General features: G+C 40.8%; 2 protein-coding genes across 2 annotated transcripts; one reads left to right on the forward strand and one right to left on the reverse strand.

The window, feature by feature from the left end:
* Positions 1-8,907: 8,907 nt before the first annotated feature.
* On the reverse strand, positions 8,908-10,603 carry LOC147889836 (pentatricopeptide repeat-containing protein At3g02330, mitochondrial-like). Its single transcript, XM_087391325.1, has 4 exons — positions 10,171-10,603; positions 9,916-10,073; positions 9,321-9,874; positions 8,908-9,223 (listed from the first exon to the last, which is right to left on the reverse strand). The coding sequence occupies exons 1-4, from the start codon at positions 10,601-10,603 to the stop codon at positions 8,908-8,910; spliced, it is 1,461 nt and encodes a 486-aa protein (XP_087247451.1).
* Positions 10,604-54,212: 43,609 nt separating this feature from the next.
* On the forward strand, positions 54,213-54,998 carry LOC147889837 (dirigent protein 5-like). Its single transcript, XM_087391705.1, has one exon. The coding sequence runs from the start codon at positions 54,252-54,254 to the stop codon at positions 54,801-54,803; it is 552 nt and encodes a 183-aa protein (XP_087247831.1). The 5' UTR covers positions 54,213-54,251; the 3' UTR covers positions 54,804-54,998.
* The last annotated feature ends 17,091 nt before the right edge of the window (positions 54,999-72,089 follow it).

The raw sequence follows: 72,089 nt of genomic DNA on the forward strand, positions 1-72,089 counted from the left end.
GTTGTGTTACCTCTTTCTTTAGTGCCTCAGCTTGGATCACCCACAATCGCCTTAAGCATTGCACAACTGGCTTGCTTCCTGGCTTCAACTTGATCTTGTGCTCCACAAGAGAGACTGGTCGAACCTATGAATAGCTTGTTGCAAAGAGACATGGAAAATCATCTAGCATATCCAAGTACTGGAGCTTCTCACTACCTGATAGAGAATCACCAAGAAGCTCTTCATTGCATTGGCATCGTTTAGTGTGCTCCACATCCTCCACATGAAGTGTCTCTACAGGATCTTCTTGCACCACCACCTTGTTCCTTCCTGACTCATCCCGATCAGCACCAAGACAAAGACCAAAGGCCACTCCTTCCACCTCACCCTCTGAGTTGGACTCCTCGGAGCTACACCCTGTCTCTTCTTCTTCATCGCTTAAGTCAGAGCTTGAACTCTCTGATGTTGAAGACTCCTCCTTGACAACTTCCTTTTTGTGGCTTCTGATGTTGTAGCGCACCTTCTTATCATTTCCCTGCAAAATCAATTCTCCAGTATCCCACTTTTGAATAGCCTTCACCTTGCGTAGCCAAGGCCTTCCCAAAATCAATGGATAGGCACGTGCATCTGGCTTGGTAGGGATCACCTGAAAAGTAGTCGGCACAGAAATTCCACATACATCCACTTCTAGATTCTTCACAACTCCCAAGGTCTTAACCCCAGTGTTGTCAGCCAATTTGATGCGATAAAGAGAGGTAGTACTAGAGTATTTTAAATCAGCATCTATCATGGTCTTCTCACTCATGACATTAATCGATGCACCTCCATCAATGTACACATTAGAAATCACTTGACCATCAATGATCACATCAACCACAAGTACATCATCACCAACATCTATATCTACCTTTTGAACAATAGGAATGGCACTTTTCTTCTTTTTCTTCTTTGACACTCTTGTGCTTGCTAGTTTTCCCCATTCCTTCTGTAGTTTTGGAGACAAAGCAAGTAATTGACCAAAGGTGATATGAGCTTCCTTTTCTTTAAGGTCGGACAACAAGTCATAGCTTCTAATTCCTTGTCCTAAAGGAAAGTCTGACTGGCTATTTCTCCTTCTAGATGCCTTCTTTTTCTTACTACGGTGTTCCTCTTCCTGATGTTCCTCATCTACTTCGTCCTTGCTTTCTTCTTCTTCTTTTGCTTTACCACGCCCCTGTTTAGCCATCATTACCTCTCTTTCCTCATCCCCTGAAGAATCTTCTAACAAGGATACTTGTTTTTCTTCTTTCTTTTTCAATTTAGGACACTCGGGGCAATAGTGACCTTTTTCATTACATTCATAGCAAGTGACCCCACTCCTATCTCGAGGCCTATCTTCACTCTTTGGCGCTCTAGGTTGTCGTGCATTAACCAAATGCAATTTCAAATCAGCAAACTCTGCCATCAATTGGGAGATATTATGATCTAACTCAGAGGACTTTGGTACCTGAGGAGTGCCCATTACCTCCACCTTAGAAGTTAAAGCTGTTGAAGACACAAAAGAGGATTCGATCTTTAGAGAAGCTTCTTTCTTGGTTGCAATGCGAAGTGCCTCCACGTATGTTGTTGGATCTTTACTCATTACTTTTGAGCGAAGACGAGGCTCCAAAGCCATAACAAATTTGCTCATCTTTAAGTGCTCCATCCCTGAGAGACTTTGAGGGGCCGATGATGCAGATGCCACAGCTCGCAAAGCTGCCCTTTCATACTTTGTCCATAAAGTTTCATATCGGATTGCCAAGGTAGAGACCAACTCACCCTCTCCTTGATAGAATCGGTCCAACTGCAACATCAAAGCATTTGGCGACTCCATTGCCCCAAATCTCTGCTTCATTGCTACCACCACTTGGTCCCAGTTCTCCTTGGTAGAGTCCGGCAAGGTCTCATGCCAACTCAAGGCTACATCTTCAAGAAAATCAGGCAAAATCTCCGCCCGATCCTTCATGGACCATCCAGAAAGCCGGCATCCTCAAACAAAATCCCGAAGATAAGACTCCGGGTCTTCCCCTTGGGTCCCTCGAAACATTGGAATCTTCACCATGATGAAACACAAAAAGGAAATACCAAGATCCAAATAATATCCCAAACAAGATCCGAACAAGATCCCACAGAGCCTTAGTATACCAAGACCAACTTATTATGCATAACCACTTGTTGAAAACCCTCCATAATGTGATCCTCATCAAAATCTTCAAAAATAAGTGACCAACTAGCACCATGAAAACATTGTGTATACATGCATTCTAGAATCACACTTTGCACAATAGGAAGTGCACATAAAAGCTTCAAGATATTGTAATCTTCATCATTTGCATAGCAAAAGAAGTTGAAAGCATTGAGAATCACCACTCCATTGTTATAGTCAAAACTACCCAAAGACTCAACTCTTCTTCACACCAAGCTGCCAAGGCATGGAACAATCCCCAATCTATCATTGTGCCTACTGTCGGCGTTGTTGATTCACCAACATATTCAACAGTCCAAACATAAAGGATATGATCATGGTGACTGTGCGAATAGCTTGAGCATCACCTTCACAATCTTCAAGTTCTCTTAAACGGGTTGCAATCTCTTCTAACGGAGTTCTTCTAGGCATCTTCTTTATCTCATCAAAACACATGCCTCTTCTAGGCATAACATGCAATCAAGTACACCCGAGACTGTTTAGTAAGGTGGGATGAATCCAATACCAACGTACTTGGCAACTCCACCAAAAGATGTGACATGAAGTTGGGGGTAATAAACTTCATGCACCTCTTCACTTCCTGCTGCTTTCGAACTGACAGCCAAAGATATTTATCATTGAGAAGGGGACATTAGAAAAAAACTTTTATGCTAAGATACCACACCATACTTTCCTCCCTCAGATGAGAGTGAAGATGGTAACATCCCAAGTGATGTTGTAATCAAGCATAGGGAGAAGGAAAGGATCAGCAGAGGCCATAATCTCAGCGAGCCGATCTGCGCCAAAGAAAAGAGCGATACGTTGTTGAAAGAAGATCTTGTAGCTCAACATGACATGAACTGATATATATCGAGGAGTTTGAAGGGGCTGATTAGGTCGGATGGGTAGATTCCGAGGAAACATTGCACCTCCTTCATAGACACCTTTACACTTAGCTCAAAACACTCTACAAACTGTCATTAGACACATAGGCCTATAACTTTTAGTAGAGACATGATATCAGAGATTTAAGCAGACAAAGAGATGTGTCTTGATATGGGCTTCATGCTGATATAAGTTTCATTGAAAACAGACAGACCGTTGAAGAGATATGGACAATTTACTAGAAGGGGGTAAAAACTGTCATGAAAACAGACTATCAAACACAGAGACTCATAACATTTTGCAGCAGTATCTGATTCAAGATTTAAGCACATAGAGACATGCATATTAAATAGAGATTCGCACTGATATATGTTTCGTAAGAAACAGAGAAGCGGCCAAAAAGTTATGGATAGTTTACTAGATGGGGGTAAAAACTGTCATGAAAACAGACTACCAAACACAGAGACCCATAACTTTTCGCAGCAATATTTGATTCAAGATCTAATCAATACAAACATGTGCCTTGAAGAGAGCTTCATGCTGATATAAATTTCATTACAATTGAACTACCGAGCAGAAAGTTATGAGCAAAACACTAATAGGGGGTCAAACTGTCATGAAAACTACCCTCCACCCAGGCTATATTCTCGCCTGAGCAAGATGCTCCCTCAAGACTCCACCTTTATCAACGATCGACCCCTCATAGATTTCTCCTAGAAGAGGGGAAGAAGTTTGCATGGTGGCTCGGGAAACAGAGGGACCATGTGTGCACAGTGGGCAGCCGAATAGAAAGAACTTTTAAGGCTTTGAAAGAAAGAAAAGGGAAGAGATACTCAAGAGAGAGAGAACCTGAAGTGACCTTCATTACAAATAGAGTGAGAATCCACTTCAACACTACAAACACAAGGGAGAAGAAGAGGTTTCATACATACAAGAGGGAGCAGAAGCTCCAAGACTACTCATAGAGAGAGAATAAACTAGAGAGAGAAGGACTCAAGAGTCTACATAAGAGAATATCTACAAGAGGGAGAGAAGGCTCATGAAAGAGGCTTGGGGAGACTAGAGCTACAGCAACATGAGGCCTAATGGTGGAAGAGATTGATGAACAAGGGAGAGGAGGGCTTCTTTTATAGAGATTTTGTTACCCTCCTTCACCCATTTACAATTGCTACCTGTAGATTCCTTTCCCCATCAATCACATAAGCACGTGTCACCATCCATGTCCTTTTTGGCTACTCTTGCCATGTGTCCCATCAAAAGATGCTCAAGACTCTTAAAATATTGAGAAAGTCAGGAGTCTCCTCACATGGAGCCCATAGGGACCCTCTCTTTTCCACATGTCCACATCCTCCTTATTCCACATAGGAGTTCTAGAAGGATTCCTCTTGACTTTACACTCCTCCACATGCCTTCCATACGCTTGGCATGTGGCCTCTCTTATATTATTGGAACACATGGACATGAGCCCACCTCTTTATATGACTCACTCTTCCTATTTTCTAAAAAACTCCATAATATCCCATACACAAATAACTCTCACCCCATACCAAGGTATTTATAATTCATACCTATGGTATTTACAATGAGCCATTCCACTCATCCTCTTCATCCCATACAATATCATAGAAAGTAGGAATAAGTTAGAGCCGCTAGGCTATCACTTGATACTCAAACTCTTATCAAAGATAGAGAAAAACATTATCAATGCCAAGTTAAAAATATCAATTTTTGGCATCACACTACCCACACTGGTTGCTTAGTCTTCAAAGGCATGAAATTTTCATCTTTATAGCTTCAACTTTCACATATCAATGTATATCACATGAACAAAATGAAAGGTAACACTGACATATGACATCATAAATATTGTGTGTATTCAACATTTCTCTCAAGTATAAAAAATACTCTCTTGAAGGCCTTAATTCACGTAGTTGTGCTCATTTCAGCAAAGCACTTCATGCTTCCACTTTTTTTCTTGGGGCAAAGAAAGGAAACTTCTATTAATGCTTGGGGGGAAAACCCCATACAAATCAGCTCCAGAACAAGGCTGATGATGGTAAATACAAGGAGATATGTGTGGCTATTCCAGTCCAAACTATCAAAAATCCCAGCTCACTGCCTAGGGGTATCTTGAACAAGAGCGAATAGCCAGGGCAAAAGCCTGTACATCTAATAGATATCTCTTGTTAGAAAAGTGTAGAATATGCTTGCATGCCAAGCCTTACACAAACGCTTCCACCTCTCAGTGGTACCATGCAAGCCTGAGTCTCCACGCTCCTAGCAGGTGCGTGGAGTGAAGATGATGTCCTACCAAATGGCTACTAGTGTAGCCGCCAGTGGAACCTGGTGCCCTCCCATCCTGTGACTGCAACGGGCGACGTAGATGTTCCAGGCAGTAATGTTGGCCATTGTCTCCCACACACTATCCTCCAATAACGACAAAGGGTGGGTGTGGGGGATGATGATATGGCATCAAGGAACTCCATCCATAGGACTTGCTCACCATGACTCCTGTATGTCGGTGATACCTACTCAATAGCAAAAGGATTTTGTCCCTCTGTGAACCATCCCACCATCCCCCATGTGAAGTCTCTCTGCATCCTCTTTACAGGTAAAGAAGACAAGCGATGAGATTTTGGTGTGAGAGTCCATCTCGTGAGAGGGAGAATAGAGAAAGGAGCTTCTCGCTCAGGAGCCAACAAGAAAGGGCTAGAGCAAAGAATAATTCAAAATGGGGAAGCAAGAGGAATGAGAGAGAATTAAAGGAGTGTGGTAGCTGGATGGGAGGATTTGGCTTCAGGTCAAATGGTGCAAGTTTGGTTGAGAAACTAGGTTTCTCATTTTGGTTACAATTAAGAAACTAGATGGGAGAGTTGAGGAAGCAAGTGGGTGCTCCACATCATTGTTTGGGCCATTGAATAAAGAAATAGAGAAGTCAAGCCACTTCCAATATTCTATTGCCCTCCACCAGCCAATATTCTATTGCATTTTATTCACCTTATTCTTCCATGTCACCAGTCCAAGGGATCCTTTATAGGGCCCTTTTTGAGTCCAAAGTTTTTGTAATAAATATCGTTGACACACACACACACACCATCAGGGATCCTCGTGAAGTGTGGATATGTATATTATTCTGTGATAGCTATCAGGAAGCTTGATCGATACTCTATATCTTTGATAAGGGATGGATATATAGACCCCCGGACTATATGATTACCAACTATGCATGCCCATGGTCATGGAAGGATCCTTATGATTGTCAATGACATAAGCAACTAAGTTGCATTAATTAGGGCGTATTTTTTTTTAATTCAAAAAAAACGCGCAAATACACATTTTTTACGATTTAAGACATTTCAAACGTTTTTTGCTATTTTATTCGTACAAATAACCTATTCGTACGAATAATTTGCTATTCATATGAATAATTTTATTCATGGGAATAAGTTTATTTGTACAAATAACACAGTTTATTTGTACAAATAACACAGTTTATTCGTGCGAATAAACATAGTATAAACATGTAGCCACCACTGCCATTTATGGTATTCGTATGAATACATCCACCTGCCTTCCTTACCACCTTAGCCACTTGCTTGCCAGCCCTGCTACCTCCTGCTTGCTTGTGGTACCTACCAACTCTCTTCATAGGTACCTTCGAAACCCTTCCTTGCGAGACTGACACTCATCTCTCTTGCGATAGATGTGTGTTGCAGTCTTTCGCTAGTAATTAATGTTTATTTGTTTTGTTTTGTTTAGGATTGGCACTCATCTCTCTTAAGTGCCATCCTGTCTACACACTAAAATACAATACAATACAAATATTAAATAATTTAAAAAGACTACAACACACAGAGTTGTGTGCTGCAGTTTGTTTTTGTTGTGTGTTACAGCTTCAATTTAATATAAATAATGGTTTTTAACCTGAGACTGGCACTCATCTCTCTTGAGAGTTGTGTGTTGCAGTCTCAGTTTGTATAAAAATGTTTGCTTGTAGGAAATCTTGGGCTAGCACCCATCTCTCTTAAGAGAGTTGTGTGTTGCAGTCCAAGCTTAGTGATATTTTCATAGATGCTTATTTTAGCACTCATATCTCCCTTGAGAGTTATGTGTTGCAGTCTAAGTTTAGAGATGTTTTCAAGAACACTTAGTCTGGCACTCAACTATCCCTTGATAGTTATGTGTTGCTGTCTAAGTTAGATATCATGCGATGTGCTCTTAAACACTTATTCTAGCACTCAATTGTCCTTTGATAGTTGTGTGTTGCAGTCTAAGTTAGATATTATGCGATGTGCTCTTAGACACTTAGTCTGGCACTCAATTGTCCCTTGTGTGTTGCAGTCTAAGTTAGATATCATGTGATGTGCTCTTAGACACTTAGTCTGGCACTCAACTATTGTAAGAAAACAATACAACGTCTGTGCTCAACAGATAACAGGATCTCATATGCAAGAGAAAAAAGCAGATAGTATGGAGAATCAAAAAATTTGATTACTATAAAACTGATACAATAGATGGCGCTGCCTCCCAACTGTGCACTCCTGTGTGAGAAGCTTCGATGGCGTGCTGGAAACAGTAGAGGACAGAGGCTGGATGCTAAGGAATTAGGGTTGTTATAGCCAGTGATGAATATGGGCTTCACGGGCTTGCTCTCATATAGCCTTGATGTATTTCAGTACCCGCATCCCTGCCCTCCAATGGTTCTCCCGGGGCTTATTGGAAAACCTGCTTAATACACCAGACGCAAAGCTGATGTCCGGTCACGTGTTGCACAAGTAAATCAAACTGCCCACAAGCCTTTTGTACTTCGCTTCGTCCACCAGTGGTGATGAATCCTCGTTTGAGAGCTTCATGTCAACCTCCATAGGGGTGCCAACTGTCTTGCACTCAACCATGTCAAATGCCTTCAGTATCTCTCCAGCATACTTCAGCTGTGAGATGAAGATCTGTTTTGGCTCTTGCCAAACTTCAATCCCCAAACAGAAATGCATCAGCTGAGGTCTATCATTTCAAACTCTTTTCCTAGCAACTGCTTTGTCTGCAAGATCTTTTCTTCATGGTTCCTTGTTATGACAAGGTCGTCCCCATAAAGGACCATGATCATACACTTGCCTACTTCTCTGTAGATATACAAATTTGCATCAGATGGGCTCCCTTAGCACCCACTTCTCTAACATGACTGAAACCGAATCTTTCCCAGTTCACCAAAGACAGACACCACCAACCTTAGTGTAGGAGAAGAACGGATCTGCTTTCAACATTCTCGAAAGATCCAGACAGCTGCAATAAAATGCAGATCTCAACCCTCAAGGCCTGAACAGATACCATCATAGAAGAAGCATCAAACCTTGTCCTAGACTAGTATCCTGCTCCAATTGCCAGACCGACCGTAAAAGTAAGGGATACCACTGCAAAAGCAGAGTTTCCCCAATACTTCTCGCCAAGACATTTTACCATCCTTGTCATTTTGACTACAACTGCATCTTTGCAAAGAGTATCCCGCCGAATATTTGTGATGTAAATGCAGTAGCATTGACCCAATCATCACGACATGTATGGGTGTTAAATTATTAGGGCACAAGGGCTACCGAGCTCCTACAAGTGCACACACAGTAAAATTTCCTTGTCACGATCACATATAAGATATACCATCAAATACAGAGTCCAAATCCGATACAAAATCATTCAGCTTTGCCTACATGTCCTTACCCTTGGGATGTCTCCTATCACCCGCCAAAAGATGTATGCACCAATCCACTATGGTAAGTCCACCAGCTCTCCTTGGGCATTTTCCATGCTTGTGCACTCTCTTTCATTACTTAGATCATCCCATGATCCTCTTACATCTGAGCAGCATCACCACATATGTTTGCCATCAAGACATATGCTGCGGATAGGCTTGCATCTAACTGCACCACATTTTCAAAGGCATGCCTTCCAACCTCAACATTTTTCCATTTTTGACAGGCACCCAACAAGGTCAACCATACAACAACATTAGGTTGGAAAGGCCCCTTTTCCACCATCACCACTTCCTCGTCCAGTCGACCTGCATGATCAATTATACAGGTATAGTGCTCAATGGTTGGAATAATACCATATTGTTCGCTCATAGCATGAAAGTACTCCTGCCCTTTGTCCACTAGACCCACATGACTGCATACGATGAAAAGACTAAGATATGTGGGCCCATCGGGTTGTATGCCTTTCTCCCTCATTCTATCAAAAAAATGGAACACTAGTTTACTCTCACCCTTGTGGGTATATCACACTCCAGACTACATCATCCCTAGTGTCCAGTGCATCAAACAATTGTTGGGCATCACCCATGCTCCCACATTTAGCATACATGTCAATAAGGCTAGTCATAACGATTGCCATGGTCTCGAGACCAACCTTTCTAATTTGAGAATGCAATTCCTTTCCAGTTTCCAGAGCTGCTGCACTACAACATGCTTTCAGCATGGCAACAAAGGTAACACTACTAGGTGACAGACCTTGTTCTTGCATTTGTACATAGAGTCTAGAAGCCTCCTCTTTTTCTTCTTGCTCAGCATATCCCAAGATTATGTTAGTCCATGTGACCACATCACGGTGAGGCAACTGATCAAAGACATGCTGTGCATCGTCCATGCTCCCACATTTCACATACATGTTCACCAAAGTGTTTCCAATAGACACATCTGACTCAAAACCCCTCTTTACTATTTGAGAGTGGAATGCTATACCCTTTGTTAGGAATCCTGAAGTCAATAATTTCCCTCCAATTTGCTTCCCCACTTCCAGTGCTAGCTGGCTGCTGCAAGCCTTCAACACACCAACAAAGGTTCAATCATTAGCTTGGACACCTTCCTGTGCATCTGTGAATAGAATTCCAAAGCCAGCACACTCTCTTCTTGCTCTGCATACCCTGTAATCATGGCATTCCAAGTAACCACATTACGATAAGGCAATTCCAAAAAGACCTGCAGTGCATCCGCCATGCTCCCACATTTCGTGTACATATCTACCAAGGTGGTCCCCACAAATACATCAGACTCAAAGCCACTGTTTACTACTTGGGAATGAATGGCTCTTAACTACTTGGGAGTGGATGGCTCTACCTTTTGCTAGGCATCCTGCTTTTGCGAAACTTCCCTCTTCTAATGCTGCTAGAGAACTGCAAGCCTTCAAAGCACCAGTAAAGGTTCGATCATCCGGTTGGACACCTTCCTGGTGCATCCGTTCATACAACTCCAAAGCCTGCCCACCCTCTTCCCACTTGGCATACCCCAGAATCATGATGTTCCATGACACAACATTGCAATTTGATATAGTGTCAAACACATGATGGGCATCCATCATACTGCCACGCTTCACATACATATTCATCAAATTGTTTGACTTAAACACTTCAAGCTCCGATGAAGTTCTAGGAGGAAAGCTAGGTATTCCTTTGTCCTTTTCAAGGTGAAGAAACCTTTTGTGCATAGCATTTCCAGCTATGCCTGCACCGAAAAATTGACAGCAAAGGGGTAGCCTAAGCTGTGAACCCATGATGATCTAGAGGCTGTTGCCTCTTTGACAAGTTCCTTCAATGCATTAAACTATGTTACATGGGCATATGAGCGGCAAAAACGCCAGCCCTGTTTTTAAATTTGACCCATTCCAATTTTGCATACAGCGAGGATACAAATTCAAAGTTAGATGTGTACAATTTGATTTGCTAGAACCGTTGATTTTACAATTCATTTTAGGGACCATAGCAGAGTCTAAAGACAAGAATGAAGGGAATAGTATCAAGAGAGAGAGAGAGAGAGTGAGGAGCGACAACGAGAAGAGGTGTGCCAGATCCTCAAGATTCAGATCCCACTCCCTAAAAAGTTGCTAGGAGGGAAGTACCCTTAGATACATACGAACCTTAATAAAAAATTCCTGTCTTCTCAGTGGGTTCCACAGAATGCAACAAAAAAAGCCTAACGCTGAAGATGTAGGTTCTTCCCAATCATATCTTCCCCGACAGCCTGAATAAGACTCCTGAAGCAACTAATTCGAGGCTTGGAAAAAGCAGACTGTAATCATGGTTTAGAGGGGAAATGGAATCACTAGAGATGTCAACTCCAGAGAACTAATGTAGACCATCAGAGGCTCAGAATGCATCATCAAGTACAAAGTATTGGGACATATTTGCCAAATCCCCCACTAGATGAGAAAATAAAAATTTGCAGTTGCAAGATCAGAACGGGCTGTTGGACTCATTTGAGGACTTAGATATTCCATTGTTGGAATAGATGTGCTTGGAAATTTGATCCCAAGGGAGATCACCGAGAATGGACTACCACCAAGGATTCTAATTCCTTTGGATACGTAAACCTTCAGAGTAGCTACTTGGACCTCTCTAGATCCCTAAAGTGCTCTTGCAGTAGGCGATGCTCAAGGGTGGGAAGCACAGGAATGCAACCTTCAACACCCTCCCCAACACCTCCTTGGCAACACCTACAGACTTTCATCCAAAAACTTTGCAAGAACTACAAATACAAAGGCCATCCATAACAAGTGAATACATTCAAGAGGCCTGCTCTGGCAAACTGAAAGCTAGCAGCTTAGAGAGAGAGAAGAAGACGAAGAAAGAAGAAGGAGAGAGAGAGAGAGAAAGGGGGAGAAAATGATGGCCAAATTTTCGAAATTACTATAATGGGATTAGCTTCTTACAGAAATCACCATCGCTTAAGGCCTAGCCCAGGGGCAAGCCAAAAACTAGGTACAAAATAAGGAGCAAATACAAGAAATAAGACAAACCCATCTATATCAAATATTGGCCGCATGCTTAAAACTTTGAAAGAACATCATGAAGAAAAGCCTATAAAGCAGTGAACATTGGAATTTCTAGCCCTAAGTCAAACAAGGTGGGGATCCCACTATGGCCCTACCTTTTAGAGTGTCATTATAAGTCCAAGTGTAAGTAGCTTGATAAATATTTTGAATAACTTGTGAAAAGAAACGATAGGTGTAAATTGGAAGGAAAGGAAAAAAGAAAAAGCAAGTGAAGGTGAAGGAATATCGGGATAGGTAGATGAGTGAAAGAGAGGAGATTAAAGAGGTGAAAAGGTGTATGTGTGTGTGTGGTGGATGGGCCATTAAATAAAAGTGGGGACATGCCTACTTTGGCAAGAGTAATATAAATGTGGTGTCATACAAGAGAGAAAGAGAGCCTCCATCTTTAGAGAGGAACAAAAGACAAAAGCTTTAGGATAAAAGACAAAAGCATTTAGGATAGGTCATGCAGAATGGATGCAAGATGCAAGGAAAATGGAAAGACCAGGATTTGTGGAGACTAGTGATGATATTGCACATCCTATTGTGCAGATTGGTAAAATTCCTTTGTCTATGCAGGATGGGAAAAAGAAATACCTATCCGATGTATTTCATGTCCCGAATATCACCAAGAACCTGGTTTTTGTTGGTCAAATGGTTGAGCAGGGCTTGCAGGTCAGATTTAATCCTCATGGATGCTTTGTTGAGGATATGAAAAATAAAGGTCACTTGATAGCAAAAGGGAAGAAGAAAGGTAGGATGTTTACATTGGATGCGGACATGCCTAAATTGAGTGCAGTAATGTTTGTGCATGAGACTGGTGTAGTTGCAGATATTGATATCTGGTATATGGATAGGCAGATTGAGATCAGGAGGATCTCCTCAAAGCAATGTAGATAGTGGTATGCAAGTATCAAAAAAAGGAAAAGAGAAAGTAGATCAGCCCATGGTTGATGTGAATGCAGGTCACTCTTATGTGGATGGTGAATTTAATGGCTCAGATAAGAGCCTTGATGATGAGTTGGGTATTCCTTCTGTTGTTACACCTGGAGTAAGGAAGACAAGGGATGTTTTGAGAGCACCTATACCTGGAGTAAGGAAGACAAGGGATGTTTTGAGAGCACCTATACCTTTACAACCATTCACTATACCTATATGGTCAAAGTGATACATGAACCAGAACCCAGTTCTTTTGAGCAAGCCATGGGAAAAGAAAAATGGGAGAAAGCCATGGATGAAGAAATGGATGCCTTGGAAGCAAATGCTATATGGGAATTGGTGCCTTTGCCTAAAGATAAGAATGTGATTGGCTGCAAGTGGGTTTATAAGGTGAAGCACAATGCAAATGTTCTGTGAACAGATACAAGGCAAGATTAGTTGTCAAGGGGTATGCACAGACATATGGCATTGATTATGAAGAAACATTCAGTCTGGTTGTAAGGATGGCAATCGTAAGAGCAGTCATTGCTATGGCTGCATCAAAGGGATGTTCTTTACATCATATGGATGTAAAGATTGCTTTCTTGCATGGTGGTTTGCAAGAAGAGTTCTGTATGGAGCAGCCACCAGGTTATGTTCATGCTGTTCTGTATGGAGCAGCCACCAGGTTATGTTCATGCTTTCTTGCATGGTGGTTTGCAAGAAGAGTTCTGTATGGAGCAGCCACCAGGTTATGTTCCTGAGTTTGTTTACAGGTTAAAGAAAGCCTTGTATGGCTTGAAGCAAGCACCTAGAGCATGGTCTAACAAGATAGGACAATATCTTGTCACTATTGGCTTTCAAATTTTCAAGGTAGATTTCTCACTTTATGTGAGAAAAATAGAGAAAGGCATTATGCTGCTTGTCATTTATGTTGATGATTTGATCATCATAGGTGGTAGTGATGAAGATATCCTTCATGTGAAAATGCTTTTGAAGCAAAAGTTTTAGATGAAGGATTTGGGAGAGCTGCGTTACTTCTTGGGCATTGAGGTGATTAGATCCACAAGTGGGATATGGCTCTTACAAAGGCAGTATGGATTGGACATGCTGTCCAAATATGGGATGACAAGCTGTAAGCCTATTTCAGTTCCTTTGGAGCAGAATGTGAAGTGGAGCGCAGATGCAGGTGAGCTTCTGGAAGACCCTACTATGTATAGATGCATAGTAGGAAGTTTGATTTATATTTTGGATGTGGCTAGACGCATACTGAGGTATGTGAAGTCCACATTGCACTATGGACTATTTTATGAGACTGGGTTCAGATACAATTGCATGGATACACTGATGCTGATTAGGTAGGTAGTATTTCTTATAGATGATCTAAAAGTGGATATGTGTTCTCTTTTGGGAGTGCTGCAGTCACTTGGAGCAGCAAGAAACAGCCTACAGTTGCCTTGTCGAGCACAGAGGCTGAGTACAGGGGTGCAGCAATGGCTGCATGTGAGGTAGCTTGGTTGCGTAAGCTACTTTAAGATATGCATCAATCTACAAATGGGCTAGTTGTCATTTATTGTGACAACATGAGCAGTATACACTTGGCAAATAACCCAGTCTATCATGCTAGAACAAAGCACATTGAGGTGCATTATCACTATGTGCAGGAAAAGGTTCTAATAGGTTTTATTGATCTAGTTTATGTCAGCATAGAGGATCAGGTAGCTGACATATTCACGAAGACATTAGGCATAGAGAAGCTGTGCAAGTTCAAAGACCTGCTTGGTGTGCAGGAATTAGGATTGAGCTCGAGGGGGAGTGTTGAGATATCGAGCTCCACTCGTGATATGCCAGGGTGACCGTTGTGCATTTATGTCACCGACTTGTTAGCTGCAGATGCGGTTGGTACACCGCCCATGCATAATAGCTGGATGATAGCTATCTTTATGTACTCTAGTTAGTGGCTCAGTTAGTATGCCACCTAGGTTAGCTGAGTTTGGTTTGAGACCCACATATAGGGTTCACCTATTCCTTTTGTACTTAAAGAGAGAGTTCTTTTGGCTTTCACAACTAAGAAGAGGAAAACTGTTTTCAACCTCTACCTTTGTGTGTATTCCCCCATTGTGTATGTGAGAAAGCCGCAAGTGAGACTCCTTACTTCTCTTCCACTCTCTTCACACAAGCATGATGTTGTCATTTTCCGTCAGTGTCCATGGCATGAAGTGCATGCTTACTCTTCCCATGATTTTTATGGCATCAATAGGGGCTGATATAGTCTCGCATTAGCCTTTTTTCCTTTATCTTCTTGGCATTGAGTGCATCTCATGGGCAAGTCCACTGGATTATTTGACAAAGTACTCCTAGAGATGAAGTGTATCGCATGCTCAATCTTCTTATGAGGTGGTAGCTCCTTTGGGAGTTCAATAGGATCTTATGAGGTGGTAGCTCCTTTGGGAGTTCGATAGGGAACAGAAGCAGAACAAAAGAGGTGAGAGAGAGGGAGAGCTAGAAGAGAGCCACATAAGTTTTGGTGGTTGCAGAACACCCTAATGTTCTATGTCATCCATATATATATGTATTTTAGTATTGTACATAACCGGGGTAAGGCATAGTGGCCTTTAACCCTCAGAACCTCCCACTTAAAGGCCAATGTGTGTTTAAGAGAGAGCAACCAATGGACATACTATCCAATGCACATCAATACACGACAATACTCAAACCGTTGACTAGGTAGACTCTTCGTCAACATATTTGCAGGGTTATCATCTGTATGAACCTTGACAAGCTCTATGCGCTTATCCTCAACTACATCCCTGATGAAATGGTACTTGACCTCAATGTGTTTGGTCTTTGCATGAAAGACCAGATTTCGTGCTAGCTGAATAGCACTCATGGAATCACTATGCAATGTCGGTACACTTATATGAATCCCCAAATCTCCCACTACCCGATCAAGCCATATAGCCTCCTTGTAACCCTATGTGGCTACAACATACTCGACCTCTGTGGTAAACAAAGCAACACACTTCTATGCGTGAGACATCCACGACACTGCACCACCTACAAAGGTGAACACATAACCAAAAGTGGATCTCTTGCTATCCACACGCCTTGCATAGTCTGAATCTGTGTACACAAGTACATGCATCTCTCATCTACCAAAGCAGATACACATCTCCTTGGTACCCTTCATGTACCTCATGATGCACTTAACTGCCTCCCAATTTCTCTTTCCTAGATCAGCCATATATTAGCTACTAACAGCTCTCACTGCAAATGCAATGTCCGGTCTAGTAGCTATCATAGCATACATAAGACTCCCAACTAATGATGCATAAGGAACCTTGGCCATCATGGCCCTCTCCATGTGGCAAGGAAACCAAGTCTCAAGTCTTATCTTTCATGAGTGAATTCATCTCTGATTGCATAGCATACTCCCACTTGTGCTAATCCTTGCGCATCATAGCCTCTCTATAGAAAGAAGGCTCCCCGTAATCAGTAAGCATCACATAGTCTGCCCCTAGAACAAACCTATCAAGCAGTCTAGACACTCTAGCTAATCTTCTCAAGGGCATTTTAGCTTGTTGTCTGGCCTGCATATCAGCCTCATTGGGCTCATTATTTCCACCAATAGATGATCCACCATCTGCCCTTGATTGTGTACCTATGGGAGTACCTGGTGGCACCATTTCCTACACATTCGGTGCATGGGTAGCTTGCTGTCTATCAACATATGTGGGTGGATTCACATCCTGGAAAGTGATTCTCCTCATTTCCACATCCCTCATGGGTGTCTTATGCATCTTCTTCTCATTGAATAGCACATTATGGGTTCCTATAATCTTCTTTGCTTCTGGATCCCAGAGATGATAGCCCATCTCTCCACTTTTCCCATAACCCAGAAAGATGCATTTCGTAGAGACTTAGGATCTAGCTTCTTCCGAAGCTCTTTTGGCACATGTGCATATGCCTCACCCCCAAATATACGCAAATGAGAGTAAGAGGGATTCTTTCCACTCCATGCCTCTTTAGGAATACCACCATCCATACTCTTGCTGGGTGATCTATTGATCACATTTACTACAGTCTTCATTGCCTCAATCCAAAAACCACCAGAAAGACTTACATTGGAAAGCATACATTGCAACATTTCCTTAATGGTGCGGTTCATCTTTTATGCAACTAGATTTTTCTTTGGAGTACGAGGGGACGTGAGCTCCCTCTGGATCTCACTTGTATCACAGAAATGTTGAAAGTCATGATAGAGATACTCTTCACTGTTGTCAGTTCATAGGCATTTAAGTGTTCTACCTGATTGATTTTCAAACAAGCCCAAAATCAAACAAGCCCAACCATTTCTAAAATACATGGAACACATTGCTCTTCCAAGCCATTGCATAAGCCCACACTTTCCTAGTTGGATTATTAATGAATGTCACATAGTGTTCAACCCTGCCTAATGATCATGTAGGCATGGGACAGCATACATCTGAATGCACCAAATCAAGCTTTTCAAGCTCTTTCTTTTCCCTTCTTTTATAAGCTGATTTAGTCTACTTCCCATAGAGACAGTGCTCACAAAATTCAAAGTAAAAAAAACTCAAATGTGGTACAAAACCAAAACGGCATAAGAGTTTCATCCCATTTTGGCTCATATGGCCCAATGGGCAATGCCACAAAGAAGTACTTGGCTGCTTGATTATTGCAACAACATGATCAGACACCCCTGATACATGTAAGGGATACAGAGCTCAACACTTGGGACCCCTGGCCAAAAGCATAGAGCCCTTTTGAATTTTCCAACTCCCAAAACCAAAGATGGTATGAAAACTAGCATCATCTAACTGACCTGCTGAAATGAAGCTCTTGGTCAGCTTAGGCACATGTCTCACATTTTTCAAAACAAATGCGGACCCATTTGCAAAAAAAAACTTTATGTCACATGCTCCCACTATGTCCCATGCATAGGTATTTCCAAGATGCACACAACTTGTCTCTCCACTGTCATAAGTGGAGAACCATTCCCTATGGGGTGTAACATGGAAGTGAAGCACCAAAATCCAAAATCCAATTTAGGGAATATGCATCATCTAAAGTGGTAAGCAGCTTTGTAGGTACACTAAACATGAAGAGAATGTCATTGTCACTATCATCACTAACTGCATTGATCTCCTAGATCTTCACTTTTCCTTTGTCCTCCCTTGGACTCTCTTCCTTATTATTTGCACCCCAATTTTCATGCCTTTTCTTATTCTATTGTTCCCTTTTCAGCTTGTTGTATTCCCTTTTCATGTGGCCCTTCTTGCCACAGTGGTAACACTCAATGTTTTGAGCCTTGGATTTGCTATGAGACTTCCCTCTTTCTTGGGACTTCCCCTTGAACTGTGATCTTCCCCTTTGCACATTTAAGGTTTCATCCTGCTTGTTACAATCCATAGACTTCTGTCTAATCTCCTTGGCCCCCACAACATCATCAAACTTCAGTAGTGCAGCAAGTGCACAGTTATTGACAACTGTACGAAAGGTATCCCATGAGGATGGAAATGAACGTAAGAGGAATATTGCCTTTGTCTTCGTGTTGAAATTTAGCTAAGCCTGAAGCTGGCTGAAAATTATATCGAATGCATTTCAGTGAGAAGCAATGGATACCCCTTCCTTCAACTGCAATTCAAACCACCTCTTCATGAGGTAAATTTTATTAGAGGCAGTTTTTCCTTCTTGTATTGGCACATAATTTCTTCCACAAATCTTTCGTAGTCTTCTCATCTACTACTCTGAAATAAACTAACTCTGAAAGATAAAGTCTAATAGCATGCTTTGCTAATGCATCCAACTCATTTTGCAATCTTTGCATACATGACATCCATGACATGACCTGCACTTTCCACGGTGGCTAAAAGAATACTTCAAAAAACCACTCTAGATGTGAAGTAAACCTAAGTCAAAGTCAAAGCATGCAATTGACCTGTAAATGAAACCTTAGAAGCCTAAGGTTCAATAAAAATGCCACGTGTCAAAAAATCAAAGATTTGAACCTTTGAATGGAATTTTTGATAGAGAAACAGAAGATTTGATGTCTCAAAGAGACGAAACTTCTCCAAATCTCCACGAAATTGCGCAAGAGCTTTTCGGCCTCTGGAATGCAATGGAGTAGATGGTTTTGGAAATTGTGGTCCCAATCACCAAGTATAACACACAGATTGAAAAATCTTTTAGCAAATTGATCTATTTGTAAAAACCATCGGAGTACGAATAATGAACAACACAAAATTTTTAGGATCTCCTAAGTACACTGAAATTGATAGAAATGGGAATGGTTTCTTCAAACTTGAGTTCCAACACACTGGCAGAAAAATGTTGAAGCAGAGATAGTGAGTCAAAAATCCAATGAAATGATCCCAAATTTTAAAATGAAGGGTTTTTCAAAATCTCGAAGTGCAATAGACACCAAAAGCAGGCAATGGTTGCTTTTGCAAGTCATTCTGGACTCTCATTTATCAAAAGGAATAGGGAAATCATCAAAAAACGTCTTTTTGCCCCAAAACCACCTGTAGGCTTGCAAAAAACCACTTAGAGACTTCCAAAACCCATTTATGAGGTTCTATAAGATTCCAATATCACCTAGGTAGCTCAAACAAGCACCCATAGACTTGCTCCGTCCCACAGAAATGTAGTGGCAAACTTCAGGGTCCAGGGACACGCTTAGTTAGACCACCGCAAGCATCAGATAGAACACCCGGGCTCTGATACCAGTTGAGAGTGCTCTCAACAGAAGTGGAACGGAAGAGGTTGAGAGAGGGGGAGACCTAGAAGAGAGCCACACAAGTTTTGGTGGGTGCAAAACACCCTAATCTTCAAAGTCGTCCATATATATATGTGTTTGAGTATTATACATAACTAAGGTTAAGGCACAATGGCCTCTAACCCCCACAAATTGTACACTAGCTACTTAATCAAGCGGTTAGATAAACACATCACTAAAGGCACATGGATATCTAAAGAGAAGCTGAAAGAGACATAGCTTTTAATATGGGAGAAAAATTAAAGGAGAAAAGAAGAAGCGAGGCTGAAGGAAATCAGCTAGCTTATTTGTTGCAATCCACCCCAAGAGATCAAAATCTTCCAAACAAGGGATTTTGATGCAAGAGCATAGATGCTCAAACAAGCACCATGGTGGAGTGTTGTAATGTATAGACTAATGGTCCACTAACTTCAATGAAGAGGTTGAAACATGTGGCATCTCCAATTGTATAGTAGATGTAGTTAGGTATTAATGTTTGAATATAAGTTATAACTTATAGGTGATGTAGCTACATTGCTAGCTATTGCACCATGGTAAGAGAAACATTGGACATCAATTCATAGAGCATGATGGCTTAGATATTCATACTACATATATAGTCTTATTAGAGAAACAAGCTGACGTGTGTAACCATTCTAGAGGTATATTAATATATCTACAATCACAAAATCATGTTGAGAGGGAAAAAGGCTATTGGTGGATAGTTTTTCTATCTAAAACACACCCCAAAGCTGCAAACAAATAACATGCAATACATTAGAAACTTGGAGCATATCATTCTAACAAACACTATAAACTCTAAGGTAATCTTGGAATATACAATTTGGTCCTATTGTATGCAAGCTTGCAAAGAACAAGTCTTACAGTCCCATCCAACTCGTATGTACCCAAAAAAATGATGCAATCATTAGAACATGCATGGATTGAGTTATACTACATTGCAAGTCAATTTTTATTTGCCTCATGGGATGGTATTTCCTTTTAGAAGTAATGTTTGAAGTAGCCTACAAAGTAAAGTTGATACAAACATTTGAAGAAGGATGGATAGTCAAATTCCTAAGCTAAGAAAATATGATAAAAGCTTATTAAAAGAGGGTGGCCCCTTGCACCAAAGGAGGCCGCACAAGAACCCACTTCTCCTGCAACAAAGGACCATCCTGCAAGAACTCGTCACAATGCCAGTGTACCTCTAGCATCCAAGATAAGACACAAGCTGGACACATGCTCTACATGGCTTTTAACATGCTATGCAATAGTGCAACATCCGTCAACACCGCATTCCACATGATTGTCGAGTCTAGGTCTAGGTGAGTCATTACGGGGGTGTCCACACTTGTGCATGACCCTCCATAGATTCCTTACAAATTTAGAATCAATAGAATGGTTACAAGATGAGATTGGCTTGCCCCTTGGAAGAGCATTATGGTCACCTCTGCCCATAATATCTTCTCCTTGAGACTCATGGAAACTTTTGCCTCATTGACTATTGGCTCAACCTCATCTGGATCTTCTTCATGTGCCTCTATGGAAGATGGGTCAAAGTAAGCACGCATCAAACCTTACAAGAGCACATTATCATTATCTCATTCATTCATTGAATTGTCCTATTCATTGCATCCATGCAAGGAGGATCGCCTCTTTTTGTTGTCACCCTCCTCCCATAGAACATGCCTATGATCCACTGGTGGCTAGGATTATGATATTGCATACCATGCTCATGCATAGTACCTGGAACTACCTGTCTAAAAAAGCAAATAGAAAAACCTTTCATAACTTCTCATTCAAAGCAATAAGAGGTGGTGGTTGGATGTGAGCATAAGATTCATTGAATTTGTGCCATGCTTATAATGCATTGTCAAATTATCACACCTTTGCATTTTGCACAATCATAAATCATCCTTTTTAGAGCTCCCATGCATGGCCATTCTTTATAATTTGATGAAATTGATGTCATCTACACATGACTAACACATTAGTGACTCTATGCATGTAACTCAAACACACAAGATGGTGGTGAAAAGATGTATAAGCCTCTTGTAAAAACATAATACAAAACTTCTTTTATGCCAAAAAATAAATAAATCATCAAACAATAAACTAGATTTTTGTAACCACAAACACCAATGCATTATGAAAGTACCAAAAAAAACACACATAGTGGAGGCAAAAATATCCTAAACAATTAAATAAACTTTGAAATAGGGCTCCCCATAAAATCAATGATGGAAACATAAAAAAGCATCAAAAATGCTTTCTAAAATATACCTACATCAAAATAAACATCAAAGAAAAGGTTGTTATAAGAACATGAACATTTACTTACATTAGGGCCTCTATAAACTATCATATCCATCAAACACATATACATATAGTAGAGGCACACTGATGCATATTTTTAACACTTATGCATAATGCATGATTTAAAAAAAGGAAATGTGCATGTTTTGCCATGTAAAATGATATCCAAACCACACAAAACTTTGTTTAGAACATGTATATTACTCACACTAAGTCCTCTATAATGTATCATACCCAGCAAATACATACACATATGGTAGAAGCACATAGATGCATATTTTTTTGTGCAGGTGGGGGACATATTATAAAAAAAAGATGTGAGGCTTTGTGGGTTTGAATGGAAATGTTTTTTATAGGATTAGTATTTACATTGTCATATAAATCATTACCAAGTTTTTCCCATTTGTATTAATGTAGCCCAAATTCTGTTGATGCATCCCAATGATTTCATGCCTAGGAGGGGTATGAATTTAAAAGCAGTCATCTATTAAAATGTGAGACTTTGTTAGGATAAATGGTACAAAACTTGATAAGATGACTATTTTTCAAAACTAGTAGTCCTCATCAAGTTTGTTTCATTTTCATCAACGTTGCTTGATACACCCCAATTTAGTGCCTAGTCAAGTTATGGATTGAAAAATGATGCCATTTAAATGGTATTAAATTTGGCATGAGGTGGGGTATGAATAGCATCTAATAATATGTGAGTATTTGTAGGTGGGAATGGGACCAAACTTGTGATATTATTTTTGTTCTTCTATCTTCTACATACTTAGCATGTTCTATAATTTGTAAAACTATCTTCTACATACTAACTAGTTTTGTTCCATTTAGATCAATGCGGGAGAAATCGCCCTTGAAGCATCCCAATTTTGTGGGACATGCATTTAAAATTATTGAGTTATTAAAATTTGAGGCTTTGTAAGTTTAAATGGGACAAAAGTTGGCGGATCATTATTAAAACTATATTCTCAATACTTTGGGAGGTGTTTTTCATTTAAATCCCAACTTTCCAATGATGCACCTCATTAAGTGCCTGGATGGGGTATGGATGGAAGAACAATGCCATATATTAAAAGGTGAGGCTTCATATATGTAAATAGGACCAAAATTGGTAGTATTATTAGTCTTAATATATTATAAATGTTTACCAATTTTTGTACTATTTTGATTAATGCAGCCCAACTTGACCTTGATGCACCCCAACTTAAGTGCCTAAGAGGGGTATGGATTTAAAAAACCATGACATCTATTAGAATGTGAGGGTTTTACACTCTAAATGAAACCAACATTGGTAGGAATTATTTTTTCATTTTTTTCAAAATCCTACCAAGTTTTTGTTGGAAAGTGGTAGTGAAGGAGGACATCATGGATGAGAGTGTGGGAACTAAATGGCAAAATGTTCCATCGAGTTGAGAGGAAGTCCTCTCTTTTATAGAATGGGAGAGAGGGTAGCCTAAATCAATGGCACCTCTCCTACATCAAAGGAGGTAACTCCTAAATCATAGGAACTCCACAATCATAGGCACCACCCCATGTGGGGGCCTTTGCAATACATCATCACCCTTTGCAATACATCATCACCTATGTCATGGCCTATGGCACTAGTCTACACACACACACACAACCATATGACTGCTAGTGGATGCACACATGCACCTAGCAAGCCCTTGATCACACACATCCCAACATAACTCCCCTCAAGGGTTTGCCTCATGCTATGTCAAGGATACATATAGTCACATAGTTTCTCATGCCATCTCATGGTGGTCAAGGATAAATCTATGGCTAGGATCTCATGCTAGCAAAGGTGCCCAAGGGCAAGGTTTACAAAAATGGGATAGACCAAACACATATCACATGGCCTACATCATATGGTGACCAGAGGTGATTTACAAAAGACTAAACACATAACATTCTTTTTGGAGTACTATTCCAGGCAGAGAACCTCAAAAATTGACCAAGTGATGATAAATAAATTTAAAAAGACAAAGTGCTCAAAAGGCATAGTCTTTATCTTCTACCACAAAGTTTGATTCTTCATTTGTTGATGGAGTTCTCTCTTCAATCAGATTTGTCATGTTTTTCTTCTTCTCATTGCAAAACTTCTATGAATGATTCTCCTTGCCACAATAACTGCAAGGATGGATCTTGTAGTAATCTTTTTCAAGATGATTGGTCTTTCCACAATGCTTGCATGCCTTGTACTTGCTCTTTCATGAAAACTTTACTGCAAGTTCTTGTGTGTGCACTTCACCCATTCTTGAAGTATTCTTTCTCTCTTTCTCTTATAGAGCACTAATGATGCCCTCTAGTGTGGGTTGGGGAAGATTCTTCAAGGTAGTCACAATAATCATGGCATACTCTTCAAGAGCACAACCATAGCATCATCTTCAGCAACTAGAGAGTTGATTGAGGCCAATTGTGTCATAAGACTCCTCAAAGTATTAACATGAGCTGCAGCATTGTCTCCATCCATCTTAAGTTCAAGGAACTTAATTTTCAAATTCAACTTGGAAGTATGAGAGCTAGCACCAAATAACACATCTAACTTATGCCAAGCCTCAAAAGGGGATTCCAAATCTGAAATGCGATGCACATAATCATCTCCAAAACCTAATGCAATAATTGCATAAGCTTTCTCTAGCCTTTTGGCATTTGCAAGTGTAGTTGAAGAAGAGTCACTTGCCTTCCCTCTACCTTTGGTTGTGGTGGATTCACCTTCTTGAGATGATTGATTCCCTGACTTGACCAAGTCCCACAAATTCTCTTTCATAAAGCACAAATTTGATTTTCATTTGCCAAGTGTGAAAACCTTGGCCATTGAACTTATCTATCTTAAAGGTGGCCATGAGAGGGTCTTACCTTTATGTTTAGGTAGTGTCTGCTCTCTTACAAATGGCTTATGAGTCTCAACCATACAAGTGCATATTGCAAGCCATAACATCAAAAAATCCTAAACTTTTTGCATCAAAATAATAATATGGTTTATGTGACTTTTCCTTCACAAGTTTTGTTACCTTCCATTGACATATCTAGGTGCTTGTTTCTTCTTCTTTGCTTTCACATATGAAGCATTGGAAGATGAACAAGAGCTAGGAATGATTAACCAATAATTTTCTATGAATAAGTCATCTCCAAGCTTGCATCAAGCATCCAACAATCAAAAAATGCCCAAAACTGAAGAGTAAAAAACAGAGTAATTTGGAGGGCTCAATTCAACTTGTTGAAGAGTGCATTCAAGGGGCATTTATAGCAGATTGAAAGCTTGATTACTAATGAAGATCCACCAGAGAGGAATGGTGCAATTAGGCGCTCAAACATCCAAGATAGTTGTACCTTATTCAACTATGAAAAATGCAAATACTCCTCACTCTAGCAAGCTTTAGTCCTCAAATTTGGACACAAGGTAGCTCATAGTATCGCCCACCTTGTGCTCAAAGCATTTGTCAAGATATGGCTCCAGCAAGTGGAATTACAAGATAAATCAATGCATGTATTCGTGTCGGCACATGCAACAGAGATGACCTAAGCTTAATTCCTCTGTGTCATAGTTTTGCCCCAAGACAAGGTATCACCAGCTGAAAGGGTTTGGCAAATGGCACAGCAAATGGAGAGAACAAAGCTAAGCAAAACCTAGAGAGAAAAGGGCAAAATGTGGAAGAAGGGGGAGAGTGGAGAAGAAGGTGATGAGGTGGAAGTTTGAAGCTGAAATGGACTAAGGGCTCAATGGATGGTTTGGCTCTGATACCAAATGTTGGAAAGTGGGACTGAAGGAGGACATCATGGAAGAGAGTGTGGGAACCAAATGGCAAAATGTTCCATTGAGTTGAGAGGAAGTCCTCTCTTTTATAGAATGGGAGAGAGGGTGGCCTAAATCAATGGCACCTCTCCTACATCAAAGGAGGTAACTCCTAAATCATAAGAACTCCACAATCATAGGCACCAACCCATGTGGGGGCCTTTGTATTACATCATCACTTGTGTCATAGCCTATGGCACTAACTTAAAGTGTGCCTCTTCTACACACACACACACACACAACCATATGACTACTAGTGGATGCACACATGCACCTAGCAAGCCCTTGACCACACACATCCCAATAATTTTGTTCCATCTAGATCAATGTAGCCCAACTTGTCCTTGATGCATCCCAGTTTCATGCCTAGGCAAGATATGTGTTATAGAACGATGGCATCCATTAAAATGTGAGGCTTTGTAAGTATAAATTGGACCAAACTATCTAGGATTTATTTTCAAACATATTCTAGATCATTACCAAGTTTAGTTTCATGTGGATCAATGTAGCCTAGCAAGCTCTTGATGCACCCCAATCAAGAGCCTATGTAAGGTATGGATTAAAGAATGACATCATCTATTAAAATATGAGATTTAATGTCTAAATGGAACAATTTGTAGGATTCTTTATTGTAATATCTTATAAAAGCAATACCATCTATTAAATGTGGGTCTCAAAAAGGAAAAATTTGGCCAAAAGTTTTATTTGCACTATTTTATAAATCCTTGCCAAGTTTCGTTTCATTTCTATCAATTTACCCTAATTTGGCCTTCATGCACCCCAATTTAGGGCCTAGGCGGGTTATGGATTAAAAGTTATTGCATCTATTACCATCGTAATGTGACCAAAATGGCAGTCATAGTATATTGTAAATCATTACCAATATTTTGCTGAATTTGGATTAATGTGGACAAAACTTGCCACATTAATCAATCCGGCGGCCAAGGGGATGTAAGCCCATTAAATCATCGTGGCCACGAATTACTTCACAAAGTGGGCAGAGGCCAGGGCCACTAGGAAGTTTGATGCGAGAATGACCGATAAGATCTTGTATGAAAATGTTATACCATGCTTCGACCTCCCACTTGAAATTGCGAGTGATCAAGAGACTCACTTTATCAATGACATGATACACATCCTAATGAGTGAGTTCATGTGATTGTCCATAGGAAATCTATACCCTACTACCCTCAAGCAAATGGTCAAGCCAAAAGCTTGAATAATACTTTGTACCAAACAATGACATGATTGGGAACATAAACTCACCGCATCACTTTGGGCATATCAAATGGTGTACAATGTTGACTAACTTCATGCCCTTTAGCCTTGCATTTGGGGTGGAAGTAGTTATGCCTATGGAATTTATTGTCCTAAGCCTCAAAGTCACCATTAGAGATAGATTATCAGATGAGGCTATTCCTAAAAAGCTAATAGAGCTTGAAAAGCTTGATGATATGAGACTGAGAGTGGTGCATGGCATCAAGGTCAAAAACCTCAGTCAACAAGAAGTGGTTTGACTTCAATCTCTAAAACAAGGACCTCAAGGAAGGTGACCTTGCACTATTTTATAGAGCAAAGAATACAAAACATTAGCTGAAATATCTATTGGTATATGTGCAATGCTCACCTCTCACATGAGCAATTGCCACCTCTCATATGTAACCACCAATGTTCCATAGTGCCCTTTTGTAAGGCCCCCATTATGAGGAGAAGCCATGGTGTGAGCACTAGACATTGGTAGGATCCTAGTTTTGACACTAGATGAGGTCTCATGGTGACTATTTGATGGTTATTAGGAGATGGTAGAAGGAATAACATACTCCTCGGGGGTTCAAGGGTAGCACCCTCGATGGGGGTCTGGGGGCAATGCCCCTCGCAAACGGGCTCCAAGGTCTACCAATAGGCCTTGGCCCGCAATAGTATTCCCTCCATTGCATGCATGCACACATTCTCATGTGAATTTTCTTACGCATGCTGGCCGGTGGTCAATGGTCTTTGGCCGATGGTGAAATTCAAGCAAACATGTGCCACTATCCTCACACTTAGTCACACAATGTGCTAAGGCAATATGCATGTGCCACCACCAGTCCACCAGTGTGGTGAAATCGGTCTACTATGAAGGGCTATATAAGGAGGCCACTTCTCGAGCCTCAACATTGAATGCCAATACCTATACCTCAAGTCCTTCTCCATCTAGAACCTATCTAGATCGCCATCAAAGATCTACTAGGAGAGCGCACATGTGGATAGCACCATCAGTTATATCTTATTTAGTGATTAAAAAATTTAATTATGCTCTATTGTATCTTTTCTTTGGTTATTGTACTATTGTTGTTGTCAAATGATCTCTCTGCTGCATCATATTTCTATATGGTATCAGAGCACTAGGTGCTTTGAGTAGTGATAGTGCAAGAAACTCACTTGCAACAAAGCTTTGAACACTTGGTGTGATGGTGGATGCTCCTCAGTGGAACTTCTGGAGCATCTACTGCTGTTGCCGCTCCTACTCCAATGATTCACATTCAACCACCCACCTTCATGGAAGGAAAACTTGATGGTACCAACTACACTCTTTGGAAGTTTAAGATAAGTGCAATCCTAGACTCATATGAGCTGTTAGAAACAATTCTCGAGAGTGATCCAGAATGAGTTGGCACTGTTGATCCTGCAAATCCTAGCAATATAATTCCTCCTGATGCGACTCTTCTTCTAGCATGGAAGGAACACAATGCTGATGCACTTTGCACCATCACAAGTGTATTTGATTTGGTGCTCATTTTGATTCAACACATGTCCAATGCATCTGAGGCTTGGAACATCTTGAAGAATCAGTACAAGACCCACAATGAGACTCGGATTCAACATATGGAAAATCAACTTGCTTCCAAAAAGCTTGTGAAAGGGGAGACTATTGATACATTCATCACGAGGATCAAGAACTTGTGTGATCAAATGTTTGTTGTGGGAATTGCAAAGACTAGTGAAGAGCTAGCTCGGAGGTGCATTTGAATTCTTCCATAGAAATTTAGCGATTTAGTAACAGCACTTAACACTCATTTTCAAACTGATGCACTTAATTTGAAGAATTTTGTGCATTACTACTTGAGGAGGAGATGCAATTCAAGAGTCATGATCGTGGGAGCAATGCTGCTTTCACCACTATTACCAAAGGGAGAAGTGCCAATTCTTTAGAAAAGAAGAAGCCGAAGAAGAAGAAGTTTCAAGGGTCATGTTACTATTACAGCAAGAAAGGTCATACTACAAAAGATTGCAGAAATAAGTAATACGATGAGAAGAATAGGACCTTGAAAGCTTCATGGAAGGGCAAGGACATTGTCATCAACAACAATGCTAAAGTTGAGCTCAAGCTATTTGTGGCTATCAAGGAGATGTGCTCCATGGCTCAATCTTCACCAAGAAACACTTCACAGGTATTGGATATCAGTGCAACCCAACAAATGACAGGAATGAAAGAATGGCATAGTTTTCTTCAGCCTCTACAAGAACCCACAAATGTCGTGGTTGGGAATGATGCAAAATGTGTAGTTCAAGGGACTTGTACCATCTCATTTGCAGTGTCTGATGTACTTTTTGTTCCATAAAACAAAACAAATCTACTCTCTATTGCTATAATAATTGATCAAGATCTTGTAGTTTGCTTAGATGCAAAGGGAAATGTTGTGGGCATAGGTTCTAGGAAAAACAACTTGTATGAGCTCATTGCACTTTTTAGATTTGGAGACATGAAGGATTTGACATGAGCGTTTTGGCCACATAGGCTATGTTGTGCTAAAGGAAATGCAAAAGAAAGGGATGTTGCACATTTTCTTGCACTCACAAATAAGTTGGAGCCATGTGAAGCTTGTTTGATGAGCAAGCAAGCCAGGAAGCCACTTCCACATGCGATCAAAAATCGACCAAAGGCACCTCTAGAGCTAGTACAGGCTGATCTCTATGGTAAGATGTCTACTAAAGCTTTGTGTGGATCTCTCTACTTCATGTTGATAGTCGATGATTATAGTAGATATATGTGGGTGTATTTATTTTGGGATAAGGCTCAAGCTCTTGAAAAGTTTAAATTGTGGCACAAGCTTGTAGAAAATGAAACAAGAAAGACGGTCAAAAAATTTTGCACTGATCGAGTACGAGAGTCCATGATAAAGGAATTTGACAAAGTATTGCAATGAGCATGGCATTAAGCAGCAACTTACTGCTCCCCATACACCTCAACAAAATAGTATTGTAGAACATCGAAACCGAACAATCGTTGAGATGGGACACTGCATGTTGAAGGCAAAGGGGATGCCCAACACATTCTAGTCTAAGGCAATACATACAACAGTCTATATTCTCAATCAGTGCTATACAAAGGTTCTCAAAGGGATGACTCCACAAGAGGCCTGTGAAGAGAGTGGGAGAGAAGGAAGGAGTCTCACTTGTAGCTTTCTCACATACACAATGGGGGAATATACACAAAGGTGGAGGCTGAAAATAGTTTTCCTCTTCTTAGTTGTGAAAGCCAAAAGAACTCTCTCTTAGTACAAAAGGAATAGATGAACCCTATATGTGGGTATCAAACCAAACTCTACTAACCTAGGTGGCATACTAACTGAGCCACTAACTAGAGTACATATTAAAGATAGCTATCATCCAGCTATTATTCATGGGCGGTGTACCAACTGCATCTGCAACTAACAAGTCGGTGACATAGATGCACAATGGTCACCCTGGCATATCACGAGTGGAGCTCGATATCTTAACACTCCCCCTCGAGCTCAATCCCAATTTCTGCACACCAAGTAGGTCTCTGAACTTGCGCAGCTTCTCTGCACCCAATGCCTTCATGAATATGTCAGCTACCTGATCCTCTGTGCTGACATAAACCAGATCAATAAAACCTACTAGAACCTTCTCCCACACATAGTGATAATGCACCTCAATGTGCTTTGTTCTAGCATGATAGGCTGGGTTATTTGCCAAGTGTATACTGCTCATGTTGTCACAATAAATGACATTTGGCCCATTTGTAGACTGATGCATATCATAAAGTAGCTTACGCAACCAAGCTACCTCACATGCAGCCATTGTTGCACCCCTGTACTCAGCCTCTGTGCTCGACAAGGCAACTGTGGATTGTTTCTTGCTGCTCCAAGTGACTGCAGCACTCCCAAAAGAGAACACATATCCACTGGTAGATCGTCTATCAGAAATACTACCTGCCCAATTAGCATTAGTGTATCCATGCAACTGTATTTGAACCCCAGTCTCCCCCAGTCTCATAAAATAGTCCATACTACAATGTGGACTTCACATACCTCAGTATGGATCTACCCACATCCAAATGTGGTTTCCTTGGAGCCTGCATAAACTTACTTACCAACCCAACAACATAGCTCAAATTTGGCTTGGTAATAGTCATATAAATCAAACTTCGTACTATGCATCTGTACATAGTAGGGTCTTCCAGAAGCTCACTTGCATCTGTGCTCAGCTTCACATTCTGCTCCAACGGAACTGAAATAGGCTTACACCCTCTCATCCCATATTTGGATAGCATGTCCAATCCATATTGCCTCTGCAAGAGCCATATCCCACTTGTGGATCTAACCACCTCAATGCCCAAGAAGTAACACAGCTCTCCCAAATCCTTCATCTCAAACTTCTGCTTCAATAGCATTTTCACATGAAGGATATCTTCATCACTATCACTTGTGATGATCAAATCATCAAATAAATGACAAGCAGCATAATACCTTTCTCTGTTTTTCTCACATAAAGTGAGAAATCTGCCGTGGAAATCTGAAAGCCAATAGTGACAAATACTGTCCTATCTTGTCAGACCATTCTTTGAGTGCTTGCTTCAAGCCATACAAGGCTTTCTTCAACCTACAAACAAACTCAGGATGAACATCATGCACATAACCTGGTGGCTCATATAGACCTCTTCTTGCAAATCACCATGCAAGAAGGCATTCTTTACATCAATCTGATGTAAAGACCATCCCTTTGATGTAGCCATAGCAATAAATGCTCTTACGGTTGCCATCCTTGCAACCGGACTGAATGTTTCTTCATAATCAATGCCATATGTCTATGCATACCCCTTGACAACTAATCTTGCCTTGTATCTGCTCACAAAACCATATGCACTGTGCTTCATCTTATAAACCCACTTGCAGCCAATTGCATTCTTGTCTTTAGGCAAAGGCACCAATTCCCATATAGCATTTGCTTCCAAGGCATCCATTTCTTCATCCAAGGCTTTCTCCCATTTTTCTTTTCCCATGGCTTGCTCAAAAGAAGTGGGATCTGGTTTGTGTATCACTTTGACCATATAGGCATAGTGAATGGTTGTAAATCCATCATATTTCAGCCGATCCATAGGATACTTAACTCTGGTAGACCTGCAAAAATTAGGCTCACTACTAGGTGCTCTCAAAACACCCCTTGTCTTCCTTACTCTAGGTGTAACAATAGAAGGAATACCCAACTCATCATCAAGGCTCTGTTCTGAGCCATTGGATTCACCATCCACATAAGAGTGACCTGCATTCACATCAACCATGGGCTAATCTACTTTCTCTTTTCCCTTTCATGATACTTGCATACCACTATCTACATTGCTTTGAGGAGATTCTTCTGATCTCAATCTGCCTATCCATGGCGAAGTATGTGAACCACTGCTAGAGGACACTACAGGTCCACTAATATTTTATGATTGCTACTGTGAATTCTATGCAGCATTACCATTTTGTGCATCTACATCATTGATCACATTTACAAGTTTATAACAGCGGCTCATCTCATCAAAAACAACATCTCTACTCACTGTAAACTTATGAGTAGAAGGGTTATAGCATCTATACCCTTTCTACTATAGAGAATAACCAATAAAGATGCACTTCTCAGCCTTTGGATCCAACTTGGATCTCAACTCATCTGGCACATGAACATAGGCAATGCAACCAAAAACTTTCAAATGAGAATTATCTGGTTTCCTACAAGTGTACCTCTCCTCTGGCATCATGCCATGTATTTCTGCAGTGGGAGTCCTGTTCATTATGTAGACTGCTGTAGTAACTTCACTTTTAAAAGCTTTGAAATGCCCAAACACTTCACTTTTCTTTTTCATAAAATACACCCAAACTTTTTTGTTGTAGTCATCAATAAAAGTGACAAAATAATGATAGCCTCTAATAGATGCAGCTTTAGTAGTCCACACATCAGAGTGGATTAATTCCAATGGCCTCTTAATCTCTTGAACATGTCTAGGAAATGGTCTCCTTGCCTGTTTTCCAAATTGACAGGCTTCACATACCTTATGCATTTCTGCAACCTTGAACTTAGGCAATCCTGCAACAATATTTTGGGCCTGCATTAATTCCAGTCACTATACATTAACATGACCAATGCATTTATTCCAGATATCAATATCTGCAACTACACCGGTCCCATGTGCAAACATTGCTACACTGAATTCAGGCATGTCTGCATCCAACGTAAACATCCTGCCCTTCTTCTTCCCTTTTGCTATCAAACGACCTTTATTTTTCATATCCTCAACAAAGCATCCATGAGGATTAAATCTGACCTGCAAGCCTTGCTCAACCATTTGACCAACAGAAACCAGGTTCTTGGTGATATTCGGGACATGAAATACATCAAGCAAGTATTTCTTTTTCCCATCCTGCATAGACAAAGGAATTTTACCAATCTGCACAATAGGATGTGCAGTATCATCACCAGTGTCCACAAATCCTGGTCTTTCCATTTTCCTTGCATCCTGCATCCATTCTGCATGACCTATCATGTGGTTTAATGCACCTCAGTCAACATACCACACATCATTGCTTTCTTCTGCACTTGTCACAGAATTGGTCATGTGCTGCACTATAAACAAATGCTCATTTTTGTCATCACCCTGTATACTAGAGGATGCATAATTGCCTTGCTGCAATTTTCCATTCATGATGTCATTCTGCTTTTTGTAGCAGTCTTTAGCCATATGACCCATTTTACCATAGTAGTAGCATTCAACATTACTGTTTGCATTTTGGCCTCTCTGCCATCCACCACGACCTCTTTGGCTCCCCCTACCTCTAAAGTTACCATGTCCTCCTCCATAGGACTGGTTTTCTTGAATTTGCTGCATATTTTGATTTCTGCCACAGCCTCCAGATCGGCCTGCTCTACCTTTGCCTCTACCTCTTCCAGTAGAAGATAGTTTCTTTTGAAGCTCCTCCTGAAGAAGATGCACCACCATTTCTCTGCTCTTCAAAAATTAGAAGAGCAATCAACTCCTTAAAATTAGGAAATTTTTTATGGATGGCAATGGATGTCCTGAATTGTGCATAATCCTTTCCTAGACCAATCAAGGTCACAGAAACTAAATCATCATCTTCCACTGGTGACCCAATGGAAGCAAGTGCATCTGCAATCTTCTTCACCTTCATGTGGTAGTCATTGATGCTCATATTTTCTCTCTGCACATTATGCAACTCCTGCTTGAGCTACATTTTATTGGCTTGCGTATTTGTGATGTACATTTTTGTCAAAGTATCCCATGCCTCCTTTAGCGTGCTTGCATCCTGAATATGCACAATCATAGAATTTGAAATACTGATAGACAGCCATTACATAACTTTTCTGGCTCTCTCATGCCATCCTTTAAATGCCTACAACTCCTATTGATTTGGAACATTAGGAATAACTGGTTCTTGTTTAGCTCCAGTAATGAACTCCCAATAGCCTTTTTCCTTAAAGAAATTCATCATTCTAGACTTCCATGCTGGGAAGTTGTTCTTGTCAAGCTTTTCAGTGACTATTTATGAAAGAGCATCAAACGCCATTACAGAACACTGCAAAAATATTCTCACTTCAAAAAAAACTTCTACCTCACAAGGGCAAATCTACAAAACTGACAAAACTGGTATTTGACCACACAGTCACTTCCTAGTGATGATTTTGCATCAACAGGTAATAAAAATGATTCTTTCACTCCTAATCTCTTTGCACACAGGCATATGATGCAATTTCTGCGGCAACTTTTCACCGACCTACGGAACAATGGTGACACAGCAAAAATAGGGCACTTTCTTGAGTGCCTATGGAAAACTTCCGCCACCAAAATGGGCCCCAAAATGGCCTCAAAATTGTAGTCTCCTGTAGCATAAACTGCCCTCTCTCCACACCGCGAAGGGCGTCCCAATCTGAGATAGTGCACTCTTGCACTTTCAGGTTGTGCTACCTGTAGAGATTTGCTCCCAAACTCGAAAAAAAAGGGAAAGCAACACTGATCCTCTTACTAGGACACCGCAAACTTGGTTTGCTTTCTTGAGCTCCTTACCACGAATTGAGCTCTGATACCATGTAAAGAGTGGGAGAGAAGGAAGGAGTCTCACTTGCAGCTTTCTCACATACACAATTGGGGAATATACACAAAGGTGGAGGCTGAAAACAGTTTTCCTCTTCTTAGTTGTCAAAAGCCAAGAGAACTCTCTCTTAGTACAAAAGGAATAGATGAACCCTATATGTGGGTCTCAAACCAAACTCAGCTAACCTAGGTGGCATACTAACTGAGCCACTAACTAGATTACATAAAGATAGCTATCATCCAACTATTATTCATGGGCGGTGTACCAACCGCATCTGCAGCTAACAAGTCGGTGACATAAATGCACAATGGTCACCCTGGCATATCACAAGTGGAGCTCAATATCTTAACAAGGCCTACTCGGGTAAGAAACCTTCAATTTCTCATTTTCGTACATTTGGATGCGGTTGTTATGCACACATTCCAGATGCACTGAGAACCAAACTAGATGCTAAGAGCACAAAATGTATCTTCTTGGGATATAGCATGGAGTCAAAGGCCTGTCTACTTTATGATGTAGAGGCAAAGAAGATCATTGTAAACCAAGATGTGATGTTTGTTGAGAGACCACACTCGGTGATGGATATAGTTCCAACCACTTCAACTAAAGAAATAACTTGCCATTTACTGACCTAAAAATACAAAGAAACTATCAAGGAGAGGTGTTCTCTCATAGTGAGGACCAAGAAATCCATCATATTGCACCAATCACACAACAAAAAAAGCCACAACCAAGGTGGGTGCAGCAGCTCTCTGATGATCAAAACCCAAAATCTATGCAAGAAAGTCCACAACCCGATGGACCTCGCAGATCAAAGAGAATAGAAGAGCAATGCCGATCAACTGATCTCATAGTTAACATGGCCTTAATGGCTGAGATTATAGAGATAGTCAAGGAGACAACAAACTTGGAGGAGGCACTTGTAGACCCAAAATGGAAGGTGGCTATGCAATCAGAATATGACAGCCTAATGAAGAACGACACTTGGGAACTTGTAAGGTGACCTACAAAGAGAAAGGTAATTAGTAGAAAGTGGGTATGGAAAGCAAAATATAAAGCTAATTGTAGTCTAGAAATGTATAATGCTCGTCGTGTTGCACAAGGCTTCTCACAGGTGGAAGGTTCTGATGTAAGTGAAATTTTTGCACCTATAGCTAAAATGACTAGTACCAGTACGGTACTTGCTATCGCTGCTCATAAAAAATTGGTATTTTTTCAAATCGATACTAAGTTTGCATTCTTGAATGGGCATATCAAGGAGGAGGTGTTTGTAGCTCAGCCACTAGGTTTTGAGTTGCCCCATTCATAGAGAATAAAGTGTGTAGGTTAAAGAAGGCATTGTACTGACGGCTATGAAATAGGCCCCACAAGCATGGTATTAAAGGAAAGATACATTTTTCCTAAATTGTGGTTTTTTGAGAAGTGCTTCTGATGCTAACCTTTATGTAATGAATCAAGATGGAAAATAAGTTATTATTGTCTTGTATGTGGATGATCTTGTCATCACAGGTGACCATGAGAAGATGATCCAACAAACATGTCAGCTATTGAGCTATGAATTTGAAATGATAGATTTGGAGCTCCTAGACTATTGTTTGGGAATTGAGATCTGGTAAGAGCTGGGTAAAATCTTCATCTCCCAACAAAACTATGCTCGAGATATTCTAAATGAATTCAGCATGACTGAGTGCAAGCATGTGGTCACACCCATGGAGGTGAATGCAAGGATTTCTACAAAGGATGCCTCACCATTGGTCGACATCAAGAAGTATAGAAGGCTGGTGGGAAGTCTAATTTTTCTTTGCAATACCAGGATTGACATCAATTTTACAGTTGACATCTTAAGTAGGTTCTTGAATCATCCTCGAGAGAACCATTGGAACACATGCATGTGAGTTCTTAAGTACCTCAAAGGAACTCTTGACTATGGCATCACTTATAGATCAGGAGATTCCTTGATTGGCTACTATAACTTAGATTGGGTAGGTGATGTTGACTCCAGAAAGTTAGTTTCTAGATATTCATTCTTACTTGGATCTAGGATTTGTTCTTGGGTAAGCAAGAAACACGCCACAATGGCCCTCTCTTCTACAGAAGTAAATTACAAGGCAACTTGTTTGCTGCATGTGAGGCAGTTTGGCTTCGAAGGATCTTGGTAGACATAGGAGTTCTAGTGAGAGAGCCTACATCACTAAGGTGTGACAACCAAAGTTTCATGGCCATCTCTAAGAACCCTGTGTTTCATGCTCAGACAAAGCATATCAAGGTTTAGTACCACTATGGATGGGAGCTGATCTAGAATGAGATCATTGATCTAGAATACTGTTGCACTGAGAAGAACTGTGCTAACATCTTCAGTAAAGCTTTGGGGAACTTGGAGCATCTTATTTAGTATCTTCATGAGCTTGGCAAGAACCTAGTTCACCTTTGGGTGGACATTGAGAGGGGGGGTTGGTATATGTGCAATGCCCACCTCTCATATGTAACTGCCAATGTCCATAATGCCCTTTTGTAAAGCCCCCATTATGAGGAGAAGCCATGGTGTGAGCATTGGACATTGGTAGGATCCTAGATTTGACACTAGATGAGGTCTCATGGTGGTGATTGTTTGATGGTTAGGAGATGGTAGAAGGAACAACGTACTCCTCAGGGGTTCAGGGCAGTACCCCCAATGGGGGTCTAGGGGCAACGCCCCCAATGAAGGTGTCTTGCGTCAGCAGGTAGGCCCCAACCCACAACCCATGATGGTATGCCCTCTGTTTCATGCACATGAGCAATCGTGTGTGAATTTGCTTACGCGCATGTGGTCAATGGTTGATGGTCAATGGTCTTTGGCCGGTGGTGAAATTCAAGCAAACATGTGCAACCGTCCTCACACTTAGTCATGCAATGTGATAAGTCAATATGCATGTGCCACCAACAGCCCACCAGTGTGGAGGAATCAGTCTACTACTAAGGGCTATACAAGGAGGCCACTTCTCAAGGCTCAACATCGAATGATAATACCCCTACTTCAAGTCCTTCTCCATCTAGATTCTATCTAGATCACCATCGAAGCTCTACTGGAGAGCACACGGGTGGACACCACCATTAGTTGTATCTTATTTGATGATACAAATTTTTAATTGTGCTCTATCATGTCTATTCTTTGGTTATTGTACTATCATTTGTTATTGTACTATCTTTGGTTACTGTACTATCGTTGTTATCAAATGATCTCTTTGATGCATTATATTTCTATAATATCATAGTATGGGTCCATATTGAGTTGTGTAAATCACACCGCAAGGGTCATGCCATATCACAACCCTTGATGGAATTTAGATGGATGGCTACATTAATGCTAGTAAGCTCAAAATCTATTATTCCCCCCTAATGCTTCAAACACTACAAGCCATCCATCATCAAAAAGAGTTGAAAAAATAAGTAGCTCATATGAAATGGCAAGCAATAGAAGAGGCTATATCCCATCAAGCCAAATTAAAAAACTTAGGCCTTGTAATGATTTGTAAGACATCTATGGAAGGGTTAAACCCCATAAATGATCTATCTATTGCACCCACTTGCTAGAATGTATGTGGATCTTCCATTGGGTAGGAAGACTACTTGCTCTGTGAAAGCCTTTGTGGAACTTGAGGCAATTTGTTATATTACGAAAAGTGCGCCGAGCCCTTGACATCTTAGGTAACACTTGAACCTACTCCTATGATGGTACGAGCAATAAATAGTCAAAACTCACTAGCCATAGGTTACATGGACTTACTAGTATTATCAAATAACCATAGGGTGGCAAGTAGATGTTATGTGATGTGCCATAGACTTACGAGTATTATCATATAACCATAGGGTGGAAAGTAAATGTTATGTGATGCTTGCATGTGCCATGGACTTACTAGTATTATCATATAACCATAGGGTGGCAAGTAGATGTTATGTGATGCCTGCATGTGCCATGGACGAGTAATCAATCCTTAAAATAACCTGATTCTCAATTGACAAATTGATTTGCAAGAATGCACAACAACATTGACAAATGATGGTCATGATCTCCATCGGTTTGAGGGCCTCATACCTAGCAGTCCCCAAGCCCTACAAGCCCCACAACGTGCCTGGCCCCAGTCAGCATGAGCACCATAACTCCACTGAGCTGGCTGAAGCTTCCTCATCTTCTCCTATCCACATCAATGCCCTACCCACATCCTCCATCGATGATGCCATCATGGCACCAAGAGGAAAGAAAAGAAGGCCACCAACAGTTGTATCCACCATATCGAGAGCACCAACCCTACCTCTTCCCCATATGCTTATGGTCAATACTCTTCAATATCCAAAGAATTAGATCCATTGCGTAGCTTTGCTTCCACCTCTACTTCCTGCACTGATTTGGTGCAAGCTGCCAAACCAAAGAAATCTCAGAGAAGGAGATGTGTGTAAAGAAGTAAAAAGCATAGAAGTGACCCAGGTTGATTCCTAATAGGCTTCTTCAAGCTCAAGGCTACTACAAAGGCAATGAGTACATTTGGGTACATAAGGCCCCTGCCCACTACCACTCTACCTTCCTTTGGAACTCCCATTAATCCCAAGTAGTGTTCGGTGTCATCTGCTCAACCTATGCAATCCAACATCGACAAGGTGAGTATGCCACTCATTCACAACTCCAAGGGGGAGCTTTTTGCCTTTTTACGTGTGTACTCACCACAAGCATGTGGCTTGGAAAGAGGCTAGGTACACTAAGTTGCCACAAATTTTATTTCATTGATCATATCTTGGGTATAGGTGAAAATAGGTAGTCCACAACATAGGTGCCCTTAGGTGAAAATAGCACCCTCTGCTGCTAGTTGTGGTCTACACTATGGAAGTCAACTTAGCACAAGTCAACATAGGTGATGGGTTGTGAAGGCCTTAAGGTTCCAAGTTGACCTGCTTTGATAATAACATCGACCCCTTTTGTGATAATAATGCTGATAATGCTGGTCATCACTACACTAAAAACTCCCGCGTTATTGCCAACACTAACCCACTACATTACCAAGATCCCTATAAAAGGAGCTAGTCCTTTTTGTAGCTCCTCACTTTTCTGTATACCAAAATGCTGCCAATTTTTTTTGAAATTTCCACATCTTGTGATTACCTCCAAAACTCCCTACTACCCACATCTGTCTTATGTCGGTCAATTCCTCATGCTTTGTTAGAACAAATTACCTATTATCGATCAAGAAATTAATTCCTAATCACAGAAACAAAGCCTCCTCTACCCTCCCACCTTCTATTACTCCATCTAGCTCCCAGACTCTCTCCATCACTCTCTACTCACAAATCCACAAACCATCTAAGATGCAGCTCCCACATGAGCTTGATCCCTTATCTTAGCACTCCATCTCAAGGCCTCAGAAGAAGCAGCAAATCGTTGATGGTGAAGTTATATAGAATTACTTGGAGCACAATATGCAAATCACAAGGTTTTTATCCCTTGAGATAGAATGGTTGGAGCAAGTTCAAGGGGCTGTGATCCATTCAAAATTCGGATGCAATATTAAGGATTTTTTCCTCTACTACCACAATGTAGCAAGCTACTAGGTACTCCAAGACCCATAAGTGGCTTCTTTTATCTAGGCCATGGGTCTTCAGATAGTGGCGGACAGGTTCCCATGCCACCTTAATCTTTAACAAGTGGTGGATATTGTCAATGGATTCAACAATGCCACGCAAACCACCGGATGACTACATGGAGACAGAGAATACATGTTTTATCAATTCATTTTAGAAATAGTCCACATGGCATTTGGGCTACCCAATATTTGCAAGCCATATGCAACACTTTGACTCAAGGATCAGAGGCTCATGGGACTAGTGCAATATGATACCAAAACCCATAGGGGTGAGATCCTATAAGCTTGGTTAGAAATTGGTCTCTCTACCAAGGCTACTCGAGTTGTCACATTATAGGTATATATATCCCACATAGAGCATCAGAATGTCATCCAGCCCAATGTGCTAGTGTGCCTACATCAGCCCAAGGAGATGAATTGGGCTAAACATTTTTATGTAGAGCTCATAAATGTCTGCATGCACTCTAAGGATCGGATATGTTTTTTACTACTATTATTCACTACTTGCTAGATGACCCCATGCCAGAAGGATTTGGTGATGCCTCCAAAGACAACACATTGTTGTCGGCTCCAACACAACAGACCACACCCACAAAGACCTCGCCTAAGAAAAAGAGGGATGAATAGGGCAGCCAATAGGTAGAGGCAGAGGCAAAGAGAAGCTAAAAAAAGGAGCTCGTGAGAATTTCTCTAGAATCGTGTTTGATTTCATGGTTTTTTGTTGTGCATCAACAAAAAATTTAAGATTTCAACAAAAAATATAAATTTACTCTTTGCAATGAGAAATCCATCCTAAATCCATATGACATGTTAAGTTGTCCTTTAACAAAAAAGCAAGTTAGTCTAAACATTGAAAGTGCATGATAAATGAGTATCATCGCCACTTTATTTTACATCAACTACATCTCGCATTCATCCTCCTCTTGTAGATTTCTCACATTTGTCCCTGCTTGGTCAAGTTTAAGAGTTAGTACAATGTGATTATGAATTCATGGTTATCAATTATACTCTTGAGATTTTTAAAAAGTAATCTATCACAATTGTTTGATCAAACCTGTATGCATTGATTTTGACAACTAAATCTAGTATTGTTACCGATGGTATATTCATTCTAGATCCTTGGACTCCATGTCCATTCCACGTTCCAACTTTGGTTCCTTTAAGCTCAAAATTTTACAACATCATTGAGGTTCCTGCCAATGAAGTAATATCTTACAATTATTTGATCAAACCTATATGCATTGCTTTCCAGAACTAAAACTAGTAATGTTACCAATGGTACATTCATTCTAGATCCTTGGGCTCCATGCCCATTCCACTTTCCAACTTTAGCTATTGCCCCCTCTAAGCTCAAAATTTTACAACATTATATGCGGTTGTGGAGAATGGCACCAGTGCCTTCCTCACATGGGTTTGTGGAGATTGGCACAAGTGCCATTTTCCACAAACTCTCATAGAGATTGGGACCAATGCCATTATTTAGGACCTCATATGAGATCCTAAAGAATGGCACTAGCGAGTCACGATAAAGGTTGACTCATGACCTCTTTTAGTGATGGGCCAAGGAAGTAATATTTGTCAAAGTTTATCACCATGATGTGATGGTTGAAAAAGTTTCTAACATGTCTGCAAGTCAATTTTATTTGAGCTAAAGGATGACTAATGGCCTCTACTGCCCATCAAAGTTGATGGGCTGAGGAGGCAAATATTGTGAAAGTTTACCATGATGTGATGGGTGGGGCTACCAAACTCTATACCCACACAATTTTTAGCTACTAGGGTTGGGGGCATGACATTTTTACAATAGGTAGCCTAAGGGATGTTTGGGTTTCTTGAGCCCTCCTTAAGCCAAGTGTGGTGATCTAGGTAGTTGATTTAGATCTAGATCTAGGTATTAATAGATTGGAAGATCTATCTTTTTTGTTAGATATTAATAGGCTTCCAGATCTTTTTATTTGTATTATTTAGAAATTACCACCATTACTGCGTGATCTCCTCATCTTGGAACTGCAAGAGGTGTCCATGCTTGCTGTGCACCTTGCTTCTATGTTTCTTCATCATCTTTTTGTCATTATTTCATGCTCCTCCTCCTCCTCGCACATCCTCCTCCATCCAACCTCGAGTTCATACCCATCCTAGTAATAGAGCAAAATTACTTCATCACCTCATTTACTCACCGTGAATTTGTCTATAATCCCATCAATTCACCTCATTGCTATTCTTGCTTTCTCATCGACTAGCATGAAGAGCACTGGCAATTAGGAAGGGGATTTGCAGGCTACCTAACTTTGCCATCCACTACTCAAGATGATTTGTTTCAAATTGGATCTCAAGTATGGCTAAGATCATCGTTGAGGCATTTTTAGTATCTTCCAAGCTCTTATCATGTCTTAGTTCAACATCTTGCTCAGTTGGTGATCTGCTAAATTTTCTCACCACTGGATGTGTTTGCTTTGTTTTGACAGCTTCAAGGAGAAGGTGCGCCCTCAAGATGGCCACTCAGCTTGCCTCTTGCGACTTTTTGAATGTGGCTAACTAATGCTTTCACTCCAGCAAGACCAGCCCCCTTTGTCACCACCACGACTCCCAATTTTTCATCTTTGTCTTCATTGGATTTGGATACAAAGGTGTGTTTTCCTTCTTAGCTTACATCTAAGCCTGTTGTCTCTGAAAGGAGCCCTTTTATGGTTAACATTTATGGAAACATTGATTCTTTCGTATGTTTTCATTGCATGTTCGCTTTCATTTTTGTGAAGAGAAGCATTACCCTTCCGTTTTTCCCATCTGTTTTGATCAGATTGTTTGCATTACTTTGCTATGTCTGCTTTGCACCCAAGTGGTCGTTGCCTTGGGGAGACAATTATCTAGGACATCTCCAAGCAAGTGCAAAATTTGTGGTGATTTATATAGTGTGGCACTTGCAGGCACTATGCGGGCTATTTTGCACCTTCACTTGGCTAATTCTTATGCCAGGAGGGCCAGGAGGGAGGTGAGGAGGGGGAGGGAGGGAGGGAGGAGAGAGAAGGAGGGAGGGAATTCAAAATTCAAAATTTGAATTTTGAATTTTTTGGTTCCCACCTAGGAGTAAGAGTTGTGTAAGAGGTGTAAGAGGTGGGGTCACTTTTGGGCTTAACCCACCTAGTTGAGGGGGGGGTTAGGACTTTTTGGGACCTACCTTGGCCCTTTTATTAGGACTAATCCATTCTTTATGAGGCCCTTTTGAGACCCCAATTCTCCCCTAATGTGATGCCCTCCCAACTAGTGGTCCCTTCTAAATACCTGCAAACCTTGCCCTCCTCCATTTTGGAGATCTCCTTAGGGTCATTGTGTGCTTGGGTGTAGCCATTTTTTGTGAGGTTCAAGAGATTCTTGTATTATATAGGTATCTTGCATGACCCATAACTTGTACATTGCTCAATGGAATTCAAAAAACTTTGCCTTCAAGTTGTAGTAGACATTCCAAATTGAACATAAGACTAAAAAATTATGGAATAAGGATTTGGAACGAGACTGTTAAAGCATTACAATTGTTATGTTGCATGTGAGGCATGCATCCCGAAGACTATAGGATATAGCAATTTATTCAAAAACATCAAAATTTTATTCTCCACATACATGCAACCAAGTAATAATTTAAAAATAAACTATGTGAGAACCCAAGGACACACCTAAATGAGAATATAAGGCATGGGTTAATGGGCCTCTAATGTTTTGCTAAAGTGATGCACACCCATTTGAGGGCACACTCCATAACTTTTTTTTAATTTGTTGAAAACCAAAACGGATTGAAAATTTGGAATCCAAACTAGTGGGACAACTGCATGGTGGTCTTAAAACATTGATAGTTGTTGATATTAGTGTCTACATTCACTCTAAAATGGAAGAAGTTGAAATTATGCAATTTGTGCATGTGCAAAGATCTTTCAATAAATCCAACACTATTTCTAATTTTGAAATGTTTTTTTTCCATGCACTTGCTTGCTATATGGCTCATAAGCATGCCAAAGTTTATTGCATTTCATAATACACAGCATCAAACCCGATAGCATGCCCTTTGGCCTATTTGTGTTTTGAAGCATTTTAGGCCACATTGAACTTATTTGGGATATCCAATTCTATTGACGTGTATCGTCGGAGGGGGGAAACCGGTGGTTGAGAATTTTTCTACTCCCATAAGTTTTGAATTTTCACACCTCCCGCACCCATTGAATCTTTGAATATTAGGTACTTGCAACCTTCCCTCACCCTGCAAACACCCTACAACCCACACGTATCTCGACATGACCTTGCGCAGACTTTGGTTTGGCATTGTCTTCTTTTGGGTAAGTTATCTTATATTCTTTGCTCGCCTCACAAGATAGATTCTCTGGGTCTATTCTGGACTGATTATGTCCATGGCATCAATGGCAACATGCAGCTCACAATGGCTTACAAGAGAAGCAGACAGAGGCTACGAGATAGGAAAGCAAAAAAGCCTCGTCAAGGCACAAGGAACAGATTGCAGGTCAAGGAAAGCAATGGCATGGTATCGAAACAGCAATGGAAGACACTTTTGCAACATTCGCAAAGGGAGAAACAACGAGAAGAAAGAAGACTCCTTGAAAGCAGCAGCAGGAAGCAATTGTTTGCATATGCATGCATTTGATCATTACCATCGGAGCGAAGAGTACGAGTTGTGGTGTCATTATTGGTGGGAGCATTTGAGGAAGCGACATCAAGCCATTCAGGTGAATACCAATCTCAAGTCTTCACAAGCTTTAGCATGCACCCTAAAGTTCATAGAGTAACAATCCTACCAATACCTCGGGAGATGCATGCACAAGAGGTGATGCTCTCTAACCGAAGAAATGGCCTATAGATTGTGAAAGGGGTGCACAGCTTAGATAATCTAGCTGCAAAGAAGGCAACATTAGCTATGTTGGTGTCCCTTGAAATAAAAGAGAAATGGCTTGGGTAGACAATGTCAAAGACGTTGTCGATCAGAAGGATCAATGTGGCTCTAATGGGTGAACATAGAGTAAAAGAAATGCATGATCAAAGCATAATCATCCCAATTCGAGAAGTCTGTGGTGCTTCAACAAAACTCAAGAAAAGGAGAGTCAGCCTAAGTGTGGAAGTCATTGCTAGAGTGATGACGTTTTGGCACAAAAATACGAGAGTTTCTCCAAATAGGAGCCAAATAGAAAGGACATCTATAAAAATAGACAAGACACAAGGTGTTTGACAAGCACATCATACACATGCTTGATACAATGCAGGTCAGTGTGGTGCCTAATCTAGCCTGGTGGTTGTTTGTGATTGAGCTTTGGGGTAGTTTACTTGTTTCATTTCTTAAACTAGGCTTGGGCTATTTAATGAAATTGTCCTAAACCAGCCTGGTGGTTGGAACATCACATGCAAATGTAGGCTGATTCAAATCAAGCACTAGTTATGTGATTGTCATTAACCAATGTGGTTGAACAAACATTAATTGTTGACTAGACTGGTGGCATGGTTGAGCAGAAATTAACAGCAATATACTTTGCAATAGAAAAGAAATATATGTTATTTTACTAAACCATCCCGGTGGTTGGAACATCATGCAACCATGCCTACTTCAGCTCAATCATCAATTATGTGATTGTCCTAAATTAGCGTGGTTGAATAGACATTAGTTGTTGAACAACCTGGTGGTTGAAATTAATGTGTTTCTTAGTACTTAAATTAGTTAAATTTAATTTCTTGCTATTCGGGTCATATACCACTTCATTTCTAGATCGGGATGGCTTGGACTTAATGTGATTGTCCTAAACCATCCCAATGCTAGTTCAAGACAACAGCAATTACTGATTGAAATTGTGAAATTCAAAAATGAAAAGCAATATATTGTTATTTTCTAATTGTGAAATGTGATTTTCTAATTGTGAAATTAAAAATTGAAAAGCAATATACTTGCAGTGTCCTAAACCAACCCACTAGTTGAAATTGTGACTGTCCTAAACCATCTCGGTGGTTAAAGTTATGACTATTTCCTAAACTAGCCCAGTGATTGAGATTGTGGTTGTCCTAAACCAGCCTGATAGTTGAAAATGTGGCTATCCTAAACCAACACGGTGGTTGAAATTGTTTTGCTTCTAGTAGCTTGATTAGTTTAATTATTAGATGATTAATTCAATTTAGATTCACTATATACTTTAATTAGACCGTGTTTTTGTGCGTACTGTGTTTTGTAGTGTTTTTTCTTGTTTTACTAGTGCAAAAAGGGGACTCACTATATTGTTGTTTTATTTAAAAGAGGGCTCATTGTTCTATTATTTCCACATATTGGGTCAACAGATGGAGTTGTATCTCAAGTTTATGGATGAGAATCTTGACATTTCAATTTTACAGAGGAGCCTTGAGAATTGTAAGCCTTGGTATGTCAGGAAACTCAAAGACAGGAATGTTTGTTGTTGCAAAACACACATAGACTTTGACCTAGCCCGGTAAGCTATGAATGACTTGAGATCTGGTCCATGGGGATCGATGCCCGTGTCTTCCCAATGAATGCACAATCTGTAGGCCACCTGGATCCTCATCATGTGCTGCAAGGGAGAGTAGATTCTATAGCCTAAGGTCTTTGTGGGAGCTTTTGTCCAAAGGGTGATGGTGAGTGGCACTGTATTGAATGCAAGCATTGTAGTATGAAGCTGAAGAAGAAGACATTTCATGTCTGTCCAAAGGAAATGAGGGAAGAAGACCATGTTGCTTTAAAATGGAGAAGATTTGAAAATGTCAATGTTGAAAGATCCAATTAAAAGAGATGGCTACTATCATATAAGAGCACTCAACCGAGGAAGCTTATAGATCACGTGGTCACCCTCCCCCTCTCCTCCTCCCTCCTCCTCCTTCCTCCTTCTCCTCCTCCTCCTCCTCCTCCTCTCTCCTCCTCCTCCCTCCTCCTCTTCCCTCCTCCTCCTCCCTCCTCCTTTTCCCTCCTCCTCCTTCTTACACCTTCTTCCTCTCCCACTCCTATGCTCCCCTAAACCCTTTGTTCCTCAACCCTTAAAACTCCATGATCTATGAGGGAGACGAGTTCTCCACCATGTACTCTACCCTGAACCCTGGAACCTCCTTCTAAACCCTGGAACCTCCTTCTAACCCTGGAACCTCCTTCTGAACCCTGGAACTCTTTCTAAACCCTGGAACCTCCTTCTAAACCCTGGAACTCTTTCTAAACCATGGAACCTCCTTCTGAACCCTTAAACTCCTCCTAAACCCTACAACCCCCAATGAAGGCGAAAGCCTTCATTACCTCAACAAAGATGATTTACGTTCCTTTTACACATGCATGCACTTTGTTTGCTTACCACACTTAAGCCTATGTCTCTCACTGGAACACGACTCGAGGTCCTAAGCTACTCATATACTACAACCGACAATCCCAATATATCTGTAGGTGACAAAAAGCCTCGAAACCCTGCAAACATAGAATACCCAGCTCTTCCTATGAAAGCAGTAGGAAAGAGGTAACAAATAGGCAATAAAAGTGATTCTATCACTCCCAATATCTCTGTGCACAAGCATATGATGCAATTTCTATGGCAACTCTTCATCGACATGTGGAACAGTGGTTGCATAGCAAAAAACAGGGCACTTTTTTGAGTGCCTGCAGAAAAATTGCACCACCGAAACAGGCCCCAAAATGGCCTCGAATCAAAAAAATAATGTCACCAAGGGCTTCACCTTTACCAGTAGCATATACTACCCTCTTGCCACACCATGAAGGGTGTCCCAATCTGAGATAGTACACTCTTGCACTTTCTGGATGTGTTACCTGTAGAGATTTGCTCCCAAACTTGAAAAAGGAAAGCAACACTGATCCTCTTACCAAGACACTGCGAACTTGGTTTGCTTTCTTGAGCTCCTTACCATGAACCAAGCTCTGATACCATGTGAAGAGAGTGGGAGAGAAGTAAGGAGTCTCACTTGCAGCTTTCTCACATACACAATAGGGGAATACACACAAAGGTGGAGGCTGAAAATAGTTTTCCTCTTCTTAGTTATAAAAGCCAAAAGAATCTCTCTTAGTACAAAAGGAATAGGTGAACCCTATATGTGGGTCTCAAACCAAACTCAGCTAACCTAGGTGGCATACTAACTGAGCCACTAACTAGAGTACATAAAGATAGCTATCATCCAGCTATTTTTCATGGGTGGTGTACCAACCGCATCTACAGCTAACAAGTCAGTGACATAAATGCACAATGGTCACCCTGGCATATCATGAGTGGAGCTCGATATCTCAACACCGGGCTGGTTGTAAAATAACAATATATTGCAAAATATATTGCTATTCATTTTTGCTCAACCATGCCATCGGGCTGGACAACAAATAATGTCTGTTCAACCACGCTGGTTTAGAACAATCGTGCATGACTGGCGATTGAGCTGAACCAGCCTCCTCTGGTTGGATGATGTTCTACTCACTGGGCTGGTTTAGGACAATCACATTTACCAAGCTTGGTTTAAGAAATGAAACAAGTAAACTATCCCAAAGCTCAATCACAAACAACCACCAGGTTGGTTTAGGAACCACCGACTTGCATTGTATCTTCTAGCATATGTATGATGTGGTCCTCAAACACCTTGTGCCCCATCTGCTTCTTACAGATGTCCTTTCTATTTGGATAAACTCTCGTATTTTCATGCCAAAATGTCATCACTATAGTAATGAGTTCTGCACTTAGGTTGCCTCTCCTTTTCTTGTGTTCTATTGAAGCCCATAAACTTCTCGGATCAAGATGATTGTGCATTGCTTCTGCTCTATGCTCAGCTGCTGCTGCTAGAGCCACATTGGTCCTTTTGATTAACAACATCATTTCTCCTTTGTTTCAGGGTACACCAACATAGCTAATGTCACCCTCTTTGTAGCTAGTTGATCTAAGTTGTGCCTCTTTCACTTTCTGTAGGCCATTTCTCAAGTTAGAGAGCTTCGCGTCTTGGGCGTGCATCTCCCAAGGTGTTGGTAGGGTTGTTACTCTATGAACTTTAGGGTGCAGCAGGCTAAAGCTTGTGAAGAATCGAGATTGGTAATCACTTGAAAGGCCTAATGTTGCTACCTCAAATGCTCCCACCAATCCTGACACCATAGCTCATGTCTGACACCATAGCTCATGTTCTTTGCTCCGATGGCAATGATCGAATGTGTCCATTTGAAGGGCGGGGCCTAGTTGCAAGTACTTAATCTTCCAAGATCTGATGGGTGGGAGGTATGAAAATTTAAAATTCATGGGAGTAGCAAAATTTCAACTGCCAGTTTCCCCCCCTCCGACGATACACATCAGTAGAATTGGATATCCCAATATATCCAATGTGGCCTAAAATGGTTCAAAACACTAATAGGCCAAAGGGCACGCTATTGGGTTTGATTCTATGTATTATGAAATGCAATGAAATTTGGCATGCTTATGAACCATATTGCAACCAAGTGCATGGAAAAAGAAACAATTCAAAATTGAAAATAGTGTTGGATTTATTAAAAGATCTTTTCACATGCACAAATTGTACTTTTTCAACTTCTTTCATTTTAGGGTGAATCTAGATAGCAATACCAATAACTATCAATGTTTTAAGACCACAATGCAGTAGTCCCACTAGTTTAGATTCCAAATGTTCAATCCGTTTTGGTTTTCAACAAATTAAAAAAAAGTTATGGAGCGTGCCCTGAAATGGGTATGCATCACTTTAGCAAAACAATGTAACCCATGCGTTATATTCTCATTTAGGTGTGTCCTTAGGTTGAGGAGAAGCTCACGTAGTATTCTTTTGAATGATTACTTGGTTGCATGTATGTATAGAACAAAATTATGATCTTTTTGAATACGTTGCTATATCCTATAGTCTTCAGGATGCATGCTTCACATGCAACATAGCACTTGTAATGCTTTAATGCTACTTTATATCATAATAGTGACGATACAGCTCCTCCAAGTATGCTATCATAGTTTCTTTGCTAGGAGCCATTGAGAGTAAGGGAGTAAATACTGTAAGAGAATGAGGGGAGTAGCAGAGTAGGAGAGGATAAGGGAAAGACAAGAGATAGAGGAATGATGAGAGGAGTAGTAGAGTAGGAGAGGGCCGATGAGAGGAGTCGTAGAGTGGAAGGAGGGGGATGACAAGAAGGGAACAAGGAGAGAACAACGAGAAGGGAATGAGAAATAGATCAAAAGGGAATGACGAGAGATATAGAAGGAGAGTGGTGTGAGACAATGAAGAGAGGAGAGGAGACTTTAAAGATTGAAGGAGGATGAAGCAGAGAAGGGAAAAGCAAAGAAAAAAACATAGAAAAGCTGAGGAGGATAAAGCATAGGGATATTATGGATCATGCAAGATACCTATATACAGAAAAGTCCCTGAATCTCACAAAAAATGGCTACACCCAAGCAAACAATGACCCTTGGTGGGTAGAATTAAGAAGTCGGCTATGACTAATCCATTGTGTTTGCTATGTGAGAGATGTGTTGAAGATATTATGCATATGTTGTGGGTGTGTGCTATTACTACAAGAATTTGGTGTGTGGTTGTTACCCGGATCAGCAGAGTATGGTTGATGGAGGGTGGTAGTGCTAGGCGATGTGAGGAGTTTATCGTCAACTCTGGTTGCATGCTGGTAGTTTCTTCATGCTACTATATTTTAGTCTTTGTGGAGTGTTTGCAATGAGCTTGTGTTTAAAGCTGGGGTGGGGGTGGGTTATAGAGAGGATGCTATTCTAGCGTTCATCAAGTCTATGCTAATGGATATGAGTCAGTCGGGTGATAGAAAGAAGGGATGTGTTGGTTGGAATGTGTTTGAAGGATATTAGTCCATCTATAGCTTAATCTCAGTTGTTACCTACGTGGTGAAGGTCATGGGTAGTTTGCTTGTTTTATATGATCAAATTGTGTTAGGTGATGTGAGCAATTTGTCGTTGACTCTGGCTGCATGCCGGTCGTTTGTTTGTGCTGCTATGTTTTAATCCTTGTGGAGTGTCTGCATGAGCTTGTGTTTAAGTTGGGGGGGGGGGGGTTATAGAGAGGATGCTATTCTAGCATTAATCAATTCTATGCTGATGGATATGAGTCAGCCACCAGGTGATAGAAAGAAGGGATGTGTTGTTTGGAATGTGTTTGAAGCATCTTAGTATTTCTATAGCTTAATCTCAGTTGTTATCTATGTGGTGAAGGTCATGGACAGTTCATCCTTTTTTATATGATTAAAATTTGTAATCTTTTTTGTTTGGTAGACAATAAAAGCTAGCTCCTGCTTGTATTTATTTAAAAAAAAATAGCACAAAAACCTCAGGCATGTAAATTTAGAGTGAAGAAATAGTCCTTAGGTGATCGGTGATCAAATTGTGATAGAGCCACTTTAGGTAGCAAAATGCACCCACCAACTTTAGGGATGTACTTGTTTCCCATTACAAAACCTAGATACTTATATATATGTTCAAAGTATTTTTATGAATACCCTGATTTTATGAAAAGTTTTGACCCTAATCCTTCTCATATTTTAATGTAATTTTAAACTCCCCATAGTTTTTTTCCCAAATGTGTAAACCTTCTAAAACTCTATCGAGAATGATGCATAAAGAATTGTTCTTAATGGTCTTAGAATAAGAGGTAGATTAGATCTAAGAAAACAGAACACTTCTAATGATATTTGATCAAGTCACATGCCAATGCTTATGTTTACAAGCACATAGAGAGTGACCTAAGGGTTGGAAGGAGCATGAAACCAATGTGTAGTTTTTTTCCATTTATTAGCACTGGCTCTCCTAGAGACAGTGCTTTAGGATTAAGTTTAGTGGGAGTTTTGTGATTATTCTTAGTTTTAAAGGAATTTTTAAAATTCTTAACCTCTACTTTTAGATGGTTGTTGGCTTTTCAGTTTTTAGCTTGTGTATGGATGTTGGCTTTTTAGCTTTTAGCTTGTGTGTGCTTTTTACCCCCCTCGAACACAGCTATAAATCAATTCAAGGGCTCCACTCTCCCTCCATGCTTGAGCTCTCCATAGAACAATTGCCTTGGCTTCCTCCAGCTACAAGTCTTGAAGTCGCTTCAAGCTTTTTGGTCGCTCATCCAGGTCTCGCGTGTTCATTTGTGAGCAAGGCACTAAAGATGATTCACTTGTTAACTGCTAAAGTCTTTGCCTAAAAAAAAATTTTACTATCTAGAAAGCTGTTTTCGAGAAAAGCAGGTTCGCAGGTTAAAAAAAATATGTTTTCCTATTGAAAGGACTTTATGCCAGCCAAATGGGCTTTATGCCTACCGGTGAAGAGATTGTCGTCTACTGGATCTGTTTATTTTTAAAAAAAAAAGCCTCAAAAAGTTGACATCAAAACTTTGCAGGTATCATTCGTAAAATCTTCAAAGGAAAATAACACCGATTTACCTTTCAGCTTTAAATTATAGCTTTTTAAAAAAAAGGGCATGCGCAGTGGCTTTACAGTCAGTGTCAGAGCATGCAAATAACTATAGAACCTTGGCAAAGCCTAATGGATGTCCTCAAAGCGTTTCTTTTTTATTATTTCTTACTAACAATAATCAACAGTGTCTAAAGGCTCGTAAAACCCATAAGTTGGACCCAAGTGCTTTCGTGCATACATTCACCCTTGTTTTGTTTTGTTGCATGCTTCAATTTCTATGCATTTCATTGCATATTGGAATGTGAATATACTCTAGACTTACTAGAACCTAAGTTAGTCATATATACTCTACACTAGTGTATGCACTGCGATAATAGTCACACATAGTCTACCATATATACTACTATATACTATCCAGGTTGACTACTTTGTAAATATTGGTATAATTTATCTTGCATTTTTCCAATATGTGATGTGCATTTACTACTCTATTATTATTCATGTGATGCTCATTCCTACTTATTATTATGCATGTGATGTGCATTTGTAGTTATTAGTACTTTCTATCCATATTCTAATTTTCATAATTTGCTAATGCCTTCATTATTCATTTCTTTCATGATGATTGCATCTTTCTTGAAACATTTTCATTTGTGTAACTACACATGTCACCCTATTGTTGTTGGGTGTTGTTGCATTGCTAGTAAAACATCAAAATTTAGGTTTGGCTCTGAGCTAATGCTTTTTGCTATGCATTTTTGGAGCTACCTTGCACAGGTATGGCAAGGAACTACGAGGACCAGTCCTTAGTTTATAAATGGGGTGTCCCCCTTTTTGTATATTGATGTTTGGGGCATGATGCGACATCTAGGCTGAAAAGTTGCCTAAAACTTGCAAGTTTACAAAATGTAAGACCTAAAGAATCACGTGTTTGGGCATTAGGACGTTCTTACATTGTCACATCATGCGCGTGTGTCTTCCAAAAGTTATAAAACATTTGATGGTGGACATGGTACCGTCTACGGTTAGAGAAATTAACGTGTGGAACTTGTCGCTCGGCCGTTTGGTGTATACATATCACCTTCACCCTCAAACTGCTCTTCCAATCTTCAAAGTTTTCTGCATTGTCAGTGTATACGTATCATCTTCACCCTCCAACTAGCTCTTTCAACCTTCATAGTTTTCATAGTTTGTAGTGTTGAATCTACTACTGCGTTGCTTCCACCATGCCTAAGCCACCCTTGCAACTCGCCCTCGCCCTCCTCCTCGCCATAGCCGCGTTGCCTTCTCCCGCCCTCTCTGCTCACCACAAGCGCCCCAAACATTTCACCTTCTACCTCCATAACACCATCTTCAACACCACTCTCAATAATACCGACTACTTCAACTCCGTTTTCAGTGTGCAACCCACCTTCAGCTTCGCCAACCCTTTTGCCTTCGGCGTCCTGGCCACCTTCGAGGATCCGCTCACCATATCTCCCTCCAACACTTCTGCACAGCTTGGCGTTGGGCAGGGATTCTATCTCTTTGACAGCCAGAAAGGATACGTGCTCTTCCAGGCCTTCACGGCAACCATCGATACCGGCAAGTACAAGGGGACCATCGACATCTTCGGACAAATCAAAGAGGTGTTGCCCAAACGCATCCTCTCCGTCATCGGTGGCACTGGCGATTTCTTCCTGGCGAGAGGGATCGCTACATGTCGGCTCCTCGAACTATATACAGGCCCAGGGGCGGCGAGATGGACATTGTCATTCGAGCTCGACCTGTACTACTAGACTCGCATGGGGTCAACATGCTCGTCTAATTTAATCAGGTAACCGAAGCATTTGTAGATGATCACGATCCAATAACCAAACGGCGAGACGCCTCGTTCCTCGTTTCATCACATGTGGTCATCAATCTAGTGGTTCTTCTACACGTTAGTGATACACTAGCGCATCGCGCAACGTCTTCCAATCATCACCTGTCGGTCAGCAACAACGCAGATCTCTCCTTTCCACGCATTACGTCCGCCTGAATCTTGTGCTACACCAAAAAATTCGTTCATTTTCCCACCTTGAGCAATTCCTGTCTGCCTACTGTATGTTTGCTCTGGTTTATGCTTACCCTTGCTTCGTAGTCGGAACAAACATGATCTCAGGATGAATACTGACAGATAGAATATTGTGGTAGACAGGAACCTGGACAAACATGATCGGATCAGGATGAATACTGAGAGAGATAACATTGTTCGTAGACAGGAGCCTGAATGTGCGTATATCTTGGTGACCTGATGATTGTGAGAATCTTGGAGACTCGGTCGTTGTGAGCAATAGATACTCACGAAGTCCAATTAGTTAGTATGAGAAGCTCGTACCAAGCCATAGAGCGTGTGTGTGTGTGTGTGTGGGGGTGAGAGAGAGAGAGAGAGAGAGAGAGAGAGAGAGAGAGATGTCCTCTAACACCTGATTTTCGGAGATGGGATTAGGATAGAAATACATTTGAATATGAATGGGATCACTTTTTCCCATCCACTTTCCTCATGTGCTAAGACCCTAAGTGATTCCATTGCATCATTTTGAGGCATGTCATGAACACAAAGAACAAGGATCACACATGGTGGAGTCTTGGTTGTGATAGTGGAATGCTATGTAAATTAAAAGTGCATAACAAAACTGTAACAAGAACCAAATCATTGAATGCCTTTTGCTTAACAATAGACCTCAAATTTTAGAGACAAACTGACAAATGTTAACATAGAAACATGTCAATATCTACAATCATTTCAAGACAATCGCTTTTAGGATACACTAAGCAATATTTTTCAACATAGGAATTGACCTTAACACCAACACACAAAATATAATAATTACGAGCATGTACTCGTATTTCGATATACACTAGTCTCTTATGTCCCATTGCAAAGCCATGCAAATGAATTTTGTGTGTGTGTGTGTGTGTGTGTGAGAGAGAGAGAGAGAGGGAGAGAGAGAGAGAGAGAGAGAGATGGATGGGTTTAGAATTTTCAAGGGAGAGAGATCCCTTTAGGTCCAACTTTGTTGTGGACATGGACCTTATGCTTGAAGCAAGCCTTGGCACTAGCGTGGGTTTAGGATATGAACATTTACTCCGTCTTTACTATTAGTGGCCACTGTTTTCTCCCATGTTGGACTATGGCCTTAACACCCCTAGGAACAAGAATGGGCATGTGTATGTGTGTCCTTGTCTCCAATTTCTGTACACATGAAATGATGCCATGTGGCCTCCCCCACCTAACATTTGACAAGTAGCACATGGTGGGATGGGATAAAGATAGAAATACATTCCAATATGCATGGGAACACTTTTTTCGATCCTCTTTTCTCATGTGCTCAAATCCTAACTGAGCTTTAAAATAGTTTACAAGAAAAAGTCCATATGTGGGAGGACCAAGATCATTACAAGACTCTGTCATAACCATAGGTGTGGAATATAATATGTGTACAAGAGAAAATCTCTTAACCCTAAGTGTGGGGCATCATGTACATATATAAGAGCATGTTCATATACGAGAATTTACATATGTACATATGATAGAATGTGCAAATAAGAGCATGTACATATAAGAGCATCATGTACATATACAAGAATGTACATAAGAGCATGCACATATAAGAGCATCTTGTACATATACGAGAATGTACATATATAAAAGAATGTACATATAGACTAGAATGTAGAGATAATAGAGAAAATACATGTACGAGAAACACACTATTCAAAAATTTTGGACTTTTTCACTTCATTTGGACTTTTTATCTGAACCAGTCACCTCCGCTCAATATCACTTAGTAGACTCATAAATTTGGTATTTTGGATATACTAGATGTGTAAGTTCCACATAATAAACCTCAAAATTCCCGAAGGTAGTGGTGACCTCTACTCGATACATCATGAGTAAACTTGCAAAAAATGGATCACCTCCACACAAATATGTTCTAATAAAGCTTAAAATGTTGTGCGCCTTCACTCAATATGCAATATATAGAAAGAGTTGGTTGAATTAAATATATAGGGGATGTATAGATACATCATTTGATTGTATAGAAAAAGTTTGTCGAATTCAATGTATAGGCAGTGTATAGATATACCATTTGATTGAATAATATATTTAAAGGTGGTGTAAAGATACACCATTTCTCAAGAATAAGGCATACAATATATTATCCTATGCGGTCATTGTTTACTTTGGTGTAGCCATTTTTGGTGAGGTTCAAGGTCTTTTCGGTATATAGGTATCTTGCATGACCCATAACTTATGCATTGCTCAGCGGAATTTGACAAAATTTGTCTTCAAGTTGTAGTACACATTCCAAACTTGAACATGAGAGTAAAAAATTATGGAATAATGATTTGGAACAAGATCGTTGAAGCATTACAAGTGCTATGTTGCATGTAAAGCATGCATCCTAAAGAGTAGGATATAGCAATTTATTCAAAAACATCAAAATTTTGTTCTATACATACATGAAACCAAGTAATCATTCAAAAGTACACTACGTGAGCTTCTCCTCAACCCAAGGACACACCTAAATGAGAACATTAGGCATGGGTTAACGGGCCTCCAATGTTGTGCGAAAGTGATGCGTACCCATTTGAGGGCACGCTCCATAACATTTTTTTGATTTCTTGAAAATTAAAAATTTGGAATCCAAACTAGTGGGACTACTGCACGTTGGTCTTAAAACATTGATAGTTGTTGGTATTGGTATCTAGATTCACCCTAAAATGGTAGAAGTTGGAAAAGTCCAATTTGTGCATGTGAAAATACATTTTAATAAATCCAACACTATTTACAATTTTGAATTGTTTATTTATCCATGCACTTGCTTGCTATATGGCTCATAAGCATGCCAAAGGTCATTGCATTTAATAATACATAGCATGAAACACAATAGTGTGCCCTTTGGGCTATTTATGTTTTGAAGCATTTTAGGCCACATTGCACTTGTTTCGGGGGTCATTGTTTGCTTGGGTGTAGCCATTTTTTATGAGGTTCAGGGACTTTTCTGTATATAGGTATCTTGCATGACCCATAACTTATGCATTGCTCAACAGAATTTGGCAACTTTTTCTTCAAGTTATACTACACATTCCAAACTTGAACATGAGAGCAAAAAATTATGGAATAAGTATTTGGAACAAGACTGTTAAAGCATTACAAGTGCTATGTTGCATGTGAAGCACACATCCTGAAGACTATATGATATAGCAATTTATTCAAAAACATCAAAGTTTTGTTATATACATACATGCAACCAAGTAATGATTCAAAAGTACACTACCTGAGCTTCTCCTCAACCCAAGGACACACCTAAATGAGATCATTATGCATGGGTTGACAGGCCTCCAATTTTGTGCTAAAGTGATGCATACCCATTTGAGGGCACACTCCATACGTTTTTTTAATTTGTTGAAAACCAAAATGGATTGAAAATTTGGAATCCAAACTATTGGGACTAGTGCATGGTGGTCTTAAAACATTGATAGTTGGTTGTATAGATATCTAGATTCACCCTAAAACGGAAGAAGTTGGAAAAGTGCATCATTGCATTAAATAATACACAGCATCAAATCCGATAGCATGCCCTTTGGCCTATTTGGTTTTTGAAGCATTTTAGGCCACTTTGCACTTGTTTGGGATATCCGAGTCTGCTGACATGTATCACCAAAGGGGGGGAAGAACGGTGGCTGAAATTTTGCTACTCTCGCAAATCTCAAATTTTCACACCTCCCACCCATCAAATCTTGGAAGATTAAGTACCTACAACCTGCCCTCGCTTTGCAAACACCTTGTAACCTGTAGTACCTCGACGTGACCTTGCACAAACTTTGGTTTGCCATGATTGTCTTCTTTCGGGTAAGTTGTCTTCTATTCTTTGCTTGCCTCACTAGCCAGCTTCTCTGTTTCTATTTTGAACTGATCATGGCCATGGTACCAATGGCAACATGCAGCTCACCATGGATTCAAAGTGAAGCAGATAGAGGCTGCGAGACAAGAAAGTTGAAAAGCCAGGTCACGGCACAAGGAATAGAGTGCAGGTTGAGGAAAGCACTAGCACGATATCGAATCGGCAACGGAAGACACTTTTGCAACATCTACAAAGGGAGAAACAATGAGAAGAAAGAACGTTCCTTGTAGAGCAGCAACAGCAAGAAGCAGTTGCAGATACATGCATTCGACCATTGCCATCCAAGCGAAGAATACGAGCTATGGTGTCACGATTGGTGGGAGCATTCGAGGTAGCAACATTAGGCCATTTAGGTGATTATTAGTCTTGAACCTTCACAAGCTTTAGCTTGCACCCTAAAGTTCATAGAGTAATAGCCCTACCAACACCTCAGGAGATGCATGCCCAAGAGGCGATGCTCTTTGGGCCTGAGAAATGGCCTATAGAAAGTGAAAAGGGTGCACAACTTAGATCAACTATCTCCAAAGAGGCTGACATTAGCTATGTTGATGTCCCTTGAAACAAAGGAGAAATGGCTTGGGTGCACAATGTCAAAGATGTTGTCAATCAAAAGGACCAATGTGGCTCCACTGGTTGAATGTAGAGTAGAAGCAATGCACATTCATCCTAATCCGAGAAGTCTATGGGCTTCAATAGAACCCAAGAAAAGGAGAGACAGCCTAAGTGCGAAAGTCATTGCTACAATGACCACGTTTTGGCATGAAAATACGAAAGTTTCCCAAGTAGAAAGGACATCTGTAAGAAGTGGATGGGACACAAGGTGTTTGAGGAGCACATCATACACATGCTAGATACTACATAGTTCAATGGTGCCTAAACCATCCCGGTGGTTGTTTGTGATTGAGCTTTGGGATAGTTTACTTGTTTCATTTCTTAAACTAGGCTTGGACTAAATGTGATTGTCCTAAACTAGCCCGGTGGTTGGAACATCATGCAACCATAGGCTAGTTCAGCTCAATCGCCAGTTATGTGTTTGTCTTGAACCAGTGTGGTTGAACAGACATTAGTTGTCATCCAGCCTTGTGGCATGGCTAAGTGGAAATTAACATCAATATATTTCACAATATATTGTTATTTTACTAAACCAGCCTGGTGGTTGGAACATCATGCAACCGTGGCTGCTTTAGCTCAATCAACAATCATGTGATTGTCTGAACCAATATGGTTGAACATACATTAGTTATTGACCAGCCCAGTGGCTGAAATTATTGTGTTTCTTAGTACCTAAATTCGTTAAATTTAATTCCTTGCTAGTCAGGTCATATACCACTGTTAAATTGTGGAATTCAAAAATGAAAAGCAATATGTTGTTATTTTCTCATAGTGAAATTCAAAAATGAAAAGCAATATACTTGTTATTGTCTAATATGTGAAGTTGACACCGTCAGGCTAAACCATCCCGGTGGTTGAAATTGTGATAGTCCTAAACCATCCCAGTGGTTGAAATGTCCTAAACCATCCCAATGGTTGAAATTGTGACTATCCTAAATGTGTCCTAAACCAACCCAGTGGTTGACTGTCCTAAACGTGTCCTAAACCAGCCTGGTCATTGAAATTGTACTGTCCTAAACCAGCGTGGTGGTTGAAAATTGTTTTCCTTCATTATATACTTTAATTAGATGATGTTTTGTATTCTTTTAGTAGTAGCAAAAAGGGGGCTCATTGTTCTGTTGTTCCCGCATGTTGGGTCATTAGACAGAGTTGAATCTCAAGTTTTTGGATCAAAATCTGGACATTTCAATTGGACAGAGGAGCTTTGAGCATTGTATGCCCTGGTACGTCAGGAAACTCAAAGACAGGAATGTTTATTGTTGTAAAACACACATAGAATTTGACCTACCCCGAAAGCTATGAATGACTCGAGATCTAGTCCTGTTGGAGCATTGCTCCATGGGGATCAATGTCCATGCCTCTTTGATGAATGAGCAATCTATAGGCACACAGGATTAAATGCATTCACGGCACATGCAAGCATTATAGTTTGAAGCTGAAGAAGAAGACATTCAATGTCTATCCAAATGAAATGAGGGAAGACAGCCACGTTGCTCTAAAATGGAGGAGATTTGAAAATGTCAATGTTCAAGGATCCAATAAACAGAGATGGCTACTATCATATAAGAGCAACCAGCCAAGGAAGCTTGTAGGTCACATGGTTCAATCCATCCCAAAATATGTGCTTCATAGTTTCATGGCGAGTTGTTTCGCAGGATAAGTAGTTCAGGACGTGCCTTGCCAATTTTCCTCGTGACACTATTGTATTTGTCATAGATTTTGCAAAATTTTGTTTTTTTCAAGAACAAGATGAGATACAAAGTGCTCGCTACTAGTACAACAAGCAGATAACAATTCTTGTGCATAGCACATATAGTCATTTGCTTGATTCTTCCATGCCTGATGCCAATCTGCTTGGTTGCTGACTCACACGAGTATAGGTCAGTGCAACACACTTACCATTTCTACATTTTAGATGATAGGGAACATGACACCCTATTTGTGCGGCATGCTTTTCTATTGCACTGGGAAAGGCTGAAAAATCCCCATGCAAAAAATATAAAACAACATTGGGAGTGGTTAGATGGTGCTACGTCTCAATTTAAATCAGCACATGGATTCTACTTTGTCTCTCTCAAGGTTTAAATCCCTGATCGGGTCTAGACATGATGTGGAATTTCTTTGGGTCTAGCCATGGCAAGGGTGAATGTGATGATCCAATTAGCATGCCCTCATGAAAACCTCAATGATGCCCATGATGCTGTAACATGGCTTACAACCAACCTCTTTACAGACATGCATTCAACATATAGTAAACAAAGCCTCAACAATAATGTAGTATGCAGAGTGTTCCATGAAGTGAAACTGGATGAAGTGCAAAGGAGAAGCCAACACGATTGCGAGAAAATTAAAGAAGTTTGTGGTCTGCACACCAGATGGGGCTTTTCAAACAACCAACTGATGAAAATGAGAAAACTTTCTTGTTTTTGCAGTGTGTGCATCATAGGGGATCATGACGATTGTGAGAACATTGCAGCTGTGAAGACATGGGGGCGAGTTCAAGTTTTCCCTCTACATTCAGATGGAGTGACAAACAATGGAGAGACAAATAACTCGCCACTGTTTGGGGAGAGTTTCGATGATCTCACTTACTGTCTGGAAGAGGGGGATTACTTTGCAGTTGTTGTAGATTCTGAGGAGAATGAGGAAGATGACCCATACTTTCTGTTGCAGTGCCAAGAGAGGCTGCAATTACAAACTGCTACATAAGAGTGCACAAACATGTGTACTCTCATCTAGTAAGAGCTAGTAAGTTCCAGACGCAACTTGTGCCACAACGAAAGCAGCGCAAGAGTGTATTCAAATTGGATTTAGACATGCATGAGCACATCTGGGGGTGTCTTGGAGCAGTGGACAAGGACGATTGAGATAGTACCAATAATAAAATGTATGTAGTCTCATTGCAGGGAAACAATATGTTCACTTGTCCTACAAAATGGAATTTGTATTTAAGACTGCTTCTTTTTATTATATCCCAAACAACCACTGTGCTGGTTTTATGAAATTGTTTTTGTAAATCCCAAACGGTAAAACCCATACTTGTTTTTAGTATATCCCAACAATTACCGCGGTGGTTTCCCATAATGAATCCACACATCCTACAAATCCATTCATCTTGTAATAATAGAAGCAAACCACCGCGTTGGTGGCTGTTCACATCCTAGTGCAACCAACCACTGTGCTAGGTGATAATTTATCCTACACTAATCCTACACTACTACTGTGCTATCCCTACACTGTAGCCGTGCTATCCTAAAATTTGTTGCACAGTGCTAGTGCCCTTTAGACTAGTTATAGTTCACCGTTAGATTTCAACCATCAGGCTGCTACACAATGGTAGACTCATCCTGGTCTTTGCACTCCATACATCTTCGCGCCTCTATCATGTCCTGCTAAATGAAACCTACAATTTGAGCTTGACAAGTACCTTAAAGGAGCAGGAAAAAAAATAGCCAAGGAAATTAATATTCACCATCTGTGCCAACTCCAAGTAATACACCCACCACCAAAGTATGTCCCCCTTGGAGCTATTTTCCTCCTTCTCTGGGTCTGTTTTTGCGAGAATGCCATCCAACATCATTTTCAGATAGAAGAATAGAATTCCAAAGTTATTTGGGTATGCCATATATTCATTGTAGGTGGATCAGTGTACAGAGTTTGGATCGGTGTATAGAGTTTTGGGGCTAGATTTCATAATGGGCTCTTAGTTTTTCTGCGCTACAATTTAATAGGGGGAGAGTTCATTGAGCCCGACCTTCTCATTCTTTAGTCTCATGTTAATCGAAATCTTTCGTCTCACATTAGTTGTCTAATCGAAATCTTTCGTCTCACATTAGTTCACTGATCAAAATCTTTCAGTCTCACATTAGTGATCTAATTGAAATCTTTCGTCTCACATTACTTGTCAAATCGAAATCTTTCATCTCATTATTATCACTGTGCTGGCATGGATCAAAGGACACTATCTAGTCACAATGCTGAGAAAACATTGTCTAAGTAGACTCTGGAGAAGATTAACAATTCAATAGATTACACACATACTTCATAGATTGCAATCTCAAAGACTCCTTTACTTCATATTACATCTCAAGGACTCCTTGTTGAGCTCCCTGATTGGAGGCTCGACCCTCCTTACTCCTTTCTAGAATGGGCTAGTTCCTTTCTATAGTGGCCCGGCCCCTCCCTTTGTGCCGCTTTCTCTTTTCTTGATTTGAGCTTCTTGGTTGCAGGCTCAACCCTTCTTGCTCCTTTCTTGAAGGGGACTGGTTCCTCCCCTTAGGCTCTTTTTCCTTGCAGCTAGGCTCGCGGGCTTGGCCTTCTTCAATTTGAGCTTCTTATCTTTAAGATCTTTTGCCCAAATGGCAAATTGAGCTGCAGTATCTACTTTCTCAGCGTAGATAGCTATAGCAGGCAGGCACATTTGATCTATCCATGACCTGGGCAATGGCAAATGACATTCTCTACATAGCAATTTTGTATGCACAAACACTCCAAAGCAAAAAATGTGCACAGAGTGGTAGCATGCAAGCCATCAGATATAGCAGTCATCTATGATGGGGGTATGGGAGACCATGCATTTTGGACCTTTATGCATAGCAGGATAGGCATCCGATTTAACTATTGCAATCGTGAATACCACAGTTTTGCTCTATACATGACAAAGTTGCTGCTTGATTCCTTCCTTCGTCATCCTAAGGTTGCGGATGTTCTCCACTTTTTGCTCACTCTATGCAACATCTTCATCTAAATCCCTCAACATCTATTGAATCCGCATAAATTGCTGAAAAACATCTTCATGGGCCATTTCCAAGACTTCCACTCTAGTTTGGAAATCTCTCAGGATGATGGACTGCTTTTGTTGAAAGCCATGGCAAGCTCGTGCAAACATCTATCCTGATCTTCTTGCAGGGTCTTGTAGCTTGCTCTTTTGACTTCGAACAATGTTTCAAAAAAACAACCCTCACCATGGTTGCTGCAAATTGCTCCACCGTGTTGGCTAGAACTTGCTTCACCATGGCTACTCTCTGCATCCTTCCTGGCCTAGGGAGCTGCCTCATTTTCTTCTCTACCCCAGCTGCTCTCTGCCCCATCCTTCCTAGCCTTGAAGCTCTCTCGCAGTTCCTGCATCACCTTTCTAGTTTTAACATTCTCCCTTTTCAGCTCATCCATCATCCAGTCTTTTTCAATGTTCAATGCATTATGCATGTTGTAGAGCCATTTGTAAAAACCCTCCTATTTGTCTCTCTGATCTTCAAGATCCTTTCGCATCTTTTCTAGCTCCTTGTCCACCATGTCCCCATCATTTTCACTTCTTTGAGCCTATCTTGGAGCTCCTTCATGCGCTTCTCTGCTTCTCTTCTATGCCTTTCCATGTCGACCAATTTTGTAGTGGCATCAGCTTTCTCTTGTGCTTGCAAGTCCCTTGCTTGTGCCTCCTCTACCTTGGCTTCTGCACCTTCCCTGAGACTTTTCTCAAGTTGTGTTGCCTTTGCTACATTGGTGGCTTTCTCTTCTGAGACATCTACTTATTGTATTGCTCCAAAATCCCTTTGAGGGTAGATGCCATCAGGTGCATTGCAATTCCAGTAGACTGAGATGACAATGTTGGTTAACATGCTCTTGGAGGGCACCCTTGAGAAAGATACATCACATCCTTTTAGTTTCTCTACTACTGCTTGAACTTGCCAGAACTTGCTGGTTCCTCTCGTATTAGGAAAGAAGTGAATGATCTTCTTCAACACATCTTGGAGGTCTATTGGCAAGCTTGAAATCTTGACTCCACCATCTTTACTAATCTGAGTGTTGGGGTATATGTCTATAATATCTTGTCTCTTACACTACTTCTCGAAAAATGTGCTTGTGCAAACTGCCTCCAAAAATTCCTAGAGCATTTTTAATCACGCTTTCATTGATGGTAATCTTTTGACCTTGATAGGCTAGTTGCCCCTCCTTCACATTCACCTACTGTACCAACCTGATGAAGTTTTGGAGAGCTTCCAAATTGGGCTTTTGAAGAGCGAGAGAGGAGCTCCCATATGTCATGATTTCAAGATTAGGGGAGGAGGGGCTCTTGCACTGTGCTGTAGAGGGGGACAAAAGATTGTGTGAGGAGATCCTCAAGAATGCAGGGTCCATTACGACAGGGGATAGAAGTTGCATGAAGAGTGCAAGGGAGAAAGAAATGGTCATGAGGGATAGAAGATGAAACAATGAAGGAAATAAAATAGTGGAGGATTGAGTTCACATTCCGATTGCAAGAGAGAGAAAAATGGTCAAGAGGGATAGAAGATGAAGAAGTGAAGGAAATGGAATAGTGGAGGCTTGAGAAATAGTGGAGAATGAAACGTTTGAGAGGGATAGAAGACAAAATGGTTAAGGGAATGGAATAACAGTTTGTAGTTCGACTACAGTGTCAAGATGAGAGCCACCACGGTGGTTCTAGCCCAACTACTATCAAGGTGAGAGCCACCGTGGTGGTTGGCCCAAATTTGGAATAATTCAAGGCGGTAGTATTGACTTGCATGGTAATTAATGATTATTGGTGGTGGCATCTAATATTCCCAACCACGTGTGTGGTGGCAGGCTAAGACCCACTGGTCTAGCAGTTTATTACTAGCCCAATGTAGTGGCTTGCAATTACTCAGCTTTCAGTTACCACCATTGGGCTTGCATGCATGATTACTATGAGTGCAGTAAATTACCAGTCATCGGGCTTGCATGCTTAGGAGAGTACTAGAGTGCATGCTAATGAGGGATTAGAGGTGATTAGGCTTCATGATTTACTTTTGTGGCAATTACTACCCGATTGTGGTGGATGTCATCAGCCATGTCTATCGTGGCTACGATTCGACCGTGCCACTATTGACCCACCACTGTGCTTTACCATGCATGATCACTACGAATGCAGTAAAAATTACTAGTCAACAAGCTCACATGCTTAGTAGAGAACTAGAGTGCATGGTAATGAGTGATTAGAGCTTCATGATCTACCTTTGTGGGAATTATTGCCCAGTGGTGGCGGCTCTCATCAGCCACGTCTGTTGTGGCTAAGATTCCACCGGGCTGGCAGTTAATTACCAACCACTAGAGTGGCATGACGTGGTGTCTTCTTCATGATTACCAGCCCATCTGGGGATTCCAATATGGTGGCTTGCAATTAATATGGATGGAGCCTCGGGCTCTAGCCACCATGGTGGCTCGAACTTTATAATATATATAAGATCCGTGGAATTTGGCATATTACTACGTTGCTCTGATCCACCCATGCTCTACTACTTTGCTCCACACCCCTCCTCTAGCTCTTTTTTGCCCCTACTCTACTTTGCTCCATGCTCCCTCCTCCAACTGTTATCACTCATCTGCTCCCCTGCTCATTTGTTGCTCACCCACTCATTTTTAGTATGCCTACTACCACCCCCCCTCGATGCTCTGTGATCCCAATGTTATCTTCCTTCTCATATAAGGTGATTGTGTTGCACTCACCTGGAGTAGAAATGCTAGCACTAGTGGAGACCCTTCATTCCCAGAGTCAATTCCCCACTCATCTTGAATGTCATCACATTAGATGACATGCTCACAGAGGGCGCCTCTTTATGGCTGTGCTGTATGGGTTTCCCCTAGATGTCGATGAAGGGCTCATTATTTTCAGAGCAGAGTACTCTTGACTTGCTAGGGGGACTGTAATCTGAGCCCTAACAATGTGCATGGTCTTCGGCCTCTCAATCATATCCTCCTTTGGCTCCCTGAAAATTTTTAATGCAACAAGCTAGACTGGCAAAAAATTGAGTTGTACAAATTCCCTCTTGCTCAGAAAAGGCTCTCAGTAATGGCTTGATGGAATCTTTTGGTCTCTCAACGATCTTTTGGCTCACTGGATGTAATGTTTTGGTCTCTAAGGCATTTATGTAATCTCTTTTTGTTATATTTAAGGCTCTTAGTATGCGATGTTGTTAGCTTTTATATTTGTATTTGAATGGTTATGGTCACTAACTATAATCTTTTGGCCTTTAAGGCTCTCAGCAATTACCAAGTTTTTATAAATGTAAGATCCTCTATTTATTCATTTTTTGCTCGGTATAAGTTGATAATTTTTATATAACTTGTTATTGGACGTAGATGTACATTGTAATCTCTTTTGCTCAATTTTCACTCAATAAATTGTACTCATCTTGTAATAATAGAAACAAACCACCATGTTGGTGGTTGTTAATATCCTAGTGCAACCAACCACCACACTAGTGATAACTTATCTAGCACTACTATCGTGCAATCCCTACACTACTATCATGCAATCTAGCACTACTATCGTGCAATCACTAGTGATAACTTATCTTGCACTACTATTGTGCTATCCTAAAATTTGTTGCATAGGGCAATACTAAAATAGTGCCCTTTAGACTGTTTATCATTTCATTAACCGTCAGATTTCATCCCATACAAGTTTTTAGTATATCCCAACCACCACCATGCTAGTTTCCCATAAGGAATCCACACATCCTACAAATGCATTCATCTTGTAATAATAGAACCAAACCACCTCACCAGTGGCTATTAATATCCTAGTGCAACCAAACACCACGCTAGCGATAACTTATCCTGCACTACTACCGTACTCTCCCTACACTACTACGGTGCTATCCTAAAATTTATTACACAGTGCTATACTAAAATAGCGCCCTTTAGACTGGTTATCATTAACTATCAGATTTTAACCACCATGCTACTTAAAACATTTAAGTACTAATATGGAAGCAGGTCGATACAAAATCAGGTATTACATGCACCATGAGAAAGTCCACAAGTCCAAGAAATGTATGCATTAAGATTTTTATTTTTCAAAATACAATGTTTTGCGCTCAAGGAAATTCCTGACTCCCAACTATCTTATCAGAATCTATAGCAAGAATCTCCCAACCCTGTAGGCCAGTCTGATGCATAATGGTAGACTAGTTCACACACTCAGATTACACACTGCTTGCTTTACTCTGCCGACTTGTACACCCATAGTAACTCCTCCTTTCATTGGGGGTCCTCTTCATCCTAGTCTTTGCACTCTATATATCTTTGCGCCTCTATCATGTCCTGCCAAAAGAAACCTACATCATGAGCTTGAAAAGTCTTAAAGGAGCTAGAAAAACAATAGCCAAGGAAATTAATATTCACCATCTCTACTGACTCCAAGTAATACACCCACCATCGAAGCATGTCCTCCTTGTAGCTATTGTCCTCCTTCTTCTCCGGGTCTGTTTCTGTGAGGATTTCATCCAACATCATTTTCAAATAGAACAAAAGCATTCCAAAGTTACTTGGGTATGCCATATGTTTAATGTAGGTAGTAGGTGGATCAGTGTATAGAGTTTTGGGGCTAGATTTCATAATGGGCTCTTAGTTGTGCCTGCACTACACTTAAATAGGGAGAGAGTTCATTGAGCCCGACCTTGTCAATCTTCAATCTCCTATTAGTTTGGTAATCGAAATCTTTGAGTTCATTAAGAACGACCTTCTTATTCTTCAGTCTCATATTTGTTGTATAATCAAAAGCTTTCATCTCACATTAGTTGTCTAATCAAAATCTTTCGTCTCACATTACTTGATTAATCAAAATCTTTCAATCTCACATTAGTGATCTAGTTGAAATCTTCGCCTCACATTACTTGTCAAATCAAAATCTTTCGTCTCACATTCTAGTCCTTGGCATGGATCAAAGAACACTATCTAGTGACATAGCTGAGAAAACATTGCCCAAGTAAACTCTGGAGAAGATTAACAATTTAATAGATTACACATAGGTTACATATTAGATTACATCTCAAAGACTCCTTTCCTTTAGATTACATCTCAAGGACTCCTTGTTGAGCTCCCTTATTGCAAGCTCAGCCCTCCTTGCTCCTTTCTAGAATGGGGCTAGTTCCTTCCTGCAAGGGCCTGCCCCCCTTCATGCCGCTTCCTCTTTCCTTGATTTGAGGTTCCTGGTTGTTGCAGGCCTAGCCCTCCTTGCTCCTTTCCTGAAGGGGGTTGTTTCCTCCCTTCACGCTTCTTTTCCTCACAACAACCTCAGTCTTGGCCTTCTTTAATTTGAGCGCCTTGTCTTGTATATCGTTTGCCAAAATGGAAAATTGAGCTACAGCATCTAAATTTCTCATTTTAGATAGTTGTAGCAGGTAGGTACATTTGATCTGTCCATGACCTAGGCAATGGCAAATGGCATTCTCTATAGAGCAATTTTGTATACAAAAACAGCCCAAAGCAAAAAATGTGCACAAAGTGGTAGCACTCAAGCCATCGGATACAACAGTCATCTATGATGGGGGTATGGCAGACCATGCATTTTGGACCTTGCTGCATAGCAAGATAGGCATCCGATTTAACTATTGTGGCCGTCAATACTAGAGTCTTGCTCTATACATGAGGAAGTTGCTTCTTGATTCCTTCCTCCCTCATCCTAAGGGTGTGTATGTTCTCCTTCATCTCCTCCACCTTTTGCTCACTCCATGCAATAGCTTCATCTAAATCCCCCAGCATTTGTTGAAGCTGCTTAAATTGCTCAAAAACATCTTCATGGGATGTTTGCAAGACTTCCAGTCTAGTTTGGAAATCTCTTAGGACGATAGACTACTTTTCATAAAAAGCCACGGCAAATTCGTGCACAACCCACTCCCCCAGGGTCATGCGGAATAGCCACCCTTAATGGGATAGAAATGGATGGCTACCTTAACAGGAGCAAATTAAAAAGATACTAGGGGCCACTCACTTTATCCACCCTTGAAGCCATGCATAGAGAAAAAGAAGTCAAGGCCAAGGTGGCCAGAATGAAATGCCAAGCCATCGAGGAAGCCAAAATCTGCAACGCTAACCTCCGACAACGTAAGCAAATGACAGTACTTAAGGCAATGACTAAACAGATGCAACTAATGGATGAGCTAATAGTGGAGCCAGTCAGGTTTCTTGTTCAACTGCAGGTTCCGTGCATGCGCATCAAAGCACTCGTGGATCCAGGAGCGAGCCACAACTTCATCTCCCGTGAGGTATGGGAAAAACTGCAGGTACCCCTAACCCTCTTCGTCGCTTTAGTAAGACCTATAAATGGCCAAATCCTACAAACTTTGGGTTTTGTGAATTTAAGTCTAACCGTTGTTCGCCAGGTAGTGGATATATGATTTTATGTTCTCCCCACAGAAGCAAACGAAGAACAGATTATATTGGGAAGAACCTGATGTTATGCTGTGACCTATTAAATCGATCGGTGCACTCGAATTGCTTCACTCACCAATGGTGGTAGAATGGTGGTAGTCTTGCTATGTGGACCAAGTCCTGCTTCTTCAGTTCTGCCCTCGCTGATCCACGACAATGAAGCTACACAAAAGGATGGACCGGAAGCCCCAACCACTTCCAACATCCCACAAAATTCCTAGCTCGAAGGGAAAAGAAAGCCAGCCACAGTTGTAAACCAATGCCATTGCCCACTCCACTGCCACCATCATCCTCCGCTCAGTAAACTCGTGGATAGCAAATACAAGACGCTATCCTCTATGCGACTTCAATCGGACTTGACTCCCAGAGGAATTCCAAGCAGCACAGAAGGCCTTGGTTGCCTCAGGGATGTCTCTTCTGAAACCATCTCAAGAAGAAGACCACACTGCCAGCTTGTGCTACCACCTCATCCACCGCCACACCCCTCCAACAGCTCGGTCAACACCAACCACTTGGGCAGCCAAGGCAAGAAGGTCGCATGGGTCCCAAAGTCGAGGGTGTAAGCTGTGAAGGTTCTGAAGGCAGCAACACAAGAACCTATGTTTCCCTGAGATACATCACCAACAATAACCTATCGAGCGACGACGAGCCGAATGAAATAGGCCAGCCCCAAGGTGCCAAGTACTCACTAGTACCATGAATGATCCGACGCAACACAAATCTCGCTAAGGCAGCTAGCAGTGCAAGGATCAACCCCTTCCCTGCGAGATGTTACAAAAGAGCCTCACTCTAAAGGCAAGCCCTCGAAAATAGTTCCGAATGTACCCCCTCTGACGATATTGACCTACTCATGAAAGCAAGGGTCTGCATCAAGGGCAGAATCACAAGAACCCATTTCTCCCAAGAAGACAGACCATGCCGCAACAACTAAGCCCAGTGCAAATGTGCCTTTGGCATCCAAGGTAAATAACAAGCTGGACACTTACTCTACGTGGCTCTTTACATGCTATGCAGTAGTACGGCGTCTACCCAAAACCGCATTCCTCATAATCATCAAGTCTAGGTCTAGGTGAGTCAGTATGGTAGGCATCTCACCCAATGCACCCACAACCCATTAGTCCTTGCCAAACATGCACACACACACACACACACACATGGTCAACACTATGTGATTAGAGCAAGGATGTCCATGTTTTGCATTTGTTCACCATTTTGCACTCTCACCTCACAATCATGCCTGCACTACACAAGTGCACTCTACTCACTCACTCCTCTCTCCCCCCCCTTTTCTTCACCCTCTCTTCTCTCTCTCTCTCTCTCTCTCTCTCT

The sequence above is a fragment of the Dipteris shenzhenensis genome, chromosome 20 (assembly GCF_047967505.1).
Source record: "Dipteris shenzhenensis isolate YYH24624 ecotype China chromosome 20, Dip_SZ_1.0, whole genome shotgun sequence".
Taxonomy (NCBI): Eukaryota; Viridiplantae; Streptophyta; class Polypodiopsida; order Gleicheniales; family Dipteridaceae; genus Dipteris; species Dipteris shenzhenensis.

What these genes read in the sequence shown, in the direction of transcription:
- LOC147889836 (XM_087391325.1), bottom strand. Translation starts at nt 10,603, where the DNA reads ATGGGTTCACAGCTTAGGCTACCCCTTTGCTGTCAATTTTTCGGTGCA. An exon ending in ATTCACAGATGCACAGGAAG is followed by an intron (nt 9,875 to 9,915) that starts GTGTCCAAGCTA and finishes GGTGTGTTGAAG; the next exon opens with GCTTGCAGCAGCCAGCTAGC. An exon ending in AGTGTGATATACCCACAAGG is followed by an intron (nt 9,224 to 9,320) that starts GTGAGAGTAAAC and finishes CATCGTATGCAG; the next exon opens with TCATGTGGGTCTAGTGGACA.
- LOC147889837 (XM_087391705.1), top strand. Translation starts at nt 54,252, where the DNA reads ATGCCTAAGCCACCCTTGCAACTCGCCCTCGCCCTCCTCCTCGCCATA.